General features: G+C 45.8%; 3 protein-coding genes across 3 annotated transcripts in view; all 3 read left to right on the top strand.

Annotated features, from left to right (window-relative positions):
• Positions 1-24,430: 24,430 nt before the first annotated feature.
• On the top strand, positions 24,431-25,012 carry LOC123168682 (ethylene-responsive transcription factor 2-like). Its single transcript, XM_044586551.1, has one exon. The coding sequence runs from the start codon at positions 24,431-24,433 to the stop codon at positions 25,010-25,012; it is 582 nt and encodes a 193-aa protein (XP_044442486.1).
• Positions 25,013-50,845: 25,833 nt separating this feature from the next.
• Positions 50,846-55,686, top strand: LOC123164818 (probable allantoate deiminase). Its single transcript, XM_044582409.1, has 11 exons — positions 50,846-51,177; positions 51,250-51,335; positions 52,058-52,161; positions 52,236-52,320; positions 52,420-52,536; positions 53,290-53,399; positions 53,486-53,591; positions 53,676-53,762; positions 54,644-54,883; positions 54,989-55,114; positions 55,241-55,686. Exons 1-11 carry the CDS (start codon positions 50,925-50,927, stop codon positions 55,556-55,558), a joined length of 1,632 nt encoding a protein of 543 aa, XP_044438344.1. The 5' UTR covers positions 50,846-50,924; the 3' UTR covers positions 55,559-55,686.
• A 16,061-nt stretch (positions 55,687-71,747) lies between these two features.
• LOC123167016 (protein ABERRANT PANICLE ORGANIZATION 1-like) overlaps positions 71,748-72,089 on the top strand; it is a 1,900-nt gene continuing 1,558 nt past the window's right edge. Inside the window, exon 1 of the mRNA XM_044584852.1 lies at positions 71,748-72,089. This exon is cut by the window's right edge and continues 463 nt beyond it. Coding sequence (XP_044440787.1) covers positions 71,834-72,089 — 256 coding nt within the window. The 5' untranslated portion in view covers positions 71,748-71,833.

Genomic DNA, 72,089 nt, shown 5'->3' on the forward strand with positions numbered 1-72,089 from the left:
GGCTTGTTGATTCGAACAGCCAAAACAGCCATAGACGTGCATCAGTGTTCTGGTTTGATATCACATGCTCGAGGAGCTCTTCATCACCCAATGCCCATACGCATCGCGCCATGCAGCAGCTTAACAGTGAATGACGCCAAGTGTCCTCATCTGCCCCGCAAATCGAGCATGCTGGTGAATCTGCCATATTTCTCTCATGTCGCACAAGCCCCGTTGGGATCGAGGTATGTGCTAATCTCCATACAAAAACCCTGATCTTGGAGGGAACCCGTACTTTCCACAGCTGTGACCCAAGAGTTCCGATCGGCTGCAATGTTGGAGTGTCCCGGCCGATGATCAAGCCAACACTAGTAGAAAACAGGGCATTGGTTCGGCCCTCGTAATACCATTAATCCCGGTTCGCTCACGAACCGGGACCAAAGGAGGCAACTGTCCCGGTTCGTGAGCCCAGGGGGCCGGCCGGGCCACGTGGGCCATTGGTCCCGGTTCGTCTGGACCTTTTGGTCCCAGTTCCACGCACGAACCGAGACCAATGCGCCTCGCCCTTGGCCCATGACCATTAGTCCCGGTTTGTGCCACAAACCGGGACTAAAGGGTTGGTCCTCGTTGCGGTCAGAGTTTAGTCCCATCTCAACAACCGAAGGGCGCTCACACCGGTTTATAAGCCCGTCCCTCTCTGCCTTGTTGAGCTCCTCTCAAAGTGAAAATAGATGCCCTTATACAGGGAATTTGACCTAAATTCAGAGTAAATTTCTTTGAAATTCATAGAAATTTATTATGAATTTAGGTTGAATTCTCTCTATAGGCGCATCTATGCTCATTTTTTTATGTTGGGGTTGGCGATCTTTACAGACTTTTTGTGTGTTGAATATGCACCATTCAAAATCGGTCTCTGCTTTGAATGGTTCATTTTCAACACACAAAAAGTCTGGAGTTCAAATAAGTTCAAGAAAATGAAATCCCTTTGTAACAAATGAGTTTTCGTCCGAAACCCTGATACTTCGAAAGAGATTGTCCATTTTGTTCACGAAGCGCATCCAGCTTCTGCCGTAACCCTCTCAACTTTTTAGCACATGCTATGTGGGTGAAATGATGATACCATGCCAACTTTCAACCTTTTCAGAGCTCATTTGTAGGGCTTTTCAATTTCAGGGTCATTTAGCTCAAAACAATCCGTCACTGCATGAAAAATAACAAATGAAGTCAGAAAGGGTTGAAAATTGATGATGTGGCTTTGAATGGTGCATTTTGAACACACAAAAAGTCTGGAGTTCAAATAAGTTCAAGAAAATGAAATCCCTTTGTAACAGATGAGTTTTCCTCCGAAACCCTGATACTTCGAAAGAGATTGTCCATTTTGTTCACGAAGTGCATCCAGCTTTTGCCGTAACCCTCTCAACTTTTTAGCACATGCTATGTGGGTGAAATGATGAGACCATGCCAACTTTCAACCTTTTCAGAGCTCATTTGTAGGGCTTTTCAATTTCAGGGTCATTTAGCTCAAAACAATCCGTCACTTCATGAAAAATAACAAATGAAGTCAGAAAGGGTTGAAAATTGATGATGTGGCTTTGAATGGTGCATTTTGAACACACAAAAAGTCTGGAGTTCAAATAAGTTCAAGAAAATGAAATCCCTTTGTAACAGATGAGTTTTCCTCCGAAACCCTGATACTTCGAAAGAGATTGTCCATTTTGTTCACGAAGTGCATCCAGCTTTTGCCGGGACCCTCTCAACTTTTTAGCACATGCTATGTGGGTGAAATGATGATACCATGCCAAGTTTCAACCTTTTCAGAGTTCATTTGTAGGGTTTTTCAATTTCAGGTTCATTTGAAATGCTTTTCAATTTTAGGGTCTTATAGCTCAAAATAATTAGTAAATGCATGAAAAATAACAAATTAAGTCAGAAAAGATTGAAAAATGATGATGTGGCTTTGAATGGTGCATTTTGAACACACAAAAAGTCAGGAGTTCAAATATGTTTTAAAAAAATGAAATCCCTTTGTAACAGACGAGTTTCCGTATGAAATCCTGATACTTTGAAAGAGATTGTCTGTTTTGTACACGAAGTGCATCCAGTTTTTGCCGTAACCCTCTCAACTTTCTTGCACATGCTATGTGGATGAAATGATGATACCATGCCAACTTTTAACCTTTTCAGAGTTCATTTGAAATGCTTTTCAATTTTAGGGTCTTATAGCTCAAAATAATCAGTAAGATTTTTTTGTGATATTACTGTTGAATATGCAAATGTTTGTGTGTTCATATATATGCAAAGAATATGTCAATTTTTTTCATAGAATTTTTATAATTTTTTTCGGTTGTAATTTTGTTCATAGAATTTTTATCTTGTTCATAGAATTTTTATGATTTTTTTCTGTTGTAATTTTTTTCATAGAATAAGAAGAGAAAGTGTTTAATAGAATTAGTTAGAAAAATAATAGAACTAGTTAAACTAGTTTATTTTTACTAAGTACTACTTTATTCTATTTATAGTAAGTGCTTAGTAGTTGAACTAGTTGATTTAATAAAACTAGTTTATTTTACTATAGAAGTAGTTTATTTTTAGCAAGAAAATTAATAGAACTAGTTTATTTTTTTAGTTAAAGCAATTATTCCCGCATCGACGTCGACGATGCCAATCCCGCATCCTCGTCGTCGACTCGGCGAAGGAGGCCGGCTTGATCAGAGGGGCCATGTCCGGGACTGGGCTCCGCCGGGCTAGTTTTGGGAGGTGCTACCTTCCGGGGGCGTAGGTTGGTGAGGAGCCAGCCCGTCATTGACCCGATCCTTGTTTGGTGGCGGTCGCGTGGGCCAGTGATGGTGCCGAGGCTTCCGGACACCGCGGAGGTGGTACGTCACCATGTTAGCGAGGAGGACGAGCACGTCCGTCGCTACATGGTTGCGTTGGAGTGCAGGTTCGACAATACCTGGCAGGTTCTTCAGGGATCTCACTGGAGCTATGATCATGTGATGGTTCCTTCTCTTTGGGTATCCACCGCCCGCGCCGATACCCGTCGGGCGCTACGGTTCTAGCTGTACTAGCGATGCTATACGTGATAGTATTCGAGGTGTATTAGTGATAAAATTCGACGATGTACGGACGCATGGAGATGATGTAGTTTTGCTTATAATTGAATGCATCCTAATTTGAATACTACTTTATTTTGTGATTTGATTTTGCTTATTGAATGCTCAAATTGGAAAACTACTCCTACTTTGAATGCTAAAATTGGAGAGCACTATGCAAGGCGTATGCATATGATTAGTTGATAGCTTATAGGGTTTTTGTTTTCGCAGAAATCTAGGAGCCCCCCTCCATCATCCCCGTCGTCGTCCCCGTCACCGACCCCCTCCAACCCCGAGGTGAGACCAGCCACGAACCGGTTTTAGAAAGATAATTAAACGATATTTCAGGTTGACTTTAAGTCTATTGAGTCTCCACCATATATGAGAGGATGAAGAATCTCGACTGTTGTCGTTGGGGTAGCTTCTCCATCGTTCCCGTGTGCTAGACAATTTGGTGTAATACACTCGGGAACGAAAGGAAGGAGCTACCATCACCGACGGTCGCAAATGTCTGAGAGGAATCAGTGAGGGAGAGTTCCACCAGATATATATGAGAGGACGAAGAATCCCGACTGTTGTCGTGGGGGTCGCTTCTCCTTCGTTCCCGTGTGCTAGACATTTTGGTGTAATGCACTCGGGGACAAATGGAGGAGCGACCATCACCAATGGTCGAATGTATACACCACGTGAGCTGAGAGTTTTCAAAAAAAGACTCGACAAACCGATAGTCAACCTGCGATGAATAATAATGATCTAACTTAGGTTTTTTAGTACATATATTTAATTGTAGACATTTAATATTTGAATTATGAACATAGAAAATGTCGTACTCGGACAACGAAAGTCTCCCGTGGGAGTGCGACTGGTGCCACGACGACCGAGGTCTGTGCGACAGGCCTCACCTGGACGAAGATCGGCGCTTCAGTATTAAGCTGGAGGAGACCTTCGATGTTGAAACGGTACGCAACGACGACAAGTGTTATTTTTTCGTAATTAAGCACGACTTCAACTATTTCAACGTGTACTTTTCATCTTTTACAATTCGACTAGCTTATCACATGCCATGCAAGACGCTACGTCTTGGAGAGGATGGGTTTTGAAGACCATGAAAGTATGGAAACAAAGAAAATTCACCTAAGGACCCATCATGATATAGATTTTGAAGTAAATCTGTATAATTCTGAGAGCGTAACCCATTTTGGTTGCAAAAATTGGGAAGCATTTTGCAAGATGTATGTTTTTTATGAGGGTATGCTTGTCACCATGGATCTTGGTGATCCTGACATCGAGCAAGACAATATGGACATTTGGGTCCTTGTTGATACGCCTCCAATTCTACCGCTATGTGAGTTTCTCAAACATAGTTATTAGCTAATTTATATTGTTCATTTCAAAATAGTTGACAGCTTATTTTCATTGACAGCTTATTTTGATTGTTCAAACAATGTGCGGAACATGGTAGACAGAACCTACTACACCGATGGCTCTGAGTTAACTTATAAGGAGAAAACTCATCTGGTCAGATTTTGTACTGATCTTGAGAATTACAATATCTATTGTAAAACTCCTCCACATTATGGTCAATCGTCAGGACCGGTTTTTCGGGATATTAATTTCCCAGAAAATGGCCTTTGTGCTCACCAGCCCCAGGATTACTGTTAGCTGATGAGGCACCAACTTGATACAAGAATTCCAAGCAAAGTACAAAATATGTAGTACAAGACCATTGTGGCCTGTGAGTACAACACTTGGTTTCTAGTGGTTGATGGCGGAAGCGGTTTGTGGTTCATCTGCGTCTATGGGACTCCATTTCCCACAAGAACAGCTGACCAAGATAACTCCTATCTTCGCGAGGCTGCTATCACGATTGCGCAGGTTCCGGGGCTGTCGTCGCAATGGTCTCTCCAAGCAAGGAATCTGGCCAAGACAATAGCCAGGGACAAGCCAGTGAGTACGTTTGAATGTACTCGCATACATTAAGAGCACGGGTATAATATAATAAGGGATAATCATGCTCCGAAATATTTTATGATCATAACGTCTGTCATGAAATATACGAAATCCATGATGCACGCATGCGGGTAAACTATGAATATGCAATTACGGGAGTAGGGTTATAGAATGCACCGATCGAGTGTCTGAAGCGACGCCTCGAAAGGATAATAAGATAAATCATGCCTCAGTCGGGTGTCTGAGCGACACCACATAAAGGGCTTATGAATAAAAGAAAATAACAAGCATGCCACAGTCGGGCGTCTGAGCGACACCATATAAAGGACTTATGAATAATAAATAAATGTCAAACATGCCGCAGTCGGGCATCTGAGCGACGCCACATAAAGGGCTTATAAATAATAAAGAAATGACAAACATGCCGCAGTCGGGCGTCTGAGCGACGCCACATAAAGGGCTTATAAATAATAATCGCAGTGAGTATCCAGGAGGTAGAACCGTCCCAGGGATACTTAATAATTCAAATAATGTAAATGGTTAGTCCATAATAATAATAAACATAATCCTCATACGTCATAGGTCATAATCAATGCTCTAGTATAGCCGTTTCTCCATCCGAAGACCGTCACTATGTTCTATCTCAGACTGTAGTCCTTACCCATGGACATGGCTATCCGAATAGATATAACCTCTGCAGAGGGTGTACTCTTAACCCACGAGTAACAGATTTATTTAGTCCATCGGGACTAATTCCGCCTACGGCCTTTTAATTGAAAACACGCCTGACCTGCACACACCAGCTTAACTTACCGGTGTCTGGAATCACCCACAACACCTGTCAAGCAAAACTCTAAGTGGGGAGGCTACAACCTCGACGTAGCATGGGATCAAATTTATATCGCGCGCTCTAAGGGGTGCCCCCCTCTCGGTCCCAACCGGAAACACCCATGCCCCCGGACCAGGTGGCATGCCTACTGGATGCATCCGGTATCTTCCACCATGGCCTCTCTGTACGGTGTGTGCTTTGGTAAGGGGTTGACAACTTACTGAACCGTACCCTACCTGCGGCAGGGACAAGTGGTAGTACAAAACAAGTAGGGGAAGTTACTGAACAAGACCCGACCTATGGCCGACTCAGGAGGTCCAAGTATTCTCTGAATGATTAACATAACCAATATATTTCCATTCACAGACAGAAACACTGCTCATCAAACCTCACCATGCCATACCGGACACACTCGTCTCGACGAGGAACTAGGTACAAGCTCGTGTCTACCCAAGACCACGACTTTCCCGGCTTCCTGCCGGTATGCATGAAAAGCTCGCGAGGATGATCACTATCACCAGCATATCCATTTCTAACAGTAAAGCATCTCCAATATGCACTCATGTGTGTGACTTTATCGTTACATAAAAATAACGTATGCTCCAAGTCAAAGTGGTGTTGTAACCGTATCAGAACACCTCACAAAAATATTATGCCAGAGTTCAGAATGCTTGCCTTCAAGAGTATGCAAGGGGGTGCACTTTTTGAAAGTTTTCTTCTCTCTCCATTTCCTATTTTGAAAAAATATTCAAATAACAAATATTTCAAAAACAGTACAAAAAGTTGTCCCAAATATTTTTGAACTAAATCTTAAAATAAACTAGATGAAATTTGAGAGAGGCAGGAAAAAGAATCAACTCATTTGGAGTTTTATTTTAAAAGATATAGCCAGTCAAAGTTTGGTCAAAGTTCTGTTTTTAACAAAACCAGAAAAAGAAAACGTTCCGAGGAAAGTACGTTTTCGAAGCAGAGGAGACGTACTCTGGGGTTTACGCGTCTACTCAACCACGTGGTGGCGGGGCTGGGTCACTGACAGTGGGTCCAGCGGGCCCACTAGTCAGGTTTGACTAGTCTCTCCTCCCTCCTCTTCCTCTGCCCGAACGGGGCGGGACTCCGGCGATCGCCGTCGACGAACGGCGGCTCCTCGAGGGCACCTAAGGGCAGGGATGGACCCGCCAGACCGGGGCGGTCCTCCCGGTGGTTGTTGGGTCGTCGGTGGTGGTAGGAGTCGCCGGCGGCGAGCTCCGCGGCGGAGGAGGTTTCGGGTGGTATGGGGTTTTCGAGCCACGGTGGTCCTTGGTCGCGTTTGAGAGGCTGGGCGGCTTTGTGAGGTCGAGGGGAAACGGGTGGTGGCGTTGGATGGGTGGGGGAGGCCCTGGTTGCGATGAATGGCACCGGAAGGTGGCGGCGGCCGAACCGGTCGGAGTTGAGGAAGACGGTTACTAATCGCCGATTGCTGGCTGAGGAGGTGCTGCGGGGGTGGCCTGAGGTCGCATGGGTGCTTGGAGGAGCTCGGGGGCCTCCTTAAATAGGCGTTTGAGATTGGTCCCGCGGCGGCCGTGGATAAGAACGCCGGCGACCGTCGCTCTGTAGCCGCAGGGCGACGTGGCGGCGACGAGCGCGTGCCGACGGGCTCCAGGATAAGCTCGAGCTGCTCCAAGGGGCAGCTGGCGCGCGCGGGTGGCTTGGGCGGCGCCGTCCGTGGCAGGAGCTCACTGCCGACGCCGGCGTGCCGCCAAGGGAGCCCTGACGGCGGCGCTGTAGGGCGCCAGGGTGGCTTGGAGGGTTCTGGCGAGTGGGCGAGGGCAATGCGTGGCTTTGCAGGCGAGCAAGGGCCAGGGGCGGGACGCGGCGAGGGCGGCAGTGCGACGCGGCGGCTCGGTGCGTGCGCATGCAAAACGTGCGCTCTGGGCGCGCCCAGAGCACGCACGGGACGTGTTCGACAGAATGCCAGGGCAGCCTAGAGTGCTAGAGGGAGGCTGGCAAATAACAGGACTAGGTTAGGAGTAGCTAGGATCTTAGTGGACATGCTGGATGGGTCAGGGGCTCAAGTTCATAATGTCAACTAGAAAACATGCCAAAACTGTCCATGAACACAAGGTGTTCGACAGAATGCTAAGTGTATCTAGGCAACTCTTGGAGTGGCCAAAAACTCCAGATCAGGGTCTCCCTAGATGTAGGTGATGATGGCAAGATCATTTGGGCAAAACCAGAAACTTGCTAGTGCAAGTTTTGCAAAACTTCAGTTTTGGACAGAAAGAAAAAAGGTCTCATTGCATGCACTTAAAATCCTCCAATGGGTCCACTCTCCTGGACTTAAGGGTTTTGTAGGGAGGGCTATAAGCAGGAAAAAGCTCATGGGCACTAGAGCAAAATAAAATAGGGTTGCAGTACAAATCACCAAACTGGAGCAGAATGAAGATGAGGTTGATTTACTCAAATATTTCAAAGGACATCACTGGGTTTTAGCATAAGGTTGAATTATAGGCATCTACTGACATCTCCAAACACTTGGAAGAATTTTTAAAAGAATATTTAAATAGGTTGCAGTGCAAAAATACCTACTGGACCAGATTTGAAAAGTTGATGTAGAGCTCAAAATCTCCAATAACCAAAAGATATTTTTGCATAAAAGTGATGTGGAAACATCACATGACATCCTCAAATTTTGGTGAAATTTTTAAATGCATTAATCAAATGGTTGCAGTGCAACAAAGACTCCAAATTCATGAAAAATCATTTTAAAAGAATAAAGCTCAGGGAAAAGCAATCTTGCAATTAAGTCCACTGATAAAGAATTGTTTCATAGAGAGAGTATACAAGTCCAATAATACTTTTGGAAAGTTTCCACTTGAGGTAAAAACCCATAATCTCAAAAGGTAAATTTAGACAAATGGAAAAGTTAATTTCCTGGCAAAATTTTAATTAATAAAACAAGGTCAAAATTTTGGGGTGTCACATCAATACGTGCCACTAGTGCATGTGTTGAACTACGGTAACTACTATGGAGATACCCTGGTAAGATTTCTTACTATTATGACATCCGTGCATCTTTTGCATACTTCTAAAACTAGTACATCATTGCTAACTATGAAGTTATTACTATGTTTTTCAACAGATAATCCCAGAGGATTGTGCGCCTCATTTGATGTATCAGAATGGTAGCCTTGATGTTTTAAACATACAACCAGGTCATCCTACGAATCTCAACTGTCCATACCGGATTTCTAAAAGAAGTGGAGACATGAAAATCAAAGAATGGAAAAAAATATATGGACAGTCGCAAGGAGGTTCTTGGAAGCAAAAGGAAGCGAAGCGCAAAAATTGGAGACAGGATGATCTCCATTCTTCATAATGGAGAGTCGGGGTCTATATTGTTTTATGCTATTTTACCTTAAAGAGGGTATTTAGGGGTGTTTTGGCTCCTAGGTGCATATGCACCCATTGTCTAAATGCACATTTTGAAAACTTCAAAAATTCGGAGCGAAAATGCCGTTGGTATATCCGGACATTCTATGTGCCTGCACAAAGTTTCGGTGAAAACGACGTTTTTTGTGGCTTGTGTAAAAAAGATAAAGAAACGCAAAATGAATAGTTGTAATGAAGCATCAGAAATTGTCTTTTTTACACAAGCCGTAAAAAACCTCGTTTATCAATGAAAACTTTGTGCATGCACATAGAATGTCCGGATATACACGTGGGATTTTTGTTCGAAATTTTTTAACTTTTCAAAATGTGTATTTAAACAATGGGTGCATATGCACCTAGGAGCCATTACCAATTTCTGACTCGGGTATTTAGGTCCTACCTAATACTGATGATCATGTGCTAAGAACAATTAAGTAGGGTTGGTTCGATGACTATGAGGATGATGATCGTATGACTTGTTATTAATAACGAGTAGAAGTTGTATGATGATGATTAGTAGGACTTGTTATTATGATGATGCATGATGCGGGCATGAAGAGTTATTATATATCAGTGGGTGAAATGAACATGGATTGGAATGAAGTGAAGGCAACAAGCATGTGGTGCATGTCGAAAGTAGTACTAATCCAAACTTGATGAAGTTAGGATTAATATTACTTTCGACATGCACCACATGTTGCCTTCACTTTAATCTAAGCCATGTTTAGGCATAGCAGTAGCGTTGGTAAATCATGCACGGAAATAAGAGAGGACAGTTCTCTCTGTTAGCTAGCTTACACACCCTAAATTACCCCCTAAACCCTCCCCCTTTCAAAAAAACAAAAACCCCAGCCACTGAAATGCTGACTCGTGGATGCCTTTTGGTCCCGGTTGGTGTCACCAACCGGGACCAAAGGCCCTCCTGCCTGGGCTGGCCGCAGCGGCCACATGGAGGCCCATCTGTCCCAGTTCATGTAAGAATCGGGACTAAAGGGCAAGGGCATTAGTAACGACCCTTTAGTCCCGGTTCAACAACCGGGACAAAAGGCCCTTACCAACCGGGACAGATGACCCTTTTTCTACTAGTGCAATCCTCCCTCTGAGCCTTGACTGCAGAAATCATACGGTAGGCCGATCGAACCGAAAAAAAGTCCCTTCTTATCGTAGTGCCAGGCCCAAAAATCATCTTGTACCCTGGTACTCAGTGGTATGTTCTGGATGACTTCAACATCGGGAGTGATAAAATGTTCCATGAGCACCTGCTTGTTCCATGACCTAGTGGTGGGATCAATCAGGTCCGAGACCAGAACTGGCGGGTTGGCCGACCGTGAGCATATTGGTCTGAGTTTGTAATCCCTTGGCAGCCAATTGTCGTGCCATATGTTCGTATGCGTCCCAGAGCCAATGCGTTTGATGAGCCCTTGCGCTAGAACATCTCTTCCCTCTAGTATGGAGCGCCAAACTTGGGACGGACCTGCACCCAAGGTGGCATCCAAGAGGTGGCAATCTGGGTAGTACCTGGCTTTTAGAATACGAGCACTGAGCGAGTCCGGATCCTGTAGTAACCTCCATGCTTGGCGCGCGAGTAATGCTAGATTGAACAGCTCCACATCCCTAAAGCCCAATCCACCCATGAACTTAGGTTTTGACATAGTTTTCCACGAAACCCACGCTGTTTTTCGTTGGCCATCCTTGCTTCCCCACCAGAACTTCCGTATTATACCATTGATATGCTTACACAAGCCCCGTGGCAGTTTGAAACATGACATAGAGTATGTTGGGATAGATTGAGCTACAGACTTTATAAGTACCTCTTTCCCTCTGGCTGATAAGCACTTCTCCATCCACCCTTGCACCTTCTTCCAGATTCTATCTTTCAAGAACTTAAAAGATCCTTCTTTTGCCCTCCCAACATCCGAAGGCAAGCCCGTGTATTTTCTCTGTCAACGATTCATTGTGGACAACGAGGATATTCTTTATGGAGTCACAAGCAGAGTTGGGTACTCCTTTACTGAAGAAAATGGATGACTTCTCCATATTTACCCTTTGTCTGGAGGCGTTGCAATAGATCCGCAGTAGCTCATCAATCCGGGTGGCACTATCATCATTTGCTTCAAAGAAAAGTAGCCTATCATCAGCAAAGAGTAGATGATTAACAGATGGTGCATTCGGTGCAACTGTGATCCCCCGTACTCCTGCACTAGCTTTCAGCAAGGACGAAAGCCCTTCAGCTGCTAACAAGAACAAATATGGCGAGTTCGGATCGCCCTGGCGCAAACCCCGAGAAGGCTTGAAACCATCCAGACTCCTTCCATTAAAAAGAACCGAAAAGGATACGGACGTCACACATCTCATAACTGTGTCAGTGAAGCGGGGGCTAAAACCCATCTTGAGCATTACAGCTCTCAAATACGACCACTCCAAGCGACCATACGCTTTCATCATATCCAATTTCAGAGCACAGTATCTGTTACCCTTCACCCTCACTAGTAGAAAACGGAGTTTTATCACCGGTTCGTAAGGGCCTTTAGTGTCGGTTCTGCAACCGGCACTAAAGAGTGGGGACTAAAGGTCCCCCCCCCCCTTAGTACTGGTTCGGCACGAACCGGCGCTAACGTGCCACCACATGGCACGAGCTAGGCCCGGGTGCGTGTAGGACATTAGTGCCGGTTGGTAACACCAACCGGTACTAAATGTTTGGGTGTGTTTTGGTTTTTATTTTTCCTTTAGTTTTGTGTTTTCAATTTAATTTAGTGATTGTTTTACATTATAATGAGTTGTGAAATCATTAGGTGAAAGTACCGCAGATTAGTTTCGACTAGATGCATGTGGATCCTAGCTAAGTGATCAAGTATATGCCATATCCATATTACTTGATCACTTAGTGATCAAGTAATATGGATATGGCATATACTTGATCACTTAGCTAGGATCCATCCAGTTGAAACTAATATGCGGTTTCTTTCATAAATGATATAATAACTCATCATCATCATCATATTAATATAAAAACTCTTGCATCGTATCATCACCAACAACAGTATATACTAGCTAGCAAAGATATCATCGAGTTCAACATGGTCATGATATTATAAGCGTTCATAACACCACAAAAGCAAATCACTCTTTGAGATTAAGTTCAGGATGAAGAACACAGACACGCATGAGAGGACAACAAGTACTAAGAGCATGATAACTAGCTAAATCACTCCTGCTGCTCTCTCTCGGGTAAAATAGCATAGAACATGTATAGCTCTCCTGATTCATCATATTGGAGCATGCAGATGAACCTGTCTCCTAATCGTGGGCTGCGCTTCTGATTGCTGCCCCCTAGTACTTCTCTGCGATCGATAATAATTTTGCTCCAATCTTTCACTATTAAGCATTCATCGCTTTCAGAAATCCTGAATGCACTCATGTGCACTGTACGATATCTTGGCCGTAAGCTAACAATTGACATGCGACCTTTAGTCTCAATCCACTGAGGCACAACTGTCATCGGGAGTCCCTGTTGAAGAACATCGTATAGTAATTAATATACTTAGCAATGAAAGTTTAGCTTGAAAAATAATGTATGCAAAAGATGCACTGAGGACTAATAGTAAAAATCTTACCATCTTTCCTAAATACATGTGACCGTAGTTCAATACGATCACTATTGGTCGCACGTTTTGAGTACTAAGATTTTCAAATTCAGGAAAATGATTTCTCTTGACAGCATCAAGATCCTCAAGCCATGAAATGATGTCGCTTTGAATGGTGTGTACGGAACGCAAAAAAGTCTGGAGTTGTAATAAGTTTAAAAAAATGAAGTGCCCATGTAACAGATGAGTTCTCGCCAGAAACCCTGATACTTCGAAAGAGATTGTCCAGTTTGTACACGAAGTGCGTCAAGTTTTTGCCGTAACACAAGAAGTCTGGAGTTGTAATAAGTTATTAAAGATAAAATAGAGGCACAATGCTCGTTAATTAGCTTCAAGCCTTTCGGAATAGTGCAAACTGCACTGCACATAGTTCCGTGCAGTCTACACTATTGCTCAAGGCTTAAAGCTAAGCAACGTGCAGATGAGCATTGCGCCTCTCCTTCATCGTCTCTGCACTCAGGGCTTATAAACCGCTCCTACTGCCTCTCTTTTCGCGAGGTGGGACTAAAAAACAGCTTACTAAGAAACAATAGTATCGGTTCATGGCACGAACCGGTACTAAAGGTGCCCGTGGGGCCCCAGCCTGACCACAGCCTGACGCAGCCTCATTAGTACCGGTTCGTGACACGAACCGGTACTAAAGGTTGCTCACGAACCGATACTAATGATCTCCGCCCGCCTAGCCATTGGAATCGGCACTAATGGACACATTAGTGCCGGCTCAAAATCAAACCGGCACTAATGTGCTTCACATTTGACCCTTTTTCTACTAGTGCCTCTTAGCCTTCATATAATGTAAACATTCATAGGCTGTGATGAAGTTGTCTGTGATGAGACGTCCAGGGACAAAAGCCGACTGCTCTTCGGAAATGATCTCGGGGAGGATTACTTTCAGCCTGTTAGCTAAGACCTTTGAAGCGATCTTGTAGATCACATTACAAAGGCTTATCGGCCGAAACTGTCCTAAAACCTTTGGACTTGCTATCTTTGGAATTAAAACGATGAACGTGGTATTTATCTCCTCCGGTGAGTCCACACCATCAAGCACTCTGATGATCATCCTCGTAACTTCATCACCACATAAGTCCCAATGCTTCTGAAAAAAATGTGCAGTTAAACCGTCCGGCCCCGGTGCCTTAGTTGGAAACATTTGAAAGAGAGCTTCCTTAACTGTCACGACCGGGTTTCCAATAAAAATGTTTATTGAGAAACCGATCCCTTTTACGGACCAATAGAGAAGAATCCTTCTCACTGGTAGACAATAACTTGATCAGAGAAGAGAAACCAGGAGTACTAAATATAATACAAGGTTGAGCGGAGACTGCTCAACAATTTATTACAAACGCGCCAATAATACACATAAAGGCGGGTAGGGTGGCATAACTACTAACTCACGATAGAAGCGGTGGTGGAAATATCACAACGAAGAGGGTGACATGACTCCTGAATCTAACAGCTCTTCGAGCGTCGGAGTGAGGCTCGAGGATACCTATTGTGGGTGGCGGAAGCGTCTATAATACAAGTGACCAATATCCAGGATCGCAAGGGACTGACTGGGACTCCTCTAGGCGTCGGACTCACTATCAAACTCTTCATCCATGAGATCGCCTTCGTCAACATCTGGCCAAATCAACAAGCTAGGTGAGTACTATGAAAGTACTCGCAAGACAGTTCGGACATAAGATATAACAAATGTAAACATGATGCATATGAACAGATTATCAAAGCGCACTCAGACGACGAGATGGTAATGCATGGGAAACAAAAGGCAAGTCGGGCGGTAGTCCTCCCGAAATTCCAAGGTAATACTGAGGGCCAATCGAGTGTCTTAATGACTCCTCGAAAGGATACAAATGAAATAACAATGCCGCAGTCGAGTGTCAAGGCGACACCACATAAAGGGCTTATAATGGGAAGTAAATGATAGTGCGTGCCACAGTCGGACGTCTGAAGCGACATCACATAAAGGGCTTATAATGAAAAAATAAATAACAGTGCGTGCCACAGTCGGACGTCTGAAGCGACATCACATAAAGGGCTTATATCAAAAGTAAATAACGGGCGTGCCACAGTCGGACGTCTGAGCGACATCACATAAAGGGCTTATATCGAAAGTAAATGACAAGAGTGCCACAGTCGGACGTCTGAGCGACATCACATAAAGGGCTTATATCGAAAGTAAATGACAAGAGTGCCACAGTCGGACGTCTGAGCGACATCACATAAAGGGCTTATATCGAAAGTAAATGACAAGAGTGCCACAGTCGGACGTTTGAGCGACATCACATAAAGGGCTTATATTTCATAACTTAATATCTCAATAGCTCATGAATTTAAATCATTTCAAAGGAATATTCAGGTACGAGATAAATAAAAGGTTAGTCCATCCACAGGAACAACAATTCAAACGAGTATACCACTCAAGCTTGATCACCGGGGATTTACCACGAGGACTGACATAGATATGGATATGCTGGCCATGGTCCTTGACCATGGTCATGATGACTCGGAAGGATTTGACTCTGCAGAATTTGTACTTTAACCACAGCCAACGGATTTCAGTAGTCACAGGGACTAGTTCCGTTTACGGTGTTTTAGAAGAAACACATCTAACCAGTACACACCCATTCAACATTCCGATGCCAGGAATCACCCTCGGCAACGTTCAAGAAAACCTTGAGACGGGGAGGCTACAACCTCGCGTAGCATCAAATTTATATACGCGCGCTCTAAGGGGTGCCCCCCTCTCGGTCCCAACCGGAAACACCCATGCCCCCTGACCGGATGACTGGCTTTAATTCAGGGCCATGGAACCCTCATCCCGGCCCCTCTATTTGGTGTGTACACGGAAAGAGGTTAACAACTTACTAAACCGTATCCTTTGCAGAAAACATGTGGCAGCACGAAAGGGTAACGTGGCTCACTCCACGTTAACGTCGGAGTTTATCGGATGACGTAAGACTGGCATGCTACAACAATACCATCTTACTACCTTTCATGTCACCACATGATCAGGTCATCTCTCATCAGAGATCACAGTAACTTCGGAACACACGGATAGTTGCCTTGCATGCAACGGAATACTCACCGATGCTCATATGCCATGCACAAACCATTCAAGCAAACATGCAAAACACCCATCATATCAAAGGTTCAAACATGCTTGCCTGGTTCGGAGAAGTCGGAGTCTAGCTCGGCGAAGTTCGCGGCTCCGTCACCTCCTCCGGAACCTACGGTATAACGAAACCGTACACTAACGTGAACATCGACGCGTGCATAAAAATTGTTCCAAAAATTTTCCAAATAAATATTATAAAAAACTAGACAAAAATACAAGACTGACAGAAAAAGAATCAATCAAAAATCATCTTTTATTAAAAAGTTATAAGGGTTTTAGTCCAGGGACTAATCTGTGATGAAACAGAAAAGATCCAGGGGCTTAACTGAGAAAACAGAAAACGGTTCGGAAAGAAATGCGCCAGCCCAAAGGGGAAACGCATTCTGCCCGAAGGCGCCATCAGAAAACAGTTCGAGGGAAATAGAAGAGAGGCTGACGGGGGGGGGGGGGGGGGTCCACATGTCAGGTTTAAAAACTCCAACGGAGCTCGCCGGCGCCCGAAGGCTGCGGTGGTCGCCGGTGTCGAACCACGGCGAGGCAGGGAGATCGGAGGGTACCAAGAGGTTCAGGGTGTTCTTCCGCGTCGGTGGGTGGTGGACTTGGTCGTCGGAGAGCACCACGTCGACGGCGACACTTTCTCCGGCGGAGGGTGGTTCGGGCGATGGTGGAGTACTCCGGTGGGCGCTGCAAACTCCAAATTGAAACGCGGGTCAGGAGAGTGGATGCATTAGGAAGCTACTGGCAAGAGTTGAGAGGTAGAGGTGCACGCACGGGGGTGAATCGAGCTGGACCCCGTGGCGGGTCGAGACGGCCGGAGTTGGGGAAGAAGGCTCCCTCGGGGCTCTTCCAGTGGCTTGGCGTGGTATTGGTGGAGTGCAGAGGTGGTGTGGGTTCGAGTTCGAGCTCGGGGCCTCTATTTATAGGCGATCCAAGGGGGTGGCCGTGAACGGGGTAGCTCCGGCGAGCGATTACGGCGAGGCAGGGGTTGGGCAGGGAGTTTAAGTGGCCAGGCAACATCAGGGAGGTTCACTGGTACCGTTCCCCCGCTAAACCTCGGTCGGGCTTGGCGTAATGCGCCGATCTCCGACGGGGCGGCCGTACGGGCACGGCGGCGGCAGAGAGCGCGCTCCGCGTCTAGCAGTTCACGACGAAGGATGGCAGCGCGCACGGGCGAGTGGGTGGCCACGCGGCGGCCTCCGGTGGCTTGGGCGGCGCTGGACGGCGCCGTCCACGCTGCGCCTCTCTCTGGCAGCCGCAAAGCCGCTGCTGCCGTCGCTCACGGGGTGGCGCACCTCCTCCTGCTCGTCGCCGACGCCCGCAAACCTCCAGGCGATCGTGTGGCGCAGGGATAAGAAGGAGGGGATAGGGAGCAAGGCGCCACCGCGGTACTGGCGAGATCGACATCGGGCTCTGAAGAAAACGACAGCAGTTTACTGAAACTGTTTATCTGAACTCTGAACATGACAGTGACAATGCTCTGCAGGTGTTCGACGAAATGATTTGGCATGAAGAAAAAAATTTCTGGAGCTGGGACTTGGTGAGGTGACCTCTCAATGCATCCAGAGGCTGCCTGAATTTTCTCAGATTTTTAGGAGGAGAAAACAATTGAATTTCATCAAATTTGGCAAATAAGGTCCAAACTTGCAGCAAGCACAATTTGAAATATTTGAACTGGAGATCAGTGGATCTTCATGGATCTAGGTTGAGGGCTCTAAGGACTAGCCAGGGAAATTTATTTGGAGGCCAAACTCAAAGTAGAAATGGTAGCTCCTTTGTAAATCTCCAATAGCCAAAGTAGAGGGCAGAAATTATTTTTGATAAGAAATAAATGGAAAAGAAATTATGGGGAGGTTCAAACTGCTGGATTTGAAGTATATCATGATCCAAAGATGGGGAAAGGCTTATGGGAGGGGATTTCCACTTAGGTCATGGCAAGAGGGGTTTTTGAGAGGGGAAAGGATCATGCCAAATGCCATAGAGCTATTTAAAAGATTTTCAAATACATTTCTCCAAATGAAAAACCCTTGAGCCAACATGAGATAAAAAAACCTCCAAGATCAATAATCAAGTCTAGGGTGAAACCAAACAAAACACTTGTCATAAAAGAAAATTTTTGAGAGGGAGAGTTCTTTTAGAAGAAAATTTAAATACCCTCCTCAAATCAAATAAAAGATTTTGAAAAGCCAATTAAAAATTTTGGGTGTCACATTAACCTCATTGTTACTATAAGTGGCATTTAGGCAGGCGTTCATATTACCATCCACCCTCACCGGTATGTGCGATAACACCTCTTCCATACCTATTGTTCCTTCCGACGTATAGAGATTTCAATAAAATGCCGTAGCCATATTTGCCAGCTCCGCCGGATCCGTGCAAGTAGTCCCATCAGCACGATCAAGTTGGGTTATGCTGTTTTTGGCCCGCCTAGCACTTGCCTTCCTCTGGAAGAACTTGGTGTTCTATCACCCTCGGACAGCCATGTGATGCGTGATCGCTATCTCGCCATAATTTCCTCTCTGTACGCCAGTTCCACAATGCGCTCCTCAACCTTGCGTTCCTCCTCGCTTGGTCCAGTTCTCATCAGATCTGCACGCAGCATAGCAAGTTTCCGTCGAAGCAATCTTTGCTCCTGCCGAACCGATCCAAAAGAGCTGCATCCCCACCTCGAAAGAGAAGTGGCCACCGACTGTAGTTTGTTGGCCAACTCCGTCACCGACGAGGCAGGTCCATCGCCATTCCATGCAGCTTCCACAACGTCCTTGAAACGACCATCTCTCTCCCAGACACATTCATAGCGAAAAGGTTTCTTCACCGCGATGCGCTGATTCCCAGCTTCCATCTCATTCACAAGCAGGATAGGCTATGATCACTCTTAACTGCTGTTAGATGCTCCACTCGTGCAAACGGGAACATGTTCCGAATGTGATGAACTTTGAATAAAATTCCCTAGTTACCTTAAAAAAAGTTAGCGCTACAAGCGCCCGTTAGGGCTGCCAGCGCTCACAGGAGACGCATAACGGGCCAGCCCAGAAAGCTGCTGACAGAGCTAACAGGAAAAATGAAAGTGTCCACCGACTGTAGTTTGTTGGCCAACTCCGTCACCGACGAGGCAGGTCCATCGCCATTCCATGCAGCTTCCACAACGTCCTTGAAACGAGCATCTCTCTCCCAGACACATTCATAGCGAAAAGGTTTCTTCACCGCGATGCGCTGATTCCCAGCTTCCATCTCATTCACAAGCAGGATAGGCTATGATCACTCTTAACTGCTGTTAGATGCTCCACTCGTGCAAACGGGAACATGTTCCGAATGTGATGAACTTTGAATAAAATTCCCTAGTTACCTTAAAAAAAGTTAGCGCTACAAGCGCCCGTTAGGGCTGCCAGCGCTCACATGAGACGCATAACGGGCCAGCCCAGAAAGCTGCTGACAGAGCTAACAGGAAAAATGAAAGTGTCCAAACAAAATGGGAGAGTCGGGATTCGAACTGGGGACACCAAGGTCAACGGCGCGAAGCGACAACCACTTGCCTGACATCCCTTTGTTGTTTACTAGTAGGAAGCACATCTATTTGTCTAAGTCTGAATCATTTTAAAAATACATAACTTTCAGCAGAAAAACTCCTCGTAGCTCATGCATCGTACAAGGAAAGAAGCTACAGACACAAGTCGTCGCATGGCTTAGGGTGTGTTTGGTACGATGCATGAAGGGTGCATTACGGCAAAGGTTCTCAATCTGACTCACTTTTGCTTGTTTGGTAGGGTGCATGGGCTCACATGGGCTATGCCCATCTGATGCCTAAAAGGACCCTCAACCATGCCCATCTCATGCACCCCAGACAGGGTGCATGGAGGCAGCCATGCTGGCCCTGATCCTCGTGCCCACCCACCTAGATATGTTTATATTTTTTAAAAATATTCATAATTTCAAATTTTGTTTAAATTTTTGAAAAAAAACAACATTTTAAAAAAATTGTAAAATTTCATAATTTTAAAATTTGTTTAAATTTTTGAAAATGTTTAGAATTTTAAAATTGTTTAAATTTTCAAAAATTGTTAAAAATTTCAATTTTGTTTCAATTTTTAATAAATGTTCAGAATTTCAATTTTTGTTTAAATTTTAAAAAATGTTTGGAATTTAAAAAATACAAAATTTGTTTGGATTTTGAGAAAAAAATACAGAATTTCAATTTTTTATATTTTCATAAAATATTTAATTTTTATTTAAATTTTCAAAATAGTTTAGAATTTCAAATATGTTCAAATTTTCAAAAAAAGGTTCAGAATTTCAAAATTATTTAAATTTTCAAAACAATGTTTAGAATTTCAAATTTTCTTTAAATTTTCGAAATATGTTTAATTTTTTTCATGTTTTTCAATTTTGGTCACCATTCAAAAAAATATTCGGAATTCAAAATTGTTCAGCATGTCTAAACGCATGCAGGCTGCCAAACAAAGTTTCAGCTCAGCATGTCTCAGTGCATATATCGTTGCCAAACAACAACTATTACATGGACTCAGCATGTCTACACTCAGCATGTACGAGAGAAGAACAACTAGGCTAGGTCCATACATGCTACCAAACACACCCTTAGTAGTTGAGGTCGTTGGAGTAGGAGCAGGAGATCGTGTGTTCGAGTTCTCGCGGGTGCACGTTTTTTGAGCTTTTAAACAGAAAAGAGCAGATGCATGGGCCAGCCCAGTTGTAGTAGAGGGGGTGGTGCGCTGCCATTGCCATCACGTCGAGCCATTGTTCTTAAAAAAAGGCCCCGTCCTGCCATTGCCATAGGTTTTCATTCTTCCTCACTCAACGGCGCTGCCGCCATGTCCGTCCCGGAAGATCGCTCTCGCCCACCGGAGGATGGCCGCGCTTCAGTTCCTGCCCGGTCTGCGCAGCGCCATCACCATCGACTTCTCTCCCTTCACTGATCCCCTCACATCTCATCTATCTCTGTTTGTGTAGGCCTTCCTCTGCTCTCCCCAGCGGAACGGCGGCGGACGATACGCTCACCATCACCGACGACCTCCTCTTGGAGATCCTCTCGCGGGTCCCCGCCAAGTCGCTCTGCCGCTTCAAGTACGTCTCCAACCACTGGCTGGCCCTCATCCACCACCCCGAACACCGCAAAAAGCTCCCCCAAACCCTGGTCGGCTTCTTCTACACCAGCAGCAAAAGCAGCGTCGAAGAGCTCTTCTTGGAGTCACCTGTCCACTTCACAGGTGTCCCAGGGGCAGTGAGCAGGATCTGCCGTAGTCTGATCGACACCTCTTTCGGCTTCCTGCCTAACCACCGGCACATTGATGTCTTGGACTGCTGCAATGGCCTCCTCCTCTGCCGCTGGCACGATGTTTCCGGCGAGGTTGGCCAGTTCCATTATATTGTGTGCAATCCCGCCACGAAGAAGTGAGTCGTCGTGCCAGGCTCTGGCCAGGCCACTAGACAGGTGGGCACTGCACGTTTGGGCTTCGACCCGGCTATGCCGTCGCATTTCCATGTGTTCGAATTGGTAAAGGAGCAGAAGTACTATGGCGTCGAGGACCATTGGGATCAGTGGAACACCGACATTGCCGGGGTGGCAGTGTATTCTTCTGAAACCGGACGATGGGTTTATAAGGAGAAGAGATGGAACGGGCACACCTTCATCGCTAGTCGTCACTCCTCAGCGACTGTCTTTCTTAATGGATATATCTTTTTTCATGCCTTCGACCACGAGACATACAATTGTCTGGCTGCTATCGACACGAAGGGGGAAACATGGATGCGATTCGGTGTCCCTGGTGGTCTGGTCGATGGTTTTGTTCAGCAGTCACAGGGTTACCTGCATTACGCCAATTTTCAAAATGATGGCCATAGTGATGTGGTTCGACTGGTAGTCTATGTTCTTGAGGACTATGACAGCCAACAATGGATGTTGAAGCACAACATTGAAGAAATGACATACATCTTTGGAGGAATAAATAGTCTCGTTAATGGTGACTTTATTTGGATTGCGATTCATCCGGAATACAACTTGGTGTTCTTCACTGTGGGGCAGGATACCGCATTGATTTGCTATAATATGGATCGTCGGCAGGTAAAAGTGATCCACCCTCTTGAAGATGGCAAGCTGCCATATCTACCGTACGTGCCGCTGTACGCAGAGATACAATCGTTGCACATGTGACATCAATATGAGACAGCTGGTGCCTTTCCAAGAAGTCAATTCTTCATGCTACGAATTAGCGGGCTTGGTATGTATGCTTGAATCTGACCCTCATTTTATCTGGCTGATGTATGCACGATCTTAAGTTTCGAGTTATGGTGATTCATTATGGAGGCAACCTGGCTGATTTCCCTGTCAAATGATTAGCTATGCAAATTTTCACTGAACTTATTGTTCTGTGTACCAGTAGTGTTTTGGACACTGCTACCTTCATGGGTTTGGTTAACTTTGTGTAGCAGTGTTTGAGTGAAGGTACTATGATCATTTCGTAGAAGACATTATCAATGCATGTTAAGGTTTTGTATGTTAAATTTGCACTTGGGGAGTATAAGCAGATCGTGTTGACAGAGTTTTCGTGAATGTGTGAGAATCGTACATGTGTCTTCTGATGAAAGCAGGACATCAGCAAGTCGTGCCTTTACCATTGTGTTCATTGTTTTGTTAGACAACCTTATTTCCTGCCAACACAAAAATACTCGAAGGCATCATGTCATGTTTGTCTGCAATGTTCGTTCAGGTGTCTAGGTTTCAAACAATCAATGCTGTGCATTTCCCGTGGTACTCCTGCTTCTAGTTGTAGTCATCATGTAGTTACCTCTAAAGACTGTAAGTTTGCAATCCGTGCGCCTTTTGCTCCATGGCAGTGTCATTCTTAAGTTAGACATATAACACAAAACTGGTCTGTGAGTTTTATTCAGGTAGCCATTTTAGAATGGTTTGGAATAATCGCTGCCATGTCACTTGTAGCTATATGGTTAACGCGTTCATGCACAATGGAATTGCACGGGCACTCCACCAGTCCAATGCAAACTATTTTTTTACCGCGTTAATTAGTACGTATTTTTGATGAATTGTTGATTTTGGACTTCCTACGTCACAAGCAACAAGTGGCTGTTGCTGTAAAAGGGTAAAATACGAAGGAAGTTGATGTTCTTGTTCTGGCAGAGCTGCTTGCAGTTCAGATGCATGCATCTCGATCGAATGTGGTTTTGCTAATGCAGACACACGAATACGGTGTGACCTGCGATCCATTTCATCGGTAGCCATGTCAGCATGCATGAGTGAGTGGGGCCTGGCTTGTTAACCCTCGGCCACAAGATCGGCCAGGTAGGTAGCTAGAGCTGGTTTGCTCACGTGCTCAGTTCGCCTTTCGTTTTGGCCGTAGCAGTGCCATTCTTACGTGGAAGCATAATATAAGTACTCCTTCCGTTTCTAAATATAAATCTTTTTAGACATTTCAAATGGACTACAGCATACGGATGTATGTAGACATATTTTATAATATAGATTCACTCATTTTGCTCCGTAGGTAGTCACCAGTTGAAATCTCTAAAAAGACTTACATTTGGGAACGGAGGGAGTAGATGTTAACCTTTTGGTGCCGATTTTTGGAGATTCCCCTTAATCAGATCAAATCAAATGAACATATAAAGAATGTTCCAACGAGCAGGTCGTCACTCAGCGAATATATATCTATATATAGTTTATAAATGCAAAACATAATTAATATCCTGATGATCATATGAGTGAGTGATCGATCTGGTGTCAGGTGCCCATCGGTCGGTCGGTAGTACTCACGCCCAACCGCGCGTTCCATGCAGCGCGTAAGAGCATCTTCAATAGATGGTTAAAATGTAAAAATAACTAACTTTTGAACTGTCTGGAGAAAAAACACTGCTCCAACAGACGGTCCCTATGCAAAATAATTTGGACCGTGGCCTTCTCGTAATGTAAAATGCAACACCTCGCGATGCAAATACACATCACGAGATGCATCTGGTCCGAAACTAGCCGCCGCCCGCGAACGCCAAACCGCCACTTTATTTCTGTTCCCGCCCGCCCGCCCGCGACCTCCCGCCTGTCCGCCGCCTCCCCGCCGCCTCCACACCCCGCCGCACGCCGCCCGCATCAGATCCGGCGCCGCCCCGCCCCCTGTCGCTGTTTCCAGGCCGGCCCGCCGCCCGCCCGCCGCGGATCCGGCCCCGCCGCCCGCCGCTGTTTCCACGCCGCGTCGCCGCCCGCCCGCCCCGCAGCTCCACACCGCCGCCCCGCAGCTCCGCCACTACCCCACCCGCCGACCGCTGACCCGCAGCTCCGCCTCGCACGCCGCCACCGCCCCGCACGCCGTCGCCGCCCCGCAGATCCGCCCCGCCCGGCTCCGTCCGCCACCGCCCCGCCCGCCACCGCCTTGCCCGCACGCCGCTCCCGATGGCGCCGAAGAAGACGCCGAAGGGCAAGTCGGGCTTCTTCGACGTGAGGCAAAAGCCGTCCGGCAACTGGGGTGTGGAGTTCTCCGACGCCGGAAGGCGTTGGTGGATCGGCACGTACCCCTTCGCCCACGAGGCCGCGCGTGCCTACGACGTGGCGGTGTGGCGTGCCGAGAGGCCTCGGTCGCACCTCAACTTTCCAGAGATCGAGAGTCGGGCGGTAGCGGAGATGCTTGTGCCGCAGGGCATCAACATGAAGGAGATCACGACGAAGAAGAAGAAGAAGATGAAGAAGCCGTCGGTTGTCGTCAGTGCTGGCGAGACCGATGAGGAGGCGATGGCGAGGTTTGCTCAGGAGCATCCGGAGTACGTCCAGGCCGAGCTAGAGTACTACTGGAAGCGTGAGGCGGAGCAGAAGAAGAAGGGGCCGAAGAAGGAGGATGAGGACGGTCCCTCGACGGTGATCCCCATCGAGTCCTCTTTCGAGGAGGACTGGGCAGACTTCTCGGAGGAGGAGGAGGGGTGCGACGACCCGACGAAGGAGGAGTTCTGGGAGCAGTTCCGTAGCTCCGATGAGGAGTAGTTTATCTAGCAGTTTGAATAAGTAGTAGTTGAAGTTGATGTATGAAACTATGTTGAATTTGATGTTTGAACTATGTTGAATGGACTAGTAGTATGTCTTTTTACATCTTCATTTTGGACCATCTATTGGAGTTGTTCATTTGGACCATCAATTTGGACCATCTGTTGGAGATGAGCTTTTTTCGGAGCTCCAAAACACACTTTTTGGCGGTCCAAATTTTACATCTCTGGTTTTGGACCGCCAAATTTTGGACCATCTATTGAAGATACTCTAAACAAGTCATTCCTTCCTTCCACGTACGGGCGCGGCTGGCTGATGTGTTGGCTTCCCTCACGTATGTATGTGTTCAGAACAGGTCCAGGTCCAGGTCCGGTGGTGCCCGCCCGGCCTCTAAGGCCTTGTACAATGGTAGGTGTTTAGGAGAACCGAGTTTTTCTTAAGCATCGATGCTTATTTCTACAGGAGAGGTGCTTAATTAAGCGTATACCCTCTATAAATAAGTACCGGTGCTTTGAGAAAAACTATTTTATTTTTTTAAGCACCTCTGCTAAGCATCTTTAATTGTACAAGTCCTAACAGCCTGATGCACCTCCCTAAAAAACAGCCTGATGGACCGCTGGTTCAGTAGTTTTGACAACATTTCAGGATGCACTCGTACTGACGTGGTGGTGTAAATAATGGAAGCATAATGGAAGCTCGCGTCCGGCTCCCTCCGTTCCGGGCACGCTCGGTCTGGCCATTTCAGGCTCTGTTCGGTACGCAGGAATCTCACAGGAATTTTTGGAGGATCAGTTTCCTTAGTAATTTTCACCTGTAGTGCGTTCGTTTCACAGGAATCTGGTAGCCTGTTCCAGTGGAAAGTCACGTGAATCTGTACTTTTCACAGGAAATGAAAAATCCACCGGAACCTCATGTTCTGACCGAGGCGCGAGGCTAAGCTTTTGCTATAGTGCGGTCCAGCCGAATAAATAATGGTTGCATGGGAGGTCATCACTTTGAGACAATAAAAAACTCTAATCAGAGGTGAGAACGTCCATCTCTTCACTATACTCCAAAGGCTCCATTTCCTGCACACCGAACAGGCAGAAGGCTTCATAGGCTCGCTCTAGTCACTCGACTCTATTCCTGTGCAGTTACTTATTCCTTCATTTTTTCTGCCTCCAAACCGAACGGAGCCTCAGGGTCTCTTTGATTCAAAGAATTTTTATAGGATCTTTAAAGGATTAGAATTTTTAGGAATTTTTCCTACGTTGATCGTTTGATTCGTAGGATTGAATCTTGTAGGATTTTTTTCTAAGGATTCATTTGTACACATCCATTCCAACCTTTTGGAAGAAATCCTTTGTTTTTTCCGTGACACAGTCAAACAAACTCAAATCCTATAGAGATTCAATGGACATGCCATTTCAATCCTACGTTTTCCCTATTCCTGTGTTTTTGCAATCCTATGAATCAAAGAGGCCCTCATCAGTTTACTGATGGTTCACAATCACCGTGGCCACGGCAGCGGCGGCGGAATCCAACTCCAACACGCGCGCCGCGCACGGCACGACGTCGACACGCACCGCGGTCCGACCCCACCCTAGTTGAGTTGGATTGGACACCCGCTGGATTCCAGATTCCGCCCGGCTCGGAGGGGAGCGCGACCGCACTGGCCGGCCACTGCGCCCGCCACGCCCACTCCGTCGGCAAGCGGCGCGCGCCCCGTGCCTTCCTCTTCGTCTCGTGCGCCCGTTCGTAGCTCAAACACGCACGCACACACAGCCGTGCACGCCGCCCACGAGCGCACAACAACGTACGTACGTCCACCACGCAGGAGGCGAAAGCATGGCTTTACGGCCGACCTACCGGGTCCCGCCGTCGTCACGGGCCCATCTGTCATGGACACCACCCCCTCGGTTCACAGTAGTGTACTACAGTAGTTGGAGACTCGCTGGATTCCAGATTCTGTGTGTTCACCAAGCAAGCAACGGCACTAGGCCGCCTCGCCTTGCCCGTGTTTTTTAACCACCAGATTCCCTGGACCACAACTTTATCTATCCATCCTCTTTTTATTTCCTTCCTTTCCATTCCCCATCTTTTTCTTTTTCTTTCTGCAAGACCTTTATTTCTTTCTCGGCGTCAGCCGTAGTAGCTTTTCTAGGGGCCGACTGGCCGTCGCACTCCCTCTCCTTTGTGCGTGCAGGCAGTGCATTTGCCTCAATCTATTGTGGGCTTGTGGCTGCGGAATCTACAGCCGGACCTCTCAAACCTGCTTCATACGTTCGGACGGGCCGTCCGGTCATTGACCAATTAAATTTTTTTATCCAGACGGACGCCTCAAATGAGTCTCAAACCCCCGGGCTGACCGGCACCACCCTTATCCAGCCCAAATATGGGGCAGATATGGGGGCGTCCAGGCATGCCCGCCACGTCGGACCGACGAAGGGGTCCCACCCGGAAAGGCCCTTAAACCCAGCAGTCCGAAGCTCGTCTCCTCGGTCGGACCGGTGGCGCCGCGTGGCGCAGCTCCGGCGGGCCGCGTATTACATTGCCCGGCTATTTAAGTTGACCGGCGGCACCGAAACCCTACCATCCATCCATCCATCCTCCTCCCGTCCGCCGCCGCCACTTTCCACTCCACCTGTCCACCTAGTAGTCATGCCCCCACACCGCCGGATGAGGAGCGAGCCATTTCTGACGCCGGTGCGCCGGCTCGAGCTCCTTGAGCAAATCCGGGCTAGGCGCGAAGTCCGGATCGCCGCGGGGCTACCTCCGGATGCAGTGGATTCAGAGGAGGAGTTGGAGGAGGTAGTGGTCGAGAAGGAGGACGACGAGGAGGAGGAGTATGACTTTAAGAAGGAGAAGAAGGATGTGGGGACGCTGGCGACGGGGATCTGCAAGCGGAGCAGCAGGCCATCCTCGATTCCCTCCTGTCGGAGTCGGCTGCGGAGGCAAGACGCCGTCGCCGGCAGGAAATGGAGGCGCAAGAGGCCGCGGAGGAGGTGGAGATGCTCGCCTACGTACATTGATGAGGTCGAGCAGGAGGAGGATGAGCCGGAGCCCTCCTACCCGCCCGTCCAGCCGGTGCCCGGCACCATCGTCCTAGACATCTCTGACGACGAAGAGTAGCTAGGGTAGTACGTAGGATTTCTTTTGCATGCTTTGTATGGATCTAGGGGATGAAATATGAGAGAAGTGGATGCAAAATGCCTAATTTGAGGCGTGACCGATCAGTGTCCGCGGACGCGCCCGGGCGCGTCCACGGGCGTTGGAGGGGCCGGATTTGCCAAGTCCGACTGTAGATGCTCTAAGACCAACTCCAGCGCACCGACCCAACTAAACCTGGATTCATTCATTTGGGTCATTAGACGCGTCGTCCGTCCTTTGTTCGTGCATTTCTGGGTACTGCGTCCAACCGGCTGGCTCATTTGGTCTGTTTCGGCCAGGTTTTTTCAAGAAACATACTTTCATCATTAACCATAATAAGTAGTGTTGGCACGCGAAAGCACCGTGCAACACCAGGATATTTGCCGTGCTTTCGTGACGACGAACGATTGCTTTACGAGCAAAGCAACAAAGATGTCATCGCTTTCGTGGAGGAGAACCGGCCACTTTCCAGCGCAAAACGGCAAGATCGCCAAACCCTAGGGCTGCTAGGGCTCGGCAGGAGAAGAACGATGGAAAATAAACGTACATGAAAAAATAGATTGTTTTGTTTATAGATTGATTGTTATTTTCCTCAATGGGCCGTGGCCTATTTATTAAGGCACGCGGGACTTGGCGTACACAGAAGTACTTCTCGTACAAGTATAGAACTTCAAAACTAAACCGATCAGGATCTGATTCGGTCACCATGTATATTACTCTTTGCCTTATATGAATATATAAAATATTTTGGCCACATCGCAATCACAGCCCAAGTTATACACATACGTATAAATACCCTTGAGCCTACAAGGAAAATAATAAAATACTCCGGCAAGGTCGCTAATCACACCAGCTAATAATGATTGATCATTCATCATGTATTGTTGCATCTTCTCATACGTGACTCTCCATAGCTCATGCAAGAATCCTTCATCTTAGCAACCACAGTTTAGCCCAGCATACGAAAATTTGTTCAAGTAGCAGCTAATCCATGCGAAACTCCATATATTTGTCCTGGGTAAATAACTTCAGTTGGCCTGATCTTCTGATGTGTCATCTGCACTGGACTATGACCACGCCTGCATTTTAAATTAAACAACAAGGGCAAATATGAAATGGACCAATAATATGGCCACAATCATTTAAATTAATTGGCCGATCATACAAACTATTAGCCAAATTACACCATGAACACATGCCCCCTGTTTTTGGTACAATTATATTGACCAAAAATACTAGAGCAATTACCGTAGGATGAAGCCGATCACTGATCATATCATTACTCAGGGCGATGTCCAAAGATACATCGGCCAAATTTGCTTGGGGCGATACTTGGAATAACATATCGGCCACAACATGTTCAGGCCTCCTGTCACATGCTAGGATAGTACTTCTTCAAATATTTTCCATTGAGAGCTTTCGACAACTTATCTCCCTGCAAAGATTGTACAAAATATGAATTTCCAGGAACAATATGTATAATTTTATACGGGCCTTCCCAGCTCGGCGACCATTTGCCGAATTTCCTATCTTTAGTTCCAATAGGTAAAATCGTTTTCCACACTAAGTCTCCTATTTGAAACGATTTCTCTCTCACCCTTTTATTATAAGCCTTGGCTACTCTTAATTTCTCCTTCTCAATTTCTCGCAATGCTCTCAATCTCTCTTCTGAAATGTCATCTATCTTATCCATCATTAGATCATTATAATTCACAGCCGACAAATCATTTTGTCTGGCCACTCTAAGAGCTTGTAAATTAACCTCTACAGGTAACACCGCCTCCTGACCATATACTAGCTATCCGATGAGCCCATAAAGCTTCCAAAAGTACTTCATGCCATCTTTTCGGATGCTCCTCAATTTTCTTTTTGGTAAGCTTAATTAAAAATTTATTGCTAGATTCGGCCTGTCCGTTAGCTTGAGCATAATAAGGCGACGAATTTAACAATTTAATTCCTAAAGATTCGGCAAATTCACGAAATTGATGAGACATAAAAGAAGCACCTTGATCAGTAGTTAAAGTTTGAGGAATACCGAATCTATGAATAATATGCTCTAAAACAAAACTAATAACCTTTTTGTGAGTCATATTTTTCAAAGAAACTGCTTCAGTCCATTTAGTAAAATAATCTGTGGCAACTAGGACGAAGCGATGTCTTTTAGAAGACGAAGGATGTATTTCACCAATAAAATCTAAGCCCCATCCTCTAAATGGCCATGGCCTAATTATGGGATTTAACATAGACGCGGTCGCTAACTGTACATTACCAAATTTTTGACATGCCTCACAACCTTTATAGTACCGAAAACAATCCTCTAGCAAAGTCGGCCAATAAAACCCCGCTCTTTTTAACAACCATCGCATTTTGTGAGCCGACTGATGCATTCCACATACCTTCATGCACTTCACCCATAGCTATTCTAGACTGATCAGAATCTAAGCATTTTAAAAATAACCCATCTATTGTTCGGCGATACAACTCATCATTAAACATATTATATTTTAAAGCTTGTCGCCGAATTTTCCTATCTCTTGTTAGACTTGGATCCTTTAAATGATTAACTAGAGGAACTGTCCAATCACTTAATTCTAATTTATTTGAATCTGCAGTACATTGTACAGCTATTTGTTCAACTGTACTAGGCCCAAGTGTACCCCGTGGCAAAGTATCCATCATTATAGACTCAGCATGCATCGGCTTGTTTATTATAAAAAACATTCCTTTACTAATGTGATAACCGGATGCTTGCTGTGCTAAACAATTAGCTCTAGAATTCTCTTCTCTAGGTATATGATGGATGGTGAACGTATCTAGAGACTTAATTATGTCTAAACATCGGTCCAAATAACTATTTCATAATCCATCAAAACATTGAAATTCGCCTTTAATTTGTTGTACTACGAGAAGCGAATCCCCAAAAGCATCTACATCCTTTACGCCCATATTAACTAAAGTTTGTAAACCAAACAGTAAAGCCTCATACTCAGCTTGGTTATTAGTGCAAGGATATTCCAAACGGACCGATCTATCATAAAAAACATTATTAGGTGAAACTAAAACATTACCGACGCCTTGCCCTTCCCTACAAACCGATCCATCAAAATAAAGCTTCCATGGGCAAACACTAACATAATTAATGTTTTCATCATCTTTAATCCTATGATCAACAATGAAATCGGCGATAACTTGACCCTTCATAGCATGCAACGATTCATATGTTAAATCATATTCTATTAGTGCATAAGCCCCTTTCCAATCCTACCACTAAGAATTGGTTGTTGCAACATATACTTAATGACGTCAGCCTGGCAAGCTACTACACACATAGTAGAAAGAAGGTAAGGCCGAAACTTGGTACATGCATAGTATAAAGGTAAGCATAACTTTTCGATAAACACGTACCGACTTTCGGCGTCGAGCAAACGACGGCTTAAGTATGCAATGATGTATTCTTTCCCGCTGACCTCTTGAGCCAACACCGCACCGATCATCCTATCTTCTGCGGCAATGTACAGCCTGAACGGCGCACCGGACTTGGGCGCCCGCAATATTGGAGGATTCGACAAGCATCGTTTTATATAATTAAAAGCATCTCGTTGCTCTGCCCCCCAAGTAAATTCGGTTTCATTCTTTAGCCGAAGTAAAGGAACAAACGATTCAATTTTGCCTGCAAGGTTAGATATGAATCGCCTCAAGTAATTAATTTTTCCTAACAACTTTTGCACATCCCTTTTACACGTGGGTTCCTCCAAATTTCTAATTGCCTCCACTTTCTTAGGGTCAATCTACATGCCATTTTCATGAATTATGAATCCTAAAAACTTACCAGCCGACACGCCAAAAGCACATTTGAGTGGGTTCATTTTTAATCCATACCGGCGCATCCTTTCAAAAGCTAATCTTAAATCGGCTAAATGATGATCAAAGCCATCCGATTTAACAACTATGTCATCAATATATATTTCTAGTACAATGCCTAGAAGATCATGAAAAATTAAATTCATAGCTCGTTGGTATGTAGTGCCGGCATTTTTCAACCCAAATGTCATAACGACCCACTCAAATAAACCAACAAAACCTGGGCAACGAAAAGCAGTCTTAGACATATCTTGTTTGGCCAGAAATGTTTGATTATAACCCGCATTACCATCTAAAAAGCTAGTCACCTTATGTCCTGATGCATCATTAATAAGCATGTCGGCTATAGGCATAGGATATTCATCTTTCGGAGTAGCCTTATTCAAATCTCTAAAATCAACACAAATTCTAATATTACCAGTATTTTTCTTTTCCACGGGCACAATATTAGGAACCCCATCTGCATATCTACACGGTCGAATAAACTTAGCTTTTAACAACCGATCAACTTCTTCTTTGATGCGTTCATACAAATTAGGATTGAAACTTCTACGAGGTTGTTTATGCGGCCTAAAACCAGATTTAATAGGTAATCTATGCTCTACTAAATCTCTACTCAAACCGGGCATCTCAGTATAATTTCAAGCAAAGCAATCAAAAAATTCTTTAAGTAATAAACATACCTTACTTTTCTGATCGGCTTTCAGGTTAGCTTTGATAAATGTAGGCCTCGGAATACTTCCATCACCAATATCGATTTCTTCAAGTGGATCAGCCGATGAGAATCCCTGTCCAAGCTTTTCCATGTTATCAAAATCTTCAATAGTTTCATGCATATCGTTCTTTCCGGAACGATACTCCTCCGTGCGTCTTTGCAGCCACTTAATACTGTCGTCTTTATTCATCATTTATATAGATAAATCATTAAGCCAAGCTACATTAGCCGGCTGTGCATTTATAGGTACAAAACCATCTCTACCAATACTGACATAATCATAGTCCGATAAATCCCTACCGGTCAAACATCGCATCTCACCGTGTTGCCAATCAACCGGCGCGTCTGTCAAAGCAATGCATGAAGAATTATCGGCCTCAATCGCCTCCACATCATCATTAACCCACTGAATTAAGCATTGATGTAAGGTAGAAGGGATGCAACAATTTGCATGAATCTAGTCGCGTCCCAATAGAATATTATACCGGCCTTTGACATCAACAACAAAAAACGCAGTCGGCAACGTTTTGCTTCCGACTGTGAGCTCCATCACCCTTAGCCTCGGACAATTCCCCTGAGAATCCACTAAGTCCCATGGTCTTCATTAACTCGCTCTCTTTTCGGTTCAGTTTAGAAAATACCGAAAAAGGCATAATATTAACACCTGCGCCGCCATCAACAAGCATGCGCCCAATAGGCTTACCATCAATGTGACCTCTGATAAATAATGGCTTTAGGTGCTGCCTATGCTTCTCTGGTTTCTCAAATGTAGCATTCTTTGGACCAAGAACAAGTTCAGCAATTTCAGCCTCGGGCGCGCGAAATTCAGCAAGCAACGCGAACATCATATTAACATCCATATCAGTTGGTACATCTTTATTATTCTTTGAATTTTCTGCAATAATGGTGTCATCCGTATTTTTATTTTCCTCCGCTGCGATGCGCTTCTCCTTCTAAGTCTTTGTAGGTACCATTGGTTTATCCAGATTGAACCATCCATCGCGCTTCTTCTCAGCTATCTCTTCCTTTATTTCCAATATCCGCAGTCGCTGTACACGTCGTTTCTGAGTGTGAGTAAGTCCATTCGGGCACCACTGAGGTGCTGGTTTAGTCCCTGGCGCGACTGACTTAATTTGGCTACCCCGGGGTGTTGGGAATCGTAGCATAATTTTAAAATTTTCCTACGCTCACCAAGATGCATCTATGGAGTCTACTAGCAACGAGGGGAAAGGAGTGCATCTACATACCCTTGTAGATCGCGAGCGGAAGCGTTCCAATGAACGTGGATGACGGAGTCGTACTCGCCGTGATCCAAATCACCGATGACCGAGTGCCGAACGGACGGCACCTCCGCGTTCAACACACGTACGGTGCAGCGACGTCTCCTTCTTGATCCAGCAAGGGGGAAGGAGAGGTTGATGGAGATCCAACAGCACGACGGCGTGGTGGTGGATGTAGCGGGTCTCCGGTAGGGCTTCGCCGAGCTTCTGCGAGAGAGAGAGAGGTGTTGCAGGGGAGGAGGGAGGCGCCCAAGGCTGTAGGTTGCTGCCCTCCCTCCCCCCTTTCTATATAGGCCCCCTTGGGAGGGGGGCCGGCCAAAACCCATCTAGGGTTGGGGGGCGGCGGCCAAGGGGTGGAAAGGGGTGCCTTGCCCCCCAAGGCAAGGGGGAAGCTCCCCCCCCAGGGTTCCCAACCCTAGGCGCATGGGGGGAGGCCCAAGGGGGGCGCCCCAGCCCACTAAGGGCTGGTTCCCTTCCACTTTCAGCCCACGGGGCCCTCCGGGACAGGTGGCCCCACCCGGTGGACCCCCGGGACCCTTCCGGTGGTCCCGGTACAATACCAGTAACCCCCGAAACTTTCCCGGTGGCCGAAACTTGACTTCCTATATATAATTCTTCACCTCCGGACTATTCTGGAACCTCTCGTGACGTCCGGGATGTCATCCGGGACTCCGAACAACTTTCGGGTTTCCGCATACATATATCTCTACAACCCTAGCGTCACCGGACCTTAAGTGTGTAGACCCTACGGGTTCGGGAGACATGCAGACATGACCGAGACGCCTCTCCGGTCAATAACCAACAGCGGGATCTGGATACCCATGTTGGCTCCCACATGTTCCACGATGATCTCATCGGATGAACCACGATGTCGAGCATTCAATCAATCCGTATGCAATTCCCTTTGTCAATCGGTATGTTACTTGCCCGAGATTCGATCGTCGGTATCCCAATACCTTGTTCAATCTCGTTACCGGCAAGTCTCTTTACTCATACCGCAATGCATGATCCCGTGACTAACGCCTTAGTCACATTGAGCTCATTATGATGATGCATTACCGAGTGGGCCCAGAGATACCTCTCCGTCACACGGAGTGACAAATCCCAGTCTCGATCCGTGCCAACCCAACAGACACTTTCGGAGATACCCGTAATGCACCTTTATAGTCACCCAGTTACGTTGTGACGTTTGGCACACCCAAAGCACTCCTACGGTATCCGGGAGTTGCACGATCTCATGGTCTAAGGAAAAGATACTTGACATTGGAAAAGCTCTAGCAAACGAAACTACACGATCTTTTATGCTATGCTTAAGATTGGGTCTTGTCCATCACATCATTCTCCTAATGATGTGATCCCGTTATCAATGACATCCAATGTCCATAGTCAGGAAACCATGACTATCTATTGATCAACGAGCTAGTCAACTAGAGGCTTACTAGGGACAGGTTGTGGTCTATGTATTCACACATGTATTACGATTTCCGGACAATACAATTATAGCATGAATAATAGACAACTACCATGAACAAAGAAATATAATAATAACCATTTATTATTGCCTCTAGGGCATATTTCCAACAGTCTCCCACTTGCACTAGAGTCAATAATCTAGTTACATTGTGATGAATCGAACACCCATTGCGTCCTGGTGTTGATCATGTTTTGCCCTAGGGAGAGGTTTAGTCAACGGATCTGCTACATTCAGGTCCGTGTGTACTTTACAAATATCTATGTCTCCATTTTGAACACTTTCACGAATGGAGTTGAAGCGACGCTTGATATGCCTGGTCTTCCTGTGAAACCTGGGCTCCTTCGCAAGGGCAATAGCTCCAGTGTTGTCACAGAAGAGTCATTGGGCCCGACGCATTGGGAATCACCCCTAGGTCGGTAATGAACTCCTTCATCCAGACTGCTTCCTGTGCTGCCTCCGAGGCAGCCATGTACTCCGCTTCACATGTAGATCCCGCCACGACGCTTTGCTTGCAACTGCACCAGCTTACTGCTCCTCCATTCAAAATATACACGTATCCGGTCTGTGACTTCGAGTCATCCAGATCTGTGTCGAAGCTAGCGTCGACGTAACCCTTTACGACGAGCTCTTCGTCACCTCCATAAACGAGAAACATATCCTTAGTCCTCTTCAGGTACTTCAAGATATTCTTGACCGCTGTCCAGTGTTCCTTGTCGGGATTACTTTGGTACCTTCCTACCAAACTTATGGCAAGGTTTGTTGGGAATCGTAGCATAATTTAAAATTTTCCTACGCTCACCAAGATGCATCTATGGAGTCTACTAGCAACGAGGGGAAAGGAGTGGGTCTACATACCCTTGTAGATCGCGAGCGGAAGCGTTCCAATGAACGTGGATGACGGAGTCGTACTCGCCGTGATCCAAATCACCGATGACCGAGTGCCGAACGGACGGCACCTCCGCGTTCAACACACGTACGGTGCAGCAACATCTCCTCCTTCTTGATCCAGCAAGGGGGAAGGAGAGGTTGATGGAGATCCAACAGCACGACGGCGTGGTGGTGGATGTAGCGGGTCTCCGGCAGGGCTTCGCCGAGCTTCTGCGAGAGAGAGAGAGGTGTTGCAGGGGAGGAGGGAGGCGCCCAAGGCTTAGATCTTGCTGCCCTCCCTTCCCCCCACTATATATAGGGCCAAGGGAGAGGGGGGGGCGCAGCCTTGCCCCTTCCTTCAAGGAAGGGTGCGGCCGGGGGGGAGTCCTTCCCCCCCAAGGCACCTCGGAGGTGCCTTCCCCCTTTAGGACTCTCCCTTCTTTCTTATCTCTTGCGCATGGGCCTCTTGGGGCTGGTGCCCTTGGCCCATAAGGGCCAAGGCGCACCCCTTACAGCCCATGTGGGCCCCCGGGGCTGGTGGACCCCCTTGGTGGACCCCCGGACCCCTTTCGGCACTCCCGGTACAATACCGATAAAGCGCGAAACTTTTCCGGCGACCAAAATAAGACTTCCCATATATAAATCTTTACCTCCGGACCATTCCGGAACCTCTCGTGACGTCCGGGATCTCATCCGGGAATCCGAACAACTTTCGGGTTTCCGCATACATATATCTCTACAACCCTAGCGTCACCGGACCTTAAGTGTGTAGACCCTACGGGTTCGGGAGACATGCAGACATGACCGAGACGCCTCTCCGGTCAATAACCAACAGCGGGATCTGGATACCCATGTTGGCTCCCACATGTTCCACGATGATATCATCGGATGAACCACGGTGTCGAGGATTCAATCAATCCGTATGCAATTCCCTTTGTCAATCGGTATGTTACTTGCCCGAGATTCGATCGTCGGTATCCCAATACCTTGTTCAATCTCGTTACCGGCAAGTCTCTTTACTCGTACCGCAATGCATGATCCCGTGACTAACGCCTTAGTCATATTGAGCTCATTATGATGATGCATTACCGAGTGGGCCCAGAGATACCTCTCCGTCACACGGAGTGACAAATCCCAGTCTCGATCCGTGCCAACCCAACAGACACTTTCGGAGATACCTGTAATGCACCTTTATAGTCACCCAGTTACGTTGTGACGTTTGGCACACCCAAAGCACTCCTACGGTATCCGGGAGTTGCACGATCTCATGGTCCAAGGAAAAGATACTTGACATTGGAAAAGCTCTAGCAAACGAAACTACACGATCTTTTATGCTATGCTTAGGATTGGGTCTTGTCCATCACATCATTCTCCTAATGATGTGATCCCGTTATCAATGACATCCAATGTCCATAGTCAGGAAACCATGACTATCTGTTGATCAACGAGCTAGTCAACTAGAGGCTTACTAGGGACAGGTTGTGGTCTATGTATTCACACATGTATCACGATTTTCGGACAATACAATTATAGCATGAATAATAGACAATTACCATGAACAAAGAAATATAATAATAACCATTTATTATTGCCTCTAGGGCATATTTCCAACAGTCTCCCACTTGCACTAGAGTCAATAATCTAGTTACATTGTGATGAATCGAACACCCATTGCGTCCTGGTGTTGATCATGTTTTGCCCTAGGGAGAGGTTTAGTCAACGGATCTGCTACATTCAGGTCCGTGTGCACTTTACAAATATCTATGTCTCCATTTTGAACACTTTCACGAATGGAGTTGAAGCGACGCTTGATATGTCTGGTCTTCCTGTGAAACCTGGGCTCCTTCGCAAGGGCAATAGCTCCAGTGTTGTCACAAAAGAGAGTCATTGGGCCCGACGCATTGGGAATCACCCCTAGGTCGGTAATGAACTCCTTCATCCAGACTGCTTCCTGTGCTGCCTTCGAGGCTGCCATGTACTCCGCTTCACATGTAGATCCCGCCACGACGCTTTGCTTGCAACTGCACCAGCTTACTGCTCCTCTATTCAATATATACACGTATCCGGTCTGTGACTTCGAGTCATCCAGATCTGTGTCGAAGCTAGCGTCGACGTAACCCTTTACGACGAGCTCTTCGTCACCTCCATAAACGAGAAACATATCCTTAGTCCTTTTCAGGTACTTCAGGATATTCTTGACCGCTGTCCAGTGTTCCTTGCCGGGATTACTTTGGTACCTTCCTACCAAACTTACGGCAAGGTTTACATCAGGTCTGGTACACAGCATGGCATACATAATAGACCCTATGGCCGAGGCATAGGGGATGACACTCATCTCTTCTATATCTTCTGCCGTGGTCGGGCATTGAGCCGTGCTCAATTGCACACCTTGCAATACAGGCAAGAACCCCTTCTTGGACTGATCCATACCGAACTTCTTCAATATCTTGTCAAGGTATGTACTCTGTGAAAGACCAATGAGGCGTCTTGATCTATCTCTATAGATCTTGATGCCTAATATATAAGCAGCTTCTCCAAGGTCCTTCATTGAAAAACACTTATTCAAATAGGCCTTTATACTTTCCAATAATTCTACATCATTTCCCATCAATAATATGTCATCCACATATAATATGAGAAATGCTACAGAGCTCCCACTCACTTTCTTGTAAACACAGGCTTCTCCATAAGTCTGTGTAAACCCAAACGCTTTGATCATCTCATCAAAGCGAATGTTCCAACTCCGAGATGCTTGCACCAGCCCATAGATTGAGCGTTGGAGCTTGCATACTTTGTTAGCATTCTTAGGATCGACAAAACCTTCCGGCTGCATCATATACAACTCTTCCTTAAGGAAGCCGTTAAGGAATGCCGTTTTGACGTCCATCTGCCATATCTCATAATCATAGTATGCGGCAATTGCTAACATGATTCGGACGGACTTCAGCTTCGCTACGGGTGAGAAAGTCTCATCGTAGTCAACCCCTTGAACTTGTCGATAACCCTTAGCGACAAGTCGAGCTTTGTAGATGGTCACATTACCATTTGCGTCCGTCTTCTTCTTAAAGATCCATTTGTTTTCTATGGCTCGCCGCTCATCGGGCAAGTCAGTCAAAGTCCATACTTTGTTTTCATACATGGATTCTATCTCGGATTTCATGGCTTCTAGCCATTTGTTGGAATCCGGGCCCGCCATCGCTTCTTCATAGTTCGAAGGTCCACCGTTGTCTAACAACATGATTTCAAGGACAGGGTTGCCGTACCACTCTGGTGCGGAACGTGTCCTTGTGGACCTACGAAGTTCAGTGGCAACTTGATCCGAAGCTTCATGATCATCATCATTAACTTCCTCCCCGTCGGTGTAGGCACCACAGGAACATTTTCCCGCGCTGCGCTATTTTCCGACTCGGAAGGGGTGACTATCACCTCATCAAGTTCCACTTTCCTCCCACTCAATTCTTTCGAGAGAAACTCCTTCTCTAGAAAGGACCCGTTCTTGGCAACGAAGATCTTGCCTTCGGATCTGAGGTAGAAGGTGTACCCAATAGTTTCCTTAGGGTATCCTATGAAGACGCATTTTTCCGATTTGGGTTCGAGCTTTTCAGGTTGAAGTTTCTTGACATAAGCATCGCATCCCCAAACTTTTAGAAACGACAGCTTAGGTTTCTTCCCAAACCATAATTCATACGGTGTCGTCTCAACGGATTTAGACGGTGCCCTATTTAAAGTGAATGCGGCAGTCTCTAAAGCATAACCCCAAAATGAGAGCGGTAAATCGGTAAGAGACATCATAGATCGCACCATATCCAATAGAGTGCGATTACGACGTTAGGACACACCATTTCTCTGAGGTGTTCCAGGCGGCGTGAGTTGTGAAACTATTCCACATTTCCTTAAGTGTGTACCAAATTCGTGACTTAAATATTCTCCACCACGATCTGATCGTAAGAATTTTATTTCCTGTCACGTTGATTCTCAACCTCACTCTGAAATTCCTTGAACTTTTCAAAGGTTTCAGACTTGTGTTTCATTAGGTAGACATACCCATATCTACTTAAATCATCAGTGAGAGTGAGAACATAACGATATCCTCCGCGAGCCTCAACACTCATTGGACCGCACACATCGGTATGTATGATTTCCAATAAGTTGGTTGCTCGCTCCATTGTTCCGGAGAACGGAGTCTTGGTCATCTTACCCATGAGGCATGGTTCGCACGTGTCAAATGATTCGTAATCAAGAGACTCCAAAAGTCCATCTGCATGGAGCTTCTTCATGCGCTTGACACCAATGTGACCAAGGCGGCAGTGCCACAAGTATGTGGGACTATCGTTATCAACTTTACATCTTTTGGTATTCACACTATGAACATGTGTAGCATCACGTTCGAGATTCATCAAAAATAAACCATTGACCAGCGGGGCATGACCATAAAACATATCTCTCAAATAAATAGAACAACCATTATTCTCAGATTTAAATGAGTAGCCATCTCGAATTAAACGAGATCCAGATACAATGTTCATGCTCAAAGCTGGCACTAAATAACAATTATTGAGGTTTATAACTAATCCCGTGGGTAGATGTAGAGGTAGCGTGCCGACGGCGATCACATCGACCTTGGAACCATTCCCGACGCGCATCGTCACCTCGTCTTTTGCCAGTCTCCGTTTATTCCGTAGTTCCTGTTTTGAGTTACAAATATGAGCAACCGCACCGGTATTAAATACCCAGGAGCTACTACGAGTACTGGTAAGGTACACATCAATTACTTGTATATCACATATACCTTGGGTGTTGCCGGCCTTCTTCTTGTCCGCTAAATATTTGGGGCAGTTCCGCTTCCAGTGACCACTTCCCTTGCAATAAAAGCACTCAGTCCCGGGCTTGGGTCCATTCTTTGATTTCTTCCCAGTAACTGGTTTACCGGGCGCGGCAACTCCCTTGCCGTCCTTCTTGAAGTTCTTTTTACCCTTGCCCTTCTTGAACTTGGTGGTTTTATTCACCATCAACACTTGATGTTCTTTTCTGATCTCCCCTTCCGCTGATTTCAGCATTGAATATACCTCGGGAATGGTCTTTTCCATCCCCTGCATATTGTAGTTCATCACAAAGCTCTTGTAGCTTGGTGGAAGCGACTGGAGGATTCTGTCAATGACCGCGTCATCCGGGAGATTAACTCCCAGCTGAGACAAGCGGTTGTGCAACCCAGACATTCTGAGTATGTGCTCACTGACAGAACTGTTCTCCTCCATTTTATAGCTGAAGAACTTGTCGGAGACATCATATCTCTCGACCCGGGCATGAGCTTGAAAAACCAGTTTCAGCTCCTCGAACATCTCATATGCTCCATGTTTCTCAAAACGCTTTTGGAGACCCGCCTCTAAGCTGTAAAGCATGCCGCACTGAACGAGGGAGTAATCATCAGCACGTGATTGCCAAGCGTTCATAATGTCTTGGTTCTGTGGGATTGGTGCATCACCTAGCGGTGCTTCTAAGACATAATATTTCTTGGCTACTATAAGGATGAGCCTCAGGTTCCGGACCCAGTCCGTATAATTGCTGCCATCATCTTTCAGCTTGGTTTTCTCTAGGAACGCGTTGAAATTGAGGACAACGTTGGCCATTTGATCTACAAGACATAGTGTAAAGATTTTAGACTAAGTTCATGATAATTGAGTTCATGTAATCAAATTATTTAATGAACTCCCACTCAGATAGACATCCCTCTCGTCATCTAAGTGAAACATGATCCGAGTTTAACTAGGCCGTGTCCGATCATCACGTGAGACAGACTAGTCAAGATCGGTGAACATCTCCATGTTGATCGTATCTTCTATACGACTCATGCTCGACCTTTCGGTCCTCCGTGTTTCGAGGCCATGTCTGTACATGCTAGGCTCGTCAAGTCAACCTAAGTGTATTGCGTGTGTTCCGAGGCCATGTCTGTACATGCTAGGCTCGTCAACACCCGTTGTATTCGAACGTTAGAATCTATCACACCCGATCATCACATGGTGCTTCGAAACAGCGAACCTTCGCAACGGTGCACAGTTAGGGTGAACACTTTTCTTGAAATTATTATAAGGGATCATCCTACTTGCTACCGTCGTTCTAAGCAAATAAGATGCAAAAACATGATAAACATCACATGCAATCAAATAGTGACATGATATGGCCAATATCATCATGCTCCTTTGATCTCCATCTTCGGGGCACCATGATCATCTTCGTCACCGGCATGACACCATGATCTCCATCATCATGATCTCCATCATTGTGTCTTCATGAAGTCGTCACGCCAACGATTACTTCTACTTCTATGGCTAACCCGTTTAGCAACAAAGTAAAGTAATTTACATGGCGTTATTCAATGACACGCAGGTCATGCAAAATAATAAAGACAACTCCTATGGCTCCTGTCGGTTGTCAAACTCATCGACATGCAAGTCGTGATTCCTATTACAAGAATATGATCAATCTCATACATCACATATATCATTCATCACATCTTCTGGCCATATCATATCACATAGCACTTGCTGCAAAAACAAGTTAGACGTCCTCTAATTGTTGTTGCAAGTTTTTACGTGGTTTGTGGGTTTCTAGCAAGAACGTTTCTTACCTACGTATGAACACAACGTGATTTGCCAATTTCTATTTACCCTTCATAAGGACCCTTTTCATCGAATCCGTTCCGACTAAAGTAGGAGAGACAGACACCCGCTAGCCACCTTATGCATCTAGTGCATGTCAGTCGGTGGAACCTGTCTCACGTAAGTGTACGTGTAAGGTCGGTCCGGGCCGCTTCATCCTACAATACCGCCGAAACAAGAAAAGACTAGTAGCGGCAAGAAGAATTGGCAAACTCAACGCCCACAACTGCTTTGTGTTCTACTCGTGCATAGTAACTACACATAGGCCTGGCTCATGATGCCACTGTTGGGAATCGTAGCATAATTTTAAAATTTTCCTACGCTCACCAAGATGCATCTATGGAGTCTACTAGCAACGAGGGGAAAGGAGTGCATCTACATACCCTTGTAGATCGCGAGCGGAAGCGTTCCAATGAACGTGGATGACGGAGTCGTACTCGCCGTGATCCAAATCACCGATGACCGAGTGCCGAACGGACGGCACCTCCGCGTTCAACACACGTACGGTGCAGCGACGTCTCCTCCTTCTTGATCCAGCAAGGGGGAAGGAGAGGTTGATGGAGATCCAACAGCACGACGGCGTGGTGGTGGATGTAGCGGGTCTCCGGCAGGGCTTCGACGAGCTTCTGCGAGAGAGAGAGAGGTGTTGCAGGGGAGGAGGGAGGCGCCCAAGGCTGTAGGTTGCTGCCCTCCCTCCCCCCCTTTTTATATAGGCCCCCTTAGGAGGGGGGGGCGGCCAAAACCCATCTAGGGTTGGGGGGGCGGCGGCCAAGGGGTGGAAAGGGGTGCCTTGCCCCCCAAGGCAAGGGGGAAGCTCCCCCCCAGGGTTCCCAACCCTAGGCGCATGGGGGGAGGCCCAAGGGGGGCGCCCCAGCCCACTAAGGGCTGGTTCCCTTCCACTTTCAGCCCACGGGGCCCTCCGGGACAGGTGGCCCCACCCGGTGGACCCCCGGGACCCTTCCGGTGGTCCCGGTACAATACCGGTAACCCCCGAAACTTTCCCGGTGGCCGAAACTTGACTTCCTATATATAATTCTTCACCTCCGGACCATTCTGGAACCTCTCATGACGTCCGGGATCTCATCCGGGACTCCGAACAACTTTCGGGTTTCCGCATACATATATCTCTACAACCCTAGCGTCACCGGACCTTAAGTGTGTAGACCCTACGGGTTCAGGAGACATGCAGACATGACCGAGACGCCTCTCCGGTCAATAACCAACAGCGGGATCTGGATACCCATGTTGGCTCCCACATGTTCCACGATGATCTCATCGGATGAACCACGGTGTCGAGGATTCAATCAATCCGTATGCAATTCCCTTTGTCAATCGGTATGTTACTTGCCCGAGATTCGATCGTCAGTATCCCAATACCTTGTTCAATCTCGTTACCGGCAAGTCTCTTTACTTGTACCGCAATGCATGATCCCGTGACTAACGCCTTAGTCACATTGAGCTCATTATGATGATGCATTACCGAGTGGGCCCAGAGATACCTCTCCGTCACACGGAGTGACAAATCCCAGTCTCGATCCGTGCCAACCCAACAGACACTTTCGGAGATACCCGTAATGCACCTTTATAGTCACCCAGTTACGTTGTGACGTTTGGCACACCCAAAGCACTCCTACGGTATCCGGGAGTTGCACGATCTCATGGTCTAAGGAAAAGATACTTGACATTGGAAAAGCTCTAGCAAACGAAACTACACGATCTTTTATGCTATGCTTAAGATTGGGTCTTGTCCATCACATCATTCTCCTAATGATGTGATCCCGTTATCAATGACATCCAATGTCCATAGTCAGGAAACCATGACTATCTGTTGATCAACGAGCTAGTCAACTAGAGGCTTACTAGGGACACGTTGTGGTCTATGTATTCACACATGTATTACGATTTCCGGACAATACAATTATAGCATGAATAATAGACAATTACCATGAACAAAGAAATATAATAATAACCATTTATTATTGCCTCTAGGGCATATTTCCAACACGGGGTACTTTGGCCTGTACTAGCGTACTTCTGTTTTTCCGGCGAATGTTTTATCTCTGGCCGGAAAACTTCTTTGTTGAGCATATACATTACTAGCATTAAACTTCTGGCCACATACATTGCTTGAATCCCAACGTGCATGTGTACTAGTATTAGACTTGATACCTTTGTACGCTCCTGGAGCATAACTTCCCATGACCAAATCAACTTGTGAGCTTGCCGATTTAGACATTTGACTAGCATGTGAGGACACCACAAATGGCTTGTCTGATTGTGCATGCATGCTATGCCCAGAACTAGTTTTTTCCTCACATTGATTAGGTCGGCCCATTGGCTGCACCTTCACACCATTGTTTTCCTCTGTACTAACAATTTCCTTTGGGATCGATCCTAGTTCAACATCATTGCTTGATTCGGTGCGATTGAGAACAACCTCATCTGATTGATGTTCCACCACTTTCAGCCTGGCACCAAAATCATCTGGACATTCTACTGGTTTAGGTTCAGCACGCTTCACCGGCATCCATACTCGCTTGTGGTCGCCCTTATAGTTTCTGCCCTCTGCATTGCGTACCGGTGATCGACTTCCTCGAATCTCATTGGCGTCATGTGACCTAGCTCCTTCATTAAACCGAGCTCTTTTCTCATGTACACTTGGTCTGAACATAGGCATCGGTGGGATCCATCCCGGCTGAAAATAACCTGCTGGCCCTGTAGGATATGGCGCCCAAGGATTAAACCCCCATGGAGGAAACTGCGGATACATAGGAGGTGCACAACCCCAATATGTCGGCTCAATTGCAAAATACAGCTGTTGGTCATGGGCACTTCCTTGCCATTGCTCATGACTGCGAGGTCCAAAAGGAGATCCAGGACGCTTATTACCTCCGAGCCGATTAAACACATTGCTGGTCTTGCGTGAGGTATATTTTTCCAACAACATGCTAACTGTCGGCTTTGGCCTTGGAGCTTGTGTCCTCCCTCCGTTGACTTTCCACACTCCTATTTCTGGATTTTTTGGTTTGATCATCCTTGGAGGAGCACTGTTATCAACAACATTTTTCTCTCTTGCGGATTCGGTCTGATCCGACCGAATAAGCATTTTTTTACTCTCAAGCTCGACCACATTGATAGGAAAAGGGTCACTGTCGAGCTTCATCTTAAAACCTTCTGTAAACGTCAATCGTCCTTCATTGATGGCCGATTGCACCTGTCGATGAAACACGTTACAATCATTAGTAGCATGAGAAAAAGAATTGTGCCACTTATAATAAGCTCTTCTACCCAATTCTTCTGGAGGTGGAATTACATGACCCTCCCTCACTCTAATTAATTTATTTTGCAGTAACATATCAAAAATTCTATCACACTTGCTTACATCAAAAGTATATTTAGTTTCGTCTCTTCTAGCACGTGTAGGTTTCAAAGCAGAACATGCAAAAGGTTTTGACTTTGGCGCTTGAACCCATTCGGCTACACATATATTAACATCATCCTCACTAGCCGAATCACTATCATAATCTAAGGCATTAACCGCATGATTATCTTTCTCTTTATTTCTGTTATCTTTAAACTGGCTATATTGTTTAATTTCCTTAACCCGGTTTTCTTGCGCCAAAGCCTTCTGCAAAACTTGGTTAACATCTAAAAATTCTTGCCCTTCTAGTTTATCCTTAATATGAGCGAGTAAACCCGAAAAGGCAAGATCGGCTAAGTCCTTTTCGGCTATGGTCAAGCTGAAACATCGGTTTTTGACATCCCTAAACCTCCTAATATAATCATGAACATGCTCATTATATTTCTGCCTAACCATAGTTAAATCTGAAAGCCGAAGTTCTGTTTCACCACTATAAAAATACTCATGAAATTTTTGCTCCAATTGTGCCCATGTTGAAATAGAATTAGGAGCAAGCGATGTAAACCAAGTAAATGCAGTACCGGAGAGAGATAAAGGAAATAATTTTAATCTAAAAACATCCGATGTGCCGACCTCGCTGCATTGTGCTAAAAATTGTCCTACATGCTCAAAAGTAGATCTACCATCTTCCCCTGTAAATTTAACAAAATCCGGAATTCTAAAACCACGAGGATATGGTGTCGAGTCAAAGTAATCAGGGTATGGTTTTTGATATGCACGTGCTCTACCCTTAGGTTCTAAACCAAATTCTCTAAGTATACTAGCAAGCTGATCCTTAAAATTATCATTGGGCTATAGAGAACTAGTTTGTGGATCAGATGGAACACAAGCACGTGGCGAAAGCTCCGGCAACGAAATTTGAGCATGTGAAGTTTGCAACGGAGACCCACTAAAGTATGAATCGGGTACCGGCCCATACGGAACCCCGGTACCAACAGGCGGCAGTGGTGGCGTACTATATGCCACTGTCCGATAACTAGGCTGCTGCAAATTAGAATTAAAACCAAAACTTCGGTTATTGCTATTGTGATTTTGTGGAACCGAAGTCGAAACGATAGGAGCAATAGTACTAGGAACAAAATTATTAGCCGAAGTGCCCACATAACTCTAGCCGTCTTGATTATTTGTTAAAAGGACAGGAAGCTGCGTAACGTTAGCCGATGCACTAGGTGTATGTATATGATTAGGCAAATTAATGAATCCGCTATTTTGTGGTGACATCGGCTTTTTCCCAGAATATTCATCATTGACTTGCAGCACTAATGAGCGTACATGACCAGGTAGACAATTTTCAAGATCTTTATTAAACTGTATCTTAAATTCTTCAAGTCTATTAGCTACTGCTCGAGTAATTGTACGTGTCATATTTTCCATATCAGAACCATATTTACTAGCTACGGACACATCAATTAGATGAGCAATTTCTTCGGTTGAGGTTTTTACCTGAGTGTTGAACGCATCAGAAGGGCTCGGAACTACGTTTTTGACGACGTCGTTCCTCGTCTTCGCGTATCTAGCCAACTTCAGCTTCAGCCTCTCAACCTTTTCTTTCTCAAGCTCCTCTTCAAGCTCGCGCCGATCATTTTCCGACGGATCATCGAGTGTGACGGCTATGACGTTCTCCGGGTCGATGTCGCTCCCATTCTTGGACTCGGTACTCATCATGTAGCTCTTCTTCTTCTCGTCCCCAGCGGAGTCGCTAATTGTGCTGGCACACGAAATCACCTTGTAACACCAGGATATTTGCCGTGCTTTCGTGACGACGAACGATTGCTTTCCAGGCAAAGCAACAAAGATATCTCGTTTTCGTGAAGGAGAACCGGCCGCTTTCCAGCGTAAAACGGCAAAGATAGCCAAACCCTAGGGTTGCTAGAGCTCGGCCGAGAAGAACGACAAAGATAAAAGACGTACGTGAAAAAGTAGTTTGTATTGATAGATCGATTGTTATTTTCCTATTAAGGCACGCGGGACTTGGCGTACACAGAAGTACTTCTCGTACAAGTATAGAACTCCAAAACTAAACCGATCAGGATCTGATTCGGTCACCATGTATACTACTCTTTGCCTTATATGAATATATAAAATATTCCGGCCACGTCGCAATCACAGCTCAAGTTATACACATACGTATAAATACCCTTGAGCCTACAAGGAAAATAATAAAATACTCCGGCAAGGTCGCTAATCACACCGGCTAATAATGATTGATCATTCATCATGTATTGTTGCATCTTCTCATACGTGACTCTCCATAGCTCATGCAAGAATCCTTCATCTTAGCAACCACAGTTTAGCCCAGCGTACGAGAATTTGTCCAAGTAGCAGCTAATCCATGCGAAACTCCATATATTTGTCCTAAGTAAATAACTTCAGTTGGCCTGATCTCCTGACGTGTCATCTGCACTGGACTATGACCACGCCTGCATTTTAAATTAAACAACAAGGGCAAATATAATATGGACCAATAATATGGCCACAATCATTTAAATTAATTTGGCCGATCATACAAACTATTGGCCAAATTACACCATAAACAAGTAGATAACAAAATAAAGCAATAAACTGTTGCATAGTACCAGTGGTGAATCTTGGAAGAAAATGAAGGGAGGCTCGAAGTTAACGGTGCGAAGAAAAAGCCGCTAACTCTCAATATTTTAGTTCAAATAAGCCTAAAATTTTGATACTAGGCTGGGTTGAATACTAGTAAAAAAATCCAATTTGTGGAGGGGGGCTCGAGCCTGTCGAAGCACCCCCTTAGATTCACAACTGCATAGTACCATATGGCATGCCGTCATACAACATTGCACCAAAATAATTGCATCCTGGCCATGGTTCATGCATCTCGGGCGCATCGTGTCCGTGAAGATACTCGTATGCCGGCAGCGATATTGACATGCACAACGACTCCGGTAGCTTGGGCGGGCGGGCCGCCGCAATGGCAACGACGAGAAGGGCCGGCTCGCGATACTCTAGCAAGAGGAAGGCCTGTTGCGCGGCTCTGGCGACGAGGGCCTCGCTCTTCGCAGCGGAGGCGACATCGTCTTTTTTCGCGTTCTCCTTCTTCCGCCAGTTGGCCCGCTTCATCGTCTCAGCCGCTCTCTGCTCGGGGTGAGCTCCTTCTTCCACTTCTTCGGGGCCACGGCGCGGGCAGCCACATCGGGGATGGGGACGGCAGCGTGGTAGGTTCGTTGGCCATGACTAAAGGGAAGGAGGGCGGGAGGGAATGAAAATGATGTGCCGTCGACAAGTGGGCCATTGGAGGATGTCGCGGGCATCCATGGCATGTACGCAGATCCAAATCCGGACCAAATTTAGACTGAAAATGGGTCAAAACGAACATAAAAACGAACAAATGTCCATTTTTAGGGGTCCCCACCACACTTTATTTAAACTACAATAACATCTGGTACAAATAGAATATCCAGAGTGGTGGATAACCAAATATAACGGCCCCCAGCTAAAGAAACCGGGGCCCTAGCTAGCAAGATCATTTGCTTCAAAGTTAGATTCTCTTGCTCCATGGATTACTTCAGAAACTTAACCGTTCATTTGCGTCGACGCGTTCAACCGTGTTTTTTCTTTCACACGGACCCAAGCGTCGGCCCATTAGAGTTGCTCTGACACTCACCACCGATGGCGGGGGTTGGGTGGGGATCCAGGAAGATCACTCTCTCGGAAACCCGTGATCGGCTTGAGTTCTGTTGCGAGACGTAACCCGTTTCCACGTTCCTTCGCTGATCCCAAGCCTCTAGCTTTTCTCCAGAAACCAACAGAAAAACACTGCTCACTTTTCATTTCACGGGCATGGAAGCAGAGGTGAGCTGACGGCTCGGGCGATCGCGCGAGTCACCGCTCCCCGGTGGATGGATGGCACGCACGAGCCAACGGGAGCCCGAGCGGCGGGGGCACGAAAGCGGGCGCCTGGCGGTCACTCGACGGCGACGCTACCCCGGCCCGGAGCCGGCGGGGCCTTGGGTTCCTCCTAGTTGGAGGCTCGCTGGATTCCAGATTCTTTCGGCTCGCCACTAGCCTGCCGCCGGCGGGACCAATGTCTCACATTTTTAACCACGAGATTCTCTGGACCACAACTTTTATCCATCTCGCCTATCCTTTTTCTCAGCCAAAAGATTAGCCATAGCCTGTGGCCGACTGCCCGTCGCTTTCCCGATTTGTCCCGTCCGTGCATGCACCATGCAGTCACGCTGCAGATGCGCCTGCCCTGAATCTGCCTCTGCCCGATCCGACGGCGCAGAGACGGCGTGTGGTGGGGGCGGCGGATCCAGGAGGATCGCCCGCTTGGACGGAATCACCATGGAGGAACCCGTAGTCCGCTGGAGTTGTGCTGCGAGACGGAAGGTGGTTGCCAGCCACGTTCCTCCCGCCGCTGATTCCATCCAGCCTCTCTGCTTTTCTCCGGAAGAAACCAACAAAAAGAGAGCGCCCGCTTTCCATTTCGTGGAAGCAGAGCGTGCATGCAGCGCGGCCTGGAGCGATCGATCACGCGAGTGGATGACACGGGCCAGCGAGAGCCCGAGCGGCGGGGCTACAAAGCCGGGGGCCTCGCGCCACAGCCACACCCCCTGTGGGAGGAAAGGGACGAGCCGCCAAGCCACCCCCAGCCCCAGCCCACAGAGGCCAGCCACACACGCACCAGCGGCGGGCAGGCGGCGGCTCATCATGGCTCCCTCCTCGCTCCCCTCCGTGCTCCTCATCCTCCTCATCTCCGTCCTCCCAGCCTGCCTCGCCTCGATCCCCGTCTCCGGTGCGTGTGCGTCAGATCCTCACCTGTTCTCGGCATAAATTTGTTTCTCACTGATGGTTGCTCTTTAATCAGACGGGCTGGAGCAGCTGGGAGCGGACGGCCTGTACAGGGAGATTCTCAGGGACGAGACGGTGCTCAGGCTCAAGGAACTCGGCAAGGTCAGATTCCCTCTCTGTCCATCCACTATGCCGCCGGCTCTTGGTCTTGGGTCGGGAATATTCAGAGTTCCTGATCCGCTTTTCTAGCTCCAGATGTTCAGAGCTCCTTGATCCACTTTTCTAGCTCCAGATACGGGAATCTTGGTTGATTGATTATTAATGCACTCTGACTGGTCTAAGATCTTCAACTACTAGTCTGGATGCAAAGAGGTGCATCTGGGTTTCTCTGGTTTTAGTTATATCATCCGTTCTTGAATTCAGAGATTGTGCAGTACGCAACGGCGGTAAACTGTGCGTATTGCACAAGTCATTTTCTAAGCAAGATATGACTTCTCTTCGCACCGGAGACCATCTCACACAACAAAACTACTAAAACTAGTTAAATTTATAACACTGGTTATGTACTTTTTTTAGCAATCAATTAGTTAGGTGTCTGTTAACGCAACCTTTTTCTTTTTCACGTTTCGATCTTTTTGTTCGATTGTGCTTCCTAGTCATTCCATATAATCTTATCCTACATGCCCTGTTTTGGGGTGGAGATAACCTGAAGCAATCAAGGTTGCTCAGTTTTCACCTTTTGTAGCCGGATTATAATATCCAACATGAGCAATTTCCGGCTTCCAAGACGTGTGCTGTATCTTTTGTCTTGCTGTTTGGCACCATAGCAGTTCAGCAAAGCAGGAGGCACGTAACTCTAACACGGCGTTGATTGCATGATTCAGATATCTGATGGCGAAGGCTTCCTCGAAAGGACATTCTTGAGTCCTGCTTCCTTCAGAGCCACTGATGTCATTATCAGCTGGATGAAAGATGCCGGACTTACGACGTATGTCTGTTTGCACTTACGGTCATTTTCTCACGCTTTCGACTCGACTGACCTATTTATGCTACTTTTTAAAGGTGGGTTGATCAAATGGGTAACATTCATGGTCGATTTGAGCCTTCCAATTCGACAGATAAGGCTCTATTGATTGGATCCCATATGGTGAGAACTATCAATTCCTTGTTTCATGCTGTGATTCTTTTAGTGATCAAAGAGCTATCACTGACTAAAGGTGTCTTGTATTTGAAACAAAAAAAACAGGATACTGTCATTGATGCTGGCATGTACGACGGAGCTTTGGGTATTATTTGCGCAATCTCTGCTCTGAAGGTCTTGAGAGTCACTGGAAAACTTCAGAGGCTCACAAGACCAGTAGAGGTTAGATAATTTTCTAGTGTTTCCAGTTTAATATTGCTGTTTTTTAACTGAAATTTAGTAGTGCTGTTACTATGCTATCAGGATAGTGTGCTTGTCTCACTGCAATCAGTGAGCTGGTTACGCGAGCCATTATCTTATTGCTCACAGGTGCATGATGACTCACATGCGTCTCACAAATACGACACCAATCTGCACTGAACTTGTCCTTGTCTTGTGTATTTAATCTCACTACTTCAGAGTGCTTTAATATTTATTGTTCACTAGTTGCTTCCAGTCAGCATAATCCATCAGGATGTTTTTTTCGTTATTTTACTAAATGACGTAGCAAAGTTTTTAACTTTTAGCAGTGTCTATTGCTTAATTGTTTCAGATCTAACTTTTGCGGTGCTGATTAGATAAGCAGGTATGAGATCTGCTGCTATTTTAATGAGATAACCAGACAAGCTACAAAGATAGATGTAGGCCAGAAGGAATCTAGTTTTATAGTGTTTCTCTAAACGCTTGTCCCTTTCCATGCTAATCTTGACGATAACATGTACCGTTGTACGTGTATGTGTACATGGCTAATGTCTTGGCTTTCGTTATTCTAGCCGTTTTGTTATTCAGGATTCATAACCTATTAGATGTCACGTGTTTTGACTTATCATGGCATATGCTATTGCATTGTCTTCATATGACAGATATGCATTATGAATGTCTGAATATGTCACCATGACAGAGCATGGTGCTCATTTTCTGCCTGGTTTACTTCAGGTGATTGCATTCAGCGACGAGGAGGGCGTTAGATTTCAGACAACATTTCTGGGAAGCGCCGCTGTAGCTGGTATTCTACCTGAATCAATTTTGCAAGTATCTGACAAGAGGTTGCCCTTTTTGCATAAACCAACCGGACTACTTTTTGGAAAACGGTTTGCTGATGCAGTCTATATGTTGCATTCAACTTCTTCAGTGGCACTACCGTTCAAGAGGCTCTTCGGCTGAACTCCTTCGAAGCTAGTGCTGCTGCTCTTGGTCAAGTCAAGTACAGCCCGGAGTCGGTGGGGAGTTATGTTGAGGTATAAAGGATTTGCATATCACTTTTGTGTAGTTGCTTACACTGAAGAAGTTCAGTACTTACAGTCTCTGTTTATGTATGATAGGTTCACTTGGAACAAGGGCCTGTACTGGAAGCCCTGCGCTATCCCCTTGGTGTCGTAAAAGGAATCGCAGGGCAGACGCGATTGAAGGTGCATTCGAGTTCTCTGCTATTTTTGTTTCGCTGGAAAGTAAACATCAACACTATCTTAAGACCAAAACATAATCAATTCAAACCAAACTAAAATATGACCAAGTAGCATTGCACGCTATCTTAAGACCAGCTTTTGCAAAAAAATCAAGATGCTATTTTAATACCAATTATTTCAAAATCATCAGCCACGGCAAGGACCGCCTGTTAATGAGAAAATAATCAACTAAGTAACTGGGTCAACAGTCTCTCTTTCAGCAAAGAATGTGAGCAGTCAACATGAAGCATTTAACTAATAATCCCTTACTAGTTTACTACGTACGACGGTATGACGTGTGCTATATTTTATCAGATTAAGAATTACTCCTTGTGAACCGTTGAGATGGCACGAGTATCGCCATCACCGAAGTTGCTCTGCTTAACATTGATATGAATTATTCAGGCCTACTAGCTTTCAGTGTAATTTTAGTAAGATGACTGGCGTTCTCCACTAAAAGCTTAAACAATCATCAGCAGTCCTTTCTTTTAATTGGTCAGCACTCCTTGTTTGAGCAAAGAATGTGAGCAGTCAACATGAAGCATTTAACTAACAGAGCCCTTGCTAGTTCGCTACGATGGTACGATGTGTGCTATATTTATCAGATTAAGAATCATTCCAAGGAAACACGAGTATCGCCATCACCAAAGTTGCTCTGTTTGATAAGAATTATTCAGCCCCCTCCTGCTCTCAGTGTGATTTTAGTGGCCGGTGCTCTGTACTGAAATCTTATAGGTTTGGCAGTCTCAGATTCCTACAGCAAACCAGTGGCCCAAATCGGTCCCTAGCTATGGCTATCGCTTCCTAAGTTGAAAATGCTTAGAATTTTTTGGCTGTTTGATTAGGTAATAGTAGACGGTTCCCAAGGGCATGCTGGGACGGTTCCAATGAAATTGCGCCGTGATCCGATGGTTGCAGCTGCAGAGCTGGTGGTGACACTGGAGGGCCTCTGCAAAGACCCGAGCAGGTTCCTGACCTACGACGAGGAGTGCGGCTGCTTCAACGAGGAGTCCCTCGCCGGCCTCGTCTGCACCGTCGGCGAGCTGCTCACGTGGCCCAGCGCCAGCAATGTCATTCCAGGCCAGGTCATTAAGCTCGCCTTGTCTACCATTGGTCACTGTTATCACCAAGTTGTCACTGTCTAGCATTGATCTGAGTCCTTCACCTCGCCTGCCGATGCCGATCACCAGGTGAATTTTACGGTGGACATACGCGCCATGGACGACCTGGTGCGGGAGACGATCGTGGCGAGCTTCTCGCGGATCGTCATGCAGCGGTGCGACCACCGGCTGGTCGACTGCGCCGTCGAGCACAAGGTAGGGGGACTGTACCTGAATACTGAAGCATTTAAGCTGTGGTTTATCATGTTTGCAGCTGAGCAGAGAGCTGCGCGCTTTCTTTTGAGCTGAGCTGAGCAGAACTGAACCGTATTTTATTTGCAGCACTCGGCGGCGGCCACGCCGTGCGACCCGGAGCTGACGGCCCAGCTGAAGCGCGCGACGCGGTCGGCGGTGTCGGCGATGGCGCCCGGCGGCCACGGCCATGCAGGAGCAGAGTCGACGGCGACGCCGGTGCTGATGAGCGGTGCGGGGCACGACGCGATGGCGATGGCGCGGCTGACGAGGGTGGGGATGCTGTTCGTTCGGTGCCGCGGCGGGGTGAGCCACTCGCCGGAGGAGCACGTGGCGGAGGACGACGTGTGGGCCGCCGGGCTCGCGCTGCTCCGCTTCCTCGACCAGCACGCCGTCGCCGAGCTGTGAAATGTGTGAATGTGATTGGTCGGTTCGTGCCTCAGGCTGTGCGTGTACATATGGTGGACTGGACTGGGCTGCCGTCCCATTGGGCCAGCAAGAAATAAATGGGTCTCTTCGCTGAGACTCTTTATTCACGAACGGTGGTGGACCGTCGTCGGGTTGGATGGAGAGCGCACGGTCCTTTGTCGGAGAGCAACTAGTTAACGAGCGCTTCTTCGAAAGCCTCGCAACGATCAGCGCCATTTGGCGCGCTCTCAGCCATTCGCCACGTGTCGCGCTCTCGATGCTTCCTTAGGATTTTGTTTTTCTATATTTTTTCGCACGCGTTTTCGGCTTTTTAAACGGTTTTTTGGTTTTTTTGACGTTTTGGTTTTTCATGGTCTTCCTTACCTTTCCGAAAAAAAATGCGCAAAAAAATACGTTTTTTTTCTTTCGCGAAAGTCATGGTTTTTCTTCCGTGAGAGGCATGGTTGTGCTTTAGCGAGAGTCACGGCCGTGCCTTTCGGAAACGAAAAAAAAAACAAGTTTTCTGTTTTTTTCTTCTTTCGCGAGAGTCACGGTTTTGTTTCCGCGAGAGGCACGGTTGTGCTTTCGCGAGAGTCACGGCCGTGCCTCTCAGAAAGGGAAAAACAAAACGCGTTTTTTGTTTTTTTTTCTTTCGCGAGAGTCACGGTTTTGCTTTCGCGAGAGGCACGGTTGTGCTTTCGCGAGAGTCACGGCCGTGCCACTCGGAAAGGAAAAAGAATACGCGTTTTCTGTTTTTTTTCTTTCGCGAGAGTCACGTTTTTGCTTTCGCAAGAGGCACGGTTGTGCTTTCACGAGAGTCATGGCCGTGCCTCTCGGAAACGAAAAAAACGCGTTTTCTGTTTTTTTTCTTCCACGAGAGTTACGGTTTTGCTTCCACGAGAGGCACGGTTGTGATTTCGCGAGGGGCACGGGCGTGCCTCTTTCGAAAAGGGAATAAAACCGTGCTCCTGGTTCGGTTCTTTCACCCGGTCTTTTTCGTCCGGTATTTTTTTGTAGAAAAAAAGCTCGTCAAAACCTATCAACATGGGATCTAGTTTTAAAGATCTTGACGCGAGGAATCTAATGGTGAAAACCGTTCGAGATTTGGACGCATGGTTTAAGAGATAAAACGTTTTAAATAAACAGATCTACGAAAAAAGAGAAAATTCTCAAGTTGCGACAAGTGGTGCGCTGCATGTGCGCCACTTGTTGCGACCTGGGAAAGTGGAGTGTTCTTTGCAACGAGTACTTAAATACACCACGGGTGCCTCAACTTGTTCGATGCGATCACTTTGATGCCTAAACTTGTAAAATACACAAAACTAGTGCCGTAATTTATTTGAACGTTCAAATATGGTACCTCTGTCCGTATTCGGGCATATGCAAAGCCCACATAGTGTGCCAACATGGCGTCGACCCACATGTCAATTCCTGTGAGAGGAGTGTGCGAGTTGTTTAACAGAAAATTCCTTATATTTTAAATAATTTTTGCAAAAGCTCCTGATATTTTTTATTTAAATATGCCAAACTACACTGACCTCATCTGTCAGATCTAGGCCCTGCATGTCAGCATGTGGGATAAAAATAGAGTATAGTGAAAAAAAGCACACCGGCAGGATTCGACTTCATTACCTCGCCCACAATGTGCACATGTGCTAACCAATAGGCCAAGAACAGTTTGTGCAATATCCAGATACACTACTATTTATTAGGGATATCGGACGAAATAATAAAGAGAAATAAAAAAAAGAAAAGGTAGACTAGCATAAAATTTAAAAAATCATTAAGAAATTCTCACATTTGAAAAAAAGATAACAACTGAACATATTACCTGCCATCAACTTAAAAAAGTGATAGTGCATTTTTCCAAAAAGTCAACATATTTTTGGAAAATTCTCACTTGTATTAAGAAATTGTAAACGTGTATTTGAAAAATGCCCGTCACGCATTCAAAAAAATTACAACATCTATTTCATAAAATGTTCTATATTTATTAAAATAATTATTGTGTAAAATTATTCTTACATTTCTACAAACACGTTTAACATTTTTAACCCATTTATTGAATTTATTATTTTTGCACAATCATTTTTAATACGTATTGAACAATTTTCAAAATACAACTTTGTTGATTTTTTAATAATTATGTATTCTAAAAATACAATTAAGATACAAAATAGTTCTGGATGAAGATACAAAAAAGTTAGGCAATATTTTAGAATATGCGTTGAACTTTTTAAATCGATATAAATGTTACGAACAGTTCATGTTTACCTCTTCGAACTACAAATAATAAAAATAGAATAAAGATTTTAATAGACAATAGTCACGTATTTGTAATTATTGTATTTGTATATTGGAAATTTTAGATATGTTGTAAAAACCAAACGGTAACTTGAAAACAATATAATGGAAATTGCAGAGCGATAGTAGACTGTATAAGTAATATTAGTCTTAGCGTCTAGCGTGCGTGCTATTTAACCTGGAGGTCCCAAGGTCGAAACCAATTCAATGACACCGTATACTTTTTTCCTGTTATTAGCATATAGAGGAATGGCTTATTTGTGACTTTAATTAAATCTCATGGAATTTTCTGCAAAAAAAAAATCGCATGCATTTCACCCAGCGCAGACAACGCTCACCCATTGATCTGTGGGCCAGCTGCCAGTTGTCACGCCACATGGAGAGCAAATACGATGGCATACGGGCGGAGGCACCGTATATGTGCCGTGCGACAAGTTATAGCATCACTTTTGTGTATTTTACAAGTTTAGGCAGTAAACTGAGCGCAACGAACAAGTTTAGGCACTCATGATGTATTTAACTCCCTTAATTAGTGATTTCGCATTTGTCGACTGCATCGAAGCAGTTTCTGTTTTTTTTCAATCGAAGGGGCCACACGGCCTCCATTTTCATTATGAAAATGGAGTTGTTTACACGGCAACAAACCAACCATTACATCACTGATCTAGAACCACGCCAGGATGCTCCAACCTAGTAAGCCTAATCATCACACCACTGATATATATAGCCACATCAGAATGCTTCAATCTACCAAAAACTTGCCCGGAAAGGGCCTAGTGTCACACTAGCTACAAAGGTATCAACAGATTAAAGGACGACAATCAAATTAACATAAAGGCTTTGAGGCCAGCAAGCATTTCCAGCGGCTAGCTTCACAAAATCCTTTTCATATACTGCACAAAACCTTGCCCACCTGTAAAGACATCACAACTCACCCTCGCGATACGTCTAGACACCTGATGAAGTATGTTTTGTATCCCTATCTTCTAGATTTGTTCTGTATAGCTAGACAAATACCCAATAAAACAACTACCCTATCTTTGCCAGTATAGCTAGACAACCAGTTCTGGCACAAGTTGAAAAAAGACATTGGAGCTCTCTGGTTCCCTAGAGCACATCCCACAATATTCCACGTGAACTTAGCTAAGGAACAAGAGAAAAATAAATGATTCACACTCTTTTCACAGTCACAAAATTCACAAAACTTAGCACCTTCCCAGCCTTATTTACTCAAATTGTCCTTAGTCAGAATCCTATTTTTGATTACCAACCAAGAGAATGCCTTAACTTTAAGAGGCATCTTCATCCTCCATAGTTTTTTAAAAGGGAAAACAACTTGTCTAGCAATAAGATAGTGATAAACAGATTTAATAGAAAACTACCGGAGTTTGTAATTGACCATTTAACTTTGTCAGGCTTATCTGACAAAATCACCTGACCACACATATCAAGTAACTTATTCCACATATCAAGAGTCTCCCCATGTAAACACCTTCTGAACCTAATACAATTAAACTCCAAGGTAAATACCTTCGCAACAGTAACATGTTTGCAAAAAGTTAAATTATAAAGACGAGGAAAAATCGAACAAAGAGGTTTATCCTTTATCCACGCATCTTCCCAAAATCTAGTTTTACGCCCATCCCCCATAATTCTCTGACAACAGCTATAGAAGATATTCTTAACTTCCATTAAGCCATTCCAGAAGTGGGAGTTGTTAGGAGATGATTCGCATTGAGTCAAAGTTTTCTTCTTCAGCTACTTTGCTCTAACCATCTCCTGCCAGTCCCCCTCCTCATTTTCTAGTCTCCAGAGCCACTTACAAAGAAGACTACATTTTTAACATCTAGATTATTAACCCCCAGTCCTCCCTGATCCCTAGGTTGGCACAAATTTCTGAGTTCCCAAACGTAGAAACGGCTTCAATAGAGTCTCGGAACTTGAGAATATCATCTCAATACGGTCCTCAAACAAGGAGAACCGATCCTGCGATATGTCTTATGTATGATTTGCATATGTTGTGCTTGAGTTTTCTTCTTGCAGAAAACCACCTTAGAGTTTATTTAATTACATGGAACCCACAAAAAAGTCCCTAAAATTAAAAAACATGGGTCCCACACGCCCGTATGCCAGAGAAAAACAAACTCTCATAAGGAGTTTGATCGGGCGCGCCTATGTGCTGCTAACTACGAGGCCCGTCGTTGCCTCGCCTACAGGGCGTGGTAGGACGAGACTCGTCAGACTGATGTTATACTGATGTCAGTTAATTTATTTTTTTAACTTTTAATTATATTTTAAGTGCATATATTTCAAACACTAACAAAAAATTAAAACCAGGAATTTGAAGAAAAAAATGATAACTGATAAAAAATAATCAGCGCTGTCTTGATAAAATGTCGCTAACTTTTTTAAAAAAGGTCCCATGTTTCAAAAAATGCATGCAAAATTAATAAAAAAAGCAGACAATATTTAAACTATTGTTGCATAATACAAAAAATCTTTCGTATCATTTACAAAAATGTACATGGCATTTTAAGCAAATATTCCCTCATTTCAAATAAAATGTTTGTGACATATAAAAAATGATAAATACAATATGAAAACGCATGCGTAGGTTTAACAAAAAGTTATTTACAATTAGAAAAATGTACAAGACATTTTAAGAAAATAATCATGTGTTCCAAAAAATGTCCGTGAAATCTTCAAAAATGTTTATACAATACAAAAAAAATGTTTGCACAAGTTAGAGAAATATTTATTGCCATTCAAAAATGTACAACATGTATTTGGAAAAATGTTACCATGTATTCGGAAAAAAAAATTAAACATATATTTTAAAAAATGTCCAATGTGTATCGTAAAAATGTTTCACGTGTGCTCTAAAAATGTACACACAAAACGTGGACAATGTGTTGAAAAAATTCCTGATAAAAATAAAAAAAAAGAAAAACAACGAAACCCGATGAAAACCAAGAAAGAAAAGAAAAGAAAATCAAAGTATAACAAAGGAAGAAAAACAAAACAAAAAGAAGTTGAAAACAAAGAAAATCAAAGAAAAATGAAAAAAAAAACTGTGAAACAAGATATAAAACCAAAGAAATTTTATAAAATAATATACAAACCGGAGCTGAACGGACCTACAACGCGCCAGCAAACAAACCGTGCTACTAGGCCAGCCCGCTAGACTTCGCCCTTAGGCGAATCTTATTAGGAATCTGTACGGGCGGCATATAGCCCTGGTGGTAACGATCTTGGGACCTCCCGGTTGCGGGTTGCATAGCCACACAAGCAATCCACCACCTCAAAGACTGCTTAGGAAAGATTCATGAGCTAGAAAGGTACCTCTTCGACCACTTTTTTTTATTTTTTATAAACGGCGCTGCTATAGGCCGGCACATGTTTCTTTTTATTTATTTTCAAGTTCATGTGTAGTATTTTGATTTTTTTTCCATTTGACAAATGAAATGTAAGAAATTTGCAGCCCAATCAATACTCCAATGTAACACACTCCACAAAAATTGCAGCCGCAGGATCCCACCATGTATTCTGTCATGTACTGAAATTGATAACCTCGTGTGAGTGTGATTCAGCCTCGACGCGGTATGTTAAACGTATATTGAGGCGGTATTCTTAAGTTTCAGGACCATAGTGACACAGTGTTTGAATTTGGGGATCGTCTTGGACTTTACCAGCAAGTGCATTTTGGTCCGGGCGACTCGGGTGGATCGCGGGGAGAGGGAGAGACACACGGACGCACGCTGCGCGTGGTTGTACAGCGGGCAACGCGGAGCAGGATGGATGCTCTGCCGTGCCGCCTGGCCGCCGGGTTGCCGCGCGAAGATACGGAGAGGTTGGCGTGTGATCAGGGGTGACCGTGTTGGAAGCCAAACTCGTCTGCTCTGTCGGTCGCCCGGCTGATTGAGCGACGTTGGTTGTATCTGTTTACCACAGCTCACATGCCTACCTACCTCCGTACCAATTGTATCTTTCTCCCATCGTTTTTATCTTCTCAAGCTACGGCTCGCACACACCCTTCCGATGGCGCAGCACAGCCCGCCGAAAACACAATCTAGCTGGACCTAGAGGAGAGGAGAGATCACAACACGATCTAGCTAGACCTAGAGGAGAGGAGAGATCACATGAATACAGACAGGACTATTTATTTATCACAATAACTAAAGGTCAGTCGACTGAATTTCTTTTTGGTCAGTCAACTGAATTTTGTTTTTGGGAAGGAAGAAGGAAGCGACGAGGGAGAGGAAGAAGGAGACGGCGAGGCCGCCGGCGACAAGGAAGAAGCAACCCCACTATCTATTTTAGGGTCGCGGGTGCTCCTGTTTTGTTTCTAGGTATTTTTGTGAGCATGTTTAGAGTGTGTGTCCTGCTCCATAGCAAGGCGGCGGTGACCCCCTAAAGATGAAATTAGTTTCTTCCCGTCTAGCCCCCGTCCCGACAGTGCGTCTAGGGTTGTCGGAGGGCGTGTGGTGGTGTATCTCTAGCGGATCTCACGGGATTCGGTCGGTATTTGTCTTTGGTGCATCCGCATGGATCCAGTCTACAGGTTAGATCCTTCTGATGTATGCTTTTCTTCAACGGCTATCGTTGTTGTTCTTGTGAGTTGGTCATTTAGGTCCTTAGCACGACGATTTTTCGACTGTTTACTACAAAATGAAAGCGGCACGTCTCCGGCTCGCTCCAGTGCTTGTAATCGTCGCTAGTTGGTCTACAGACATAGATGCAATTTTTTTTATTTCTATATCTGAAGTTTTCCAAAAAAATAAAATAATTCATGACGATTACAGACGCGGGCGATCCGAGATTAAATCCTCGCACAGCCGCACTAATTCGATAACCCTAACCGACGGAGCTCTCTCGCGACACCACCCACAGCCACAGGCCGCAGCTTGCCATGGACGGTGCATTGGCGAGTAGCTCTCCCGTAGCGAGGCACGCGGAAGGTTCTACCGTTGTGCATGCATAGATCACGCGTGCACCCAGCCCCCACGGCGAAGCCCCGTCCGATCCCACAGCTACGAAGCCAGTGAAGTACATAGTGAGCTGTACTGCTGTAGCCTGCAGGGACGGCATGGTCAAGAGACGCAAGGATGGCACGCGCAGCCTAGCCTTTCACGCACAGGCCCGAATCATAGGGATGTGTGACCAAAAACAAGTGCCAGGATTCTCCCTCTTTTGCATGTAAACCAAATGAAAGGTTCGCTCCTTCCTGTCTCCCTGCATGCGCCCATGCATGCAAGTTGCTGGCTTGCAGCAACGGGGTAGGAGTAGTATTAAAACGTCTGCTAGGGCGCAAGGGAACAAAGCAAAAGATATCATGATCCACCTGGGAGGGAAGTACGTGCAAGCATCCTTCTCCCTACCTCCGCTGAGCCACGAGACCCCTACGTACTCCGTAGAAAGCCGGTAGGCAATACGTGAGCTCTGGTGCTAAACCAATGCCATTGCGTCGTCGTAAAAGCTACTACTCCTATAATATAGCCTGACGGAGAACTAGTGGTGGTGACATCGAACATATGTGTAGCTTGCCCTGTGACATCATAAGTTTTTGGGTCTGTTTTAGTGCAAAACTATGAGGGCATCTCCAACGCGAACCAACAAACCGCCGGTAACGGCTGAGCTGTCCAAACGCCGCAAGCCATCCAGCTCTTTCTTGCATTTGTTCGCGGACCAGTTTGGCAGTTCATTATCCCGTAAATCGAAAGCAAAGCAAGGGTGGATATGCGAGAGTCCGGACACCCGCCATGAAGCACTCCGACACCCCCGGCCCTCCCAAAACCAAGGCGGGTCCCGCACATTTGAACCGGTCTGCACCTTGGTTTTTGGTTCCATGAGCACAAGAATTTTGAGCTCTACCGCGATGTGAAGGAGGAAAAGAATGCCGGGAGATTTAGCATCATGATAGCGGCGACTAAGAAGAAGCTCAAGCTCGAAGAGAGAATATTTAAGTTTGCGGCCTCTTTGGAGGATACAACGATATTGACCATGAGGATGCATGCGCTGGATGAGGATGCGGCGATGAACGTGTGCGACGTCCCTGAAAAGATGTTGAAGCGCTTGTCGGTCGAGTTAGAGGCGGCTGAGAAGGAGCCGGGTGGTGATGAAGAGGCGGCGGCATAGTGAGCGTGGAGGCCCAGGTAGCCAATCCGGCAGGGCAAAAAATCCATTTTCCTGCATGGACTGTTGGACTGATACTTCTATGATCAGGCGCATGTAAAAACTATGACATCTGCCTCTTTTTTACTGTGATGGACGCTATGAAAGCCACACTTTAACTTGCTCTAATATTGCTATGCATTTGAAATGAAAATGGCTGGACCTGAACGGAGGTTTAGGAAATGCGGTTGGATGGCCAACTTCCGCACCCGTGTTCGTGGGCTGGTCCGAACCAGCCCGCAGACCAATACAATGTTCATTTTAGGGGATAGCATTAGAGATGCCCTAATAGCAGTTTTCAAGTGATATCATATATTCTAAGGTTAAGTAGTAATAAAGAAAACTCTTGGAGAGCCTATTTAGCAGATTCCCCAAAGCTGTATTTGAGGGCAAATTTTCCCACATAGAAAACTAACCTCTAGCTAGCATAAACCCTAAACATCTGTTGATAGTGTAAATAATGGCCTTGCATTTTGGGATGGAGGGAGTAACTCTTTACAATTATAAGTTTGCATCCCTTAAAATACCACCCTAGCCTATATTTACTTCAAGGAGGTCAACTCTCAAGGAAAAGTAGGGAGATGGCAGCCGCCACCGCTCACCGGCCTTGCCTCTGGCCTACCCCGCTAACCATGGCGCCTCCCCTCAGCCCTGCCTCCTTCCCCCCATTGTCTCTGGTGGGATTCCAAAAAGATACTGACAATTTTTCTTCTTCATTTTTTGTCTTCCCCACCGTCTTCGTCCATGGAGGCGCTTCTCCCCGGCGTCCCTGGCCCAACGGCGCACCTCTCTGTCGCCACCGGCCACAAGGAGAACAGTAGCACGAGCGGACAAACTCCTACTGAGGAGAAACATCATGTAATTTTTTTTTATTTACATAGAAACATGGCAGTCGGCTGCCGGCTCCAATTTCAATGATTCGTTGTGTTTCATGCAACACCATCATGCCGTCAGGAGAAGGAAGACGAGCCATTCGGAAGAAGAGTCCAACCCATGGCTCACGGAGGACGAATTTTGCCTACTTTCTCGACTTCTTCTTAGCATGCGCTCGGTGAGCCTTCAAAATTTTACTTTTACAAATCATCTATCCTAGGCTCTAGCTAGCTCATAGACATCATCTAGTGGCGTGAAGTCATCATTGACCGCGTGAAAAGATGAAGAGAGCCTTCTATGTGGGGGTCAAACCATTATGTTTAGGACATCTGCTAGATGAAGAAAAAAAATTAATTCTCTAAAATATTGCCTTGGTATAAAGGATACGTTTGGGCAACATAGTATAGGGAATCTACCAGAGATGCTCTTAGTCGAGTCTTTTATTTCTGAGAGAACTCATAGTTGAGTCCACTAGTCAACTACTCCCTTCGTATCTAAATATAAGCCTTTTTAGAGATTTCAATAGGGACTACATACAAATCAAAATGAGTGAATTTACACTCTAAAATATGCCTATATACATCCATATGTAGTTTGTATTGAAATCTCTAAAAAAGGCTTATATTTAGAAACGGAGGGAGTGATACAAAATCACAAAGACGGATCACACATGTCATTGGCTACAACAGTGGTATGCTCATTTTTTGGCTTCAACCGATAGCTGAGCTCGACACAGTAAGTCCTTGATGTTTTCCTCTACTATTTTAAATTTAATAAATCAAAATGCAAACTTTCGAAAATATATTACTTACCTGTAAACAAAAATCAGATTTTTTTAGTAACGTAATATACCCTACCGAGTACTCTAAAAAAAGTATGAGTATTTTTTGATGTACAATTTGATTTTTTGGGGGGGGGGGGGGTGGTTTCTACTCTTTGGCCAAATTTGAAGTTTAAACTTCAATTTGCTAGACAACAATGTGCACAAACTTACTCAAAATATTCAACGTAGGTATGTTGAATTACCCGAACCGTTCAAATTTTTGAAAAATGGACTTTGACTTCAAAGTTGATCGAAAAGTACATACAATCTCCAGACTTTCAAATGACTGGAAAAGTTTTTTATTTGCACGAAACCGACAGGAAAAGTTGTGCTCGAAATTTACAGAACTTATGGAATATAGATTGTACCGGTAGATTTTTTGCCCATTTGTCTTGAAACTTTGTTCAATTTTGGCAAAACAATTAAGATAACAATCATTTTTTTCAGAACTTTGTAAACTGGCTCTGCTCGAGCTCACCTATCAGTTCGAGCTGAAAATGACCCACACAGTTATTTAGAAATGTAGTCAACGACATGTGGGCCCTATTGTCATATTTTGCTTTAGTTGATTAATTAATCGACTCGGTCATGTGATATTGTTACTACGAGCAAGTCGTTGTTGTAGTCAGACCTCATAGTGAAGGTATCATAGGTAGTATCATATGGTCTTATGCAATACCAACTAAGCATATTAATGATGTGGCATAATATTAATTAAGAAAAAAGAATATGTTAGTATCATATCATGATACCGCATCCTAATAAATGTTGTACTAGTACGTGTCTTGTATAACAATAAATGAGGTTAATCTAAAATACGAACTTATGATACGATGCACTATGAAGATAACATAGTATTCTATACATGATGCTACTGTACTAGGACTCCATGAGCAGCCTCAGTGAAATGTGAGCCCCCTTTGTTAAATTATGTTTTAATTGACTAATCGACTCAAGTTATTGTTATGATTGAGAGGGCGAGCGGGCTAATTTGTTCTCGTTTGGCCTTCCTCTCACACGACTAATATGTTGAACTCAACCATTCTTTTTAGTTTGTAAGCGGTAATGTTTAGGTGTTTCTAAAAATACCTGCAAATCCGTTTGGTTCTAAGCCTTAATATGTCATATCTTATCACATTTTTTGGTGAAACTTGTCTAAGGTTAGTTCAATAAAATGAAAGCCACAACTTGACAGGCCTAAGAGAATTTTGGCACACTTTTTAAGCGTATGCGACGACGTGAGGCCCTAGTGCGGAAAAAAATATCTCGCCTAAGATAAGGCTTAAACCAAATATTCTCTTGAGATGGTCAAATTTGTCTAAGATTAGATGTGGCAGTCCAAGGTAATCACAAATCAACATACTTTGAATGTGAGGTGTAGGAGAAAATCGACTATACATGCATGGATGGTGCTGCAGGTTGGTTACTGGCATTAGCTTGAGCATTGCGTCCTTGTTACTCATCTTTTACTCTTACACGACAGCTTGACAAGTACCCATCGATTAGCTTGCTATCGTGTCAGCCTCGCGAGCAGATTGAACCGTGGGCAGACAGAGACGTGTGATGTTAGGACTTGGGGGTATTTTAGAAAGGGAGAATCACTGTGCAAAAATGGAAATGGAGTAACACGAAAATGCCGGGAGAAGACGGGAGGGACAGCGACAATAGAGCGCAAATGGTAACAGGCAAACCGGTTGGTGCTCGGCGATGGGGGTGACGATGTATGGGCAGGCATGCATGCAGGTCTCTCTCTCTCTTTCTCTCTCTCTCTCTCTCCATCTCAGTATCTCAGTGACAGCCTTTTGGAAGAGAAAGGCTGATGGCCCTGTGATAAGCTTCGAGTTGGCTACTTCATGCATGTCAATTCGTTGGAGCTAGAGTTCAGCAGCTAGGAAGTGCCCTGGCTAGCTAGGTTTAGCCACAGCCGTAGCCACTACTCCTGCACTGCACTGTACTGTCCAAAGTACTAGTGTGGTTGTCCTCCACGGAAGCAACAAAATTCCTTCACCCCACCAAGCAACGAGATGCATGCATGGCTCTAGGTTAGAGCGAATGGCCAGATCCTAGGGAAATTTCTCCAGTGTTTCTCCGTAACTAACTCCTCAAATTTGATGTCTCAAAAAAAACTCCTCAAATTTGATGTCTCAAAAAAAAAACTCCTCAAATTTGACGAGTAAAAAATGTGGGCCATTCCCTAAAATTTAACTCCACAATCCTTATTTTTGGATAATTTACACATTCTTTTGCTTGGAACATCCATTCAAAATATATTTCCACATCATCATTGTAGAAACATCATAATGAAAATTATTCTGGTCATTTTGTTGAACACCTCGTGTACGACGGCAGCCAAAGGTAACGATTGTTGCAGGAGCTTGGGAGGCGACAATATGCAGCGGCGTGGCCATTAATGGGCAGGGACGCAGGAGCGGAGAGGCTGCTCGCATTTTTAGGCGTTAAGTTCAAGAGGCAACTTCTCAAAATTTTGAGGCGTTAACTGTTTTGTGAAGGGCTAGGTGGGGTTTAACTCCTCAAGCTCTATTTTACGTGTTTTGATAATTATCATTTACCTGAAATTTTTGCTCGTGTCGGTCAATTCCACCAAGGCCGAAGACAGGGGCGAGCACTGCCGGCCACGAGTGGCGTACGTAGGCTGCCGGATCGACCGGTGGTACGTAGGGAGGGAGAGACAAACGTGCATGCATATGGAGGAGGAAGATGAATAGTAACAACTGGAGGAAGAAGATGCAACGTGGAATGTTGGATTTTGATCTAACAGTGAAGAAAGTCGACGGAGGTAATTTTTATTTTCAGATGACTAAGGGATAGGTGGTCCATTCTTTTAAGATGCAAGGAACCAGCATGTGCTCTCTCTTAATACCTGAAAGGAGCAATGATGCAAAGTAAGGTGGAGAGTGGATTTTTGCAGCCTAGGTGTATTGAAGGACCTTATTTTAAATACTTAAAAAGACACATTTGACGTTTCAAAAAAAATCGAAAAGAATTTCGCGTGTTCATATGGATGTATATTACACGTGTAAAATTTGAAGATGAAATACGTAAACATGTGAGCTATACAAAAATAACAAAATGGTTATTTCCAAATAGTGAATAATACATGCACTATTCATCTTTTCAAAATCATGACTTTGTCATTTCTGTGTAACTTACATGGTTACTTATTTCAGCATTAAAATTTGCACATGTGAAATATACATGCATATAAACATGTTGATCCGTTTTCATTTTTTTTTAACTTTAAAATAGCATTTTGGCACTATTCACAATATAAGGATCCAATGCACCTGTCCTCCAAATAAATGACTTGTTGGTCCTTTGGGCCCAAGGAAACCAAGAAACGTGATATGTCTCGTCTTGCACTAGCCATGGAGCCCGGAACGTTGGGAAAGGGCCAACAATAGAGTCATTCCTAAAAGTAAAGAAAATATATCGAAATCCTTGGGGGAGAGATCATCTTCTTCGTCCTGAACGGGCTAAAGGCCATTGTTACCTCTCCATCCCCGGAGCCAGCCTGTCATTGTTGACAAGAAAGGGAAGTCATCAAGGCCACGGTCTCGCCAGACCAGCGCCCTAGAGAGAAACCAACGAAGTAGATGTTGCGAAAGATCCACATTTCCTCGGTTGTTGACTAAAATATGACGATCCCCACCACCTCGCCCAACTCCTCCTCTCCTCCTCCCGACTCCGCCTCGCGCCACCTCCCCGGACGGCGGCCGGGCGGCTCCCCCGTCTCCTCCCCTCGCCCCTTCATCCTCTCTCCCCTGCCGTCGCCAGAGGGTGCCCCCAGAACTGGCCGGGTGGTTTCGGCGGCGGCGGGTCTTCCTTTCCCCCTGCGTGACGCCCTTCCCAGGGCAGGGGCCGATGGCAGGCGCAGCTTGGCGGGCGGCGGTCAGGCGTCCTGGCGGCGGGGGCCGGCGGCTAGCGCGGTGGGGGCGCTGCCACTTGGTATGCTCCTGTTGTTGTGTCCGGTCGGATCCCGTCGGTGACGGTAGAGGTTGGGCTCTCCCGTGTGCTGACGGTGCTGCTGCTCCGAGTCCCGGCTCCTCTTCTTCGTTGTCCAGGCCCTACTTCATGGTGTCGTGGTGAGACAACGTGGGAAGCTTCAATAACATGTTGGCGCAGGGTGGTGGTCGGTTTGCTGGCGAGCTCCGGAGCGCCCGAGGTGAAGGTTGGGATCGGGAGAAATCCCTATCAGCCTGGACGACACCGACGCGGTGGCGCTTGAGGGTGCCGCCGGAACTTCCTCGAGGGCGTCGGGGGCTACCCTTCCTTTCTCCTCCTCACGTACCGGAGGAAACCCTTTGCAGAAACGTTGTGATCGTCACGTCCCTTCTTGGAGGTGTTCATTGGTACTGGCGCTTCGGAGTTTAGGAGTTTGGTGGGAGATCTCCGGTGGGCGCAGTGGTCACGAGGCTTCTTCGTTTTTGTCGATCCGCCATTGTCGGCATTTGTTCCTTTTGTATTTTTTCTGTCATTTCTTTTGAGCGTGACTGTGCTGCTGCCCCAGCACCTATCGTTCGTTGTATTGGTTGGTTGCTTTGTAACCTTTTTCGAACTAAAATATGACTATTGTCCTTCATCTTCAACTACTCGATGCTCATGGTTCTTCCTGTCTCGCCTCCAGCACTAGTAGAAAAAGGGTCTAATGTTCAGGTCATTAGTCCCGGTTTGTATTTGAGCCGGCACTAATGTGACCATTAGTGCCGGTTCCAACGGCTAGGAGGGCGGCGCTCATTAGTACCGGTTCGTGGCGAACCTTTAGTACCGGTTCGTGCCACGAACCGGTACTAAAGAGGCGGTGGCCTTTAGTACGGGTTGGTGGCTCCAGCCGGTACTAAAGACCCCCCCCCCCCTTAGTACGGGTTCGTGCCACCAACCGGTACTAAAGGGGTGCGCTGCCACCCGCCGTGCACAATGTTTAGTCCCACCTCGCTAGTTGAGAGGAGCTCGCACCGGTTTATAAGCCCCGCCGCGGCTACCGTGTCGAGCTCCTCTCTAAGCAGGCCTTTGTGGGCCTATTGCAAGTCTTCTGCCTTGTGGGGCCTACTGGGCCGTACGGGCCTGCATCCTGGCCCAACTAGAGGTTGGGTTTCTAGTTGTATGCAGGCCGTGCCGGCCCAGTAGGTGAGCTGTTTTTTCTTTATTTCAAAAAAAAAATCCTTTAGTACCGGTTGGTGTTACCAACCGGTCCTAAAGGGCTCCCCTCCCCCGGCGCTGGCTCGTGCCACGTGGTGGCCCTTTAGCGACGATTCGTGCAGAACTGGTACTAAAGGGGGGGACCTTTAGTCCCCACCCTTTAGTGCCGGTTACAGAACCGGCACTAAAGGGCCTTATGAACCGGTGTTGTAGCCTGGTTCTGCACTAGTGCAGATAGATCATGTACAAACCCCTCGCCGCGGAGGTCGCAACCCTATCTCGTGCTCGGCCACCGTTTCGGCCACGAAGCACCGCTGCCTCTCTCCATCAGGAATAGCAGACGCAGAAAGGAAAACCCTAAGGCAACTTAGAATTGACAAAACGCACAAACCTAGCACTCCTAAATGACAACATTTAGGTCGTAGGATTTCCAAAACGCGGAAATAGGGAAAACATGGGATTAGAGTGGCATGTCATCTTGAATCCAACAGGATTGTATGAGTGTTTGATTTTGCATAGAAAAAAATGTAGGATTCTTTCAAAGAGGTTTGAGTGGATGGAAATTTTTCAATGAAATCTAGTGCAAATGAATCTTATGAAAAAATTCCTATGATTTACAATCTTACGAGTCAAACAACCCACGTAAGAAAAGTTCTTAAGGATTAGAATACTCAAAAATTCCTTTGAGAATCCTTTAAATAAAAGAAGCCCTTATAAGTTTTTCTCCATCAAGATCAAATGGAGAAGAGATCAATGTTTTTAGGACAATAGAGGTGACCAATGTACATGGTTCATTAACTCAACCTATTAGCTAAGCTAGGCTCCTCAGTGCAAGTGGAGTATTTCTTGTGCCCACTTCACTCCTGCAGCTCAGCTCAGCTCACTCTCCCTCCCACCACACGCACTTCCGGGCCAGCTCCCTGCCACTCTCCAGCTCTCCGCTCACGATGAACCTACTGCCTCACCACCACCTGTCGCTGCCGTCTGGGCCTGGCCGCCGCCCCTCTCCAGCGGCGGCGGAGGTGGAGATGGACCCGCGCGTGTGGCGCCGGCTGCCGCAGCCGCTGCTGGACCGCGTGCTGGCGTGCCTCCCGACGCCGTCCTTCCTCCGCGCCCGCGCCGTCTGCCGCCGCTTCTACCACCTCCTCTTCTCCTCCCCGTTCCTCCACTCTCACCTCCTGCACTCCCCGCACCTCCCCTTCT

Source organism: Triticum aestivum, chromosome 7D, assembly GCF_018294505.1.
Source record: "Triticum aestivum cultivar Chinese Spring chromosome 7D, IWGSC CS RefSeq v2.1, whole genome shotgun sequence".
NCBI classification, from domain to species: Eukaryota; Viridiplantae; Streptophyta; class Magnoliopsida; order Poales; family Poaceae; genus Triticum; species Triticum aestivum.

What these genes read in the sequence shown, in the direction of transcription:
- LOC123164818 (XM_044582409.1), top strand. Translation starts at nt 50,925, where the DNA reads ATGACACGGGCCAGCGAGAGCCCGAGCGGCGGGGCTACAAAGCCGGGG. An exon ending in CGCCTCGATCCCCGTCTCCG is followed by an intron (nt 51,178 to 51,249) that starts GTGCGTGTGCGT and finishes CTCTTTAATCAG; the next exon opens with ACGGGCTGGAGCAGCTGGGA. An exon ending in GGCTCAAGGAACTCGGCAAG is followed by an intron (nt 51,336 to 52,057) that starts GTCAGATTCCCT and finishes TGCATGATTCAG; the next exon opens with ATATCTGATGGCGAAGGCTT.
- LOC123168682 (XM_044586551.1), top strand. Translation starts at nt 24,431, where the DNA reads ATGGCGCCGAAGAAGACGCCGAAGGGCAAGTCGGGCTTCTTCGACGTG.